Source organism: Puntigrus tetrazona, chromosome 20, assembly GCF_018831695.1.
Source record: "Puntigrus tetrazona isolate hp1 chromosome 20, ASM1883169v1, whole genome shotgun sequence".
NCBI lineage: Eukaryota > Metazoa > Chordata > Actinopteri > Cypriniformes > Cyprinidae > Puntigrus > Puntigrus tetrazona.
In genome coordinates this window covers 6,309,608-6,381,696 of record NC_056718.1, presented here as the reverse complement: position 1 = coordinate 6,381,696, position 72,089 = coordinate 6,309,608, and the positions used below count along the sequence as shown (strand labels likewise).

Sequence of the window (72,089 nt, the reverse complement as noted above, 5' to 3'; positions counted from 1 at the left end):
GAGGCTCTTCGTGTGTGAAGTAAACAGTGAAGGTGCAGCAGAAGTCCGCGCGCTGTTGGGGGCATCGTCTGAATGGACCATCCAGAAGGCTTTTCTCAACAGCCGCAGTATATGGCAAGCGGGTTTAACATTCATCTCACAAGACTAACCTGTGTCCTCGAAAAAAAAAAGGAGTTTACGCATTCCTATCCTACTTCTTATTCACTTCCAACTAGCACAAAGGCCGGTTTCAGGTGTAGCTATAGTTCTGGTCAGTGCTCACATCAGTTAATATTTAACCCTTAAATGCACAAGACATCGTTCTCGACTCTCCCTGCATTTTAATATTCAACGATAATTTGAATAAAAATGTAAAAAAAATTGTCTTTAGGAAAACACTTTGCTTTCGCAGGCAACACACGGCAATATAAACAACAGCTGTTTGAACGGTTCTCATAAAAATAAGTGTACTGTTCCGCTGAGAACTATAGCACTTTAGTTCCGGAAATAAAAGTACTGTTCTAAAGCACTGGGACGATTTTGCGATAACTATTTAGCAGTACCTTTTAAGAAGTAATGTCACATGTTACATGTCACTGAGGCCGATACAAGCAGAAAACGCAGAAGAGGAAGCCGTTTATAACACATTGATACAATGTCATACACGTTTAGCCAATCAGCTTACACTTATGTCACTGATAGTCCCTGGAACTGTTTTAAACCCTGCTCTGAACTAGGAGCTGATTAAACGTAGTTCTTGGAACTTGAATCATTTCTAGTCTCAAATGCAAATGGCTGAAATGGGTAGCACCACAGTTAGTTTGGGTACTGTGAAATAGTTCCTGTGGTGCGAAAGGCCCTACTGAGAAACGTTATTGAAGGCATCATGGTAGTGCCCTTAATTACTTAAGGTGTCTGAAAGTGAGCAATTAAGGCTAATTACTAAAAGATCAAATAGGCCTTCACAAAAGGGTGTTTAATTACAAAAGGGCACTTTAGGCGCCCAAGCACCCCCCTCCGCACGTGTCTGTAATAACGATTGGCAAAACATTCATGCATTTAAGGGTTAATACAGACCGGCAACTACTGGAATACATACTTGTTTAGCCTGAAGTACATATTTCATAGCTGAACAGATTTCAGTAATTATCCAATGTCTCTATTGGATCAGCCTAGTTTTTTAGCAAAATTGCAGTGATGCCAGTAAACCATCTAGCTGCAATCCCAGATAACCATTAAAAACAAGTTCTAGTAACACCAAAATGGTTATTTTAAAGGAATGAATGTTAAAATGGCTTGCCACGGCAGTATGGAGCCGCCACACATAAGGCTCCAGCTATAAGCCAGGCTCCCCTCTTACCTCGCCCGATTATACTGCACTGTTGCGCCAAGTGCTGGTGTCAGAGAATACTCATCCTGTGTGCCACATGAAGTTCAGCCGGTGTCATTTACACGGCCTGCTAGCTTGTAAACCGGTCAAGCTTCTTTTCTGTGCAGGTAGAAATGCCGCTGCTTCTATGATACTGCGGGATTTATCCTGGAAATGTAACGGCAAAAAATTAGAAAGCTTCTGCGGTAAAGCACTGACTCCATCTGTTCATTCAGCATTACAGCACTCAAATATGAAGTCATCACCTTACATAATGAATCCCAATTGCTCAGTATATGATCAATAAGGGATCTCTGTCAAACAAATAGGATATGAAATATTGCAATACTGTGAAATATCCGTCAAGTGAATTTTCATCACCGTTACTCCAGCCTTACGTGTCACTTCAGAAATCATTCTAATGTGCATATTTACTGCTCAAGAAACATTTATTATTGTTTTATTAAAATATTAACAGCAAAACTCCTATAGCGTCTTAATTGGACTTAGGTGTTACACTGAATCACATTCATGCTGAAAGTCAACTAATTCGGTGAGAATTTATTGCCCTTTTTGGTTTTTTTATTTATAGGAAAACTTCCAGTTACAGAAGGGCCTCTCATTGTAATAGCACTGGCCATAAATATTTTTACATTAGGACCAAAACAAGCATTGTGTAAAAAGACAAGGCGAATAGGTGCGACAGGGCAGGGTCATTTATCATCCTTGGTAACTCTTGGCACCATTCCTGATGTTGTGCATACTTTTGCTACAAACTAAAAAAATAAAGGCTCCTTAATGGCATCCACGGTTCAGTAACGAACCTTTGCCATCAAAGGAACCTTTCCAGTACATGAAAAGTTCTTTACAGTGGACATGGGTTTAGATCATAACACTAGAAAAAAAAATGGTTTTTTAACGGTGGGATATACTGAGACGTGTTCGAACTCGGACTGTCATGACAACAAACTAGGCTGGAGACGTTTAATGAATGTCGCTGCTCAGCGGGTTGCCGGCTTGTATGGTTTTATAGACCGCAGTAAAAGCTCAAATCTCTGCTCTTCTGTGACTCGCTACGAGCAGTTCCCAGAGATCTCATGGAAAAAACGGGGTTTCTGGTAATTCCTCAAAATCATAAAAACACGCATTGGATTCTAAGAACGTGAGGCTATGGAAAGCAACTTCCTGATGTTGTCGGAGTAGAGCGATTTCGTTCCTGTCTATCAATAGAGTGTGATGAGGAATAAATAGTGGCCTGGGCCAATGAGGCCGGTGCCCTGGGGACTTGTTGACTGCCAGGGGCTTCAAAAAAAAAAGGGCCTACAGTGGTCTGAATCATAGAAAAACAGGGGAATTGTAAATGAAAACTTGATGTAAAACCGCAATAAATAAATATATGAACAAAACTATTCTAACCATATACAAATTTTACACATTTAAAAGAGTCCAGCGTTTCATATTTGGGCCATAAACTTTAAATAGATATTTATTTGCTTCATATTGCCATTACAGTCACATACATTTATGTATATGAATAATTATTTGACCAATGTAACCAATGTGATGTTTTTATATCACTTTTACATAACATTAGGTTTAGAGTTAGATTTTTGTATAGAAGATATTGCCAGCACAATGTCACTTTAAGAGCCCGTCCTTTATGATTGCTCTTCTTTCATAAACTTGTAATTATGACTTCAGAAGTGTGAAGCGGAAATAGCTTGCGAAGGCAGCATCGGCCCCTGTCAGGTTTCCGTGGGAAGAGGCCAGGAGGTGGCGCCTGTCACGCTTTCTGTATTTCTGTGCGATGGGGCACTGTTAAAATGAACTTCTTTCACATTTTAAACACAGTTTCTGACTCGCCGTAACCAGTGTGACACCGGCCAGCTAGTCTCCGAATCATCATCATACTCACGTATCACTTGTCTCCTCTCCACTGACAGCTGGTGGGTGCCGCGGCGCGCCAGGCCCGGTGTTGCATCACCCAGATAGACGCTGCACGTTGGATTCCCTCGGTCACGGTGTGAAACACTTTGATTGACTGACAGACAAAACTTGGTTATCGGTAGAAATTTTAAATCAGTTGGTATATACACAAAACTACAACATGTATTTATTATCATTATTATTATTTGTGTGCACAATACAGTGTATAACGAACAAGGCTTTTAGATTCTATATCTGGTGACACATGCAGAATAAAAATAGAAGGACAGTTGGAGTGACTCACTGGTTTCAGCACCTTGGACAGTTACGGTCCTGACTGCAGCTGATTGACAGCACACTGAAATGTTTGACCAAAACCAGATTAGCCAGGAGTTATCGGTCACAGCATCATCTTTATTCACTTAAATGCCGAAAAGCGAGCGTAAAATGTAACGAAACTCTCAGAAAATATCCACAATGACACAATGACAAAAAAAGAGAGGAAGAGGGGGCGTTGTAATTTGTTCAAGAAACCATGGAAACCTAAACGTACATACAGTAGGAGAGAAGGTATCAGTGTAATCTTTATGTCATCTCTTTTGCCATCTGCTGGACATTTTAAAAAAGGCAAGCGATAAAGAAAGCAATTTTTTTGCGCCACCTTGTGGCTGATGTATTCTTTGAAGCTTCATTAGTTTTCCATCGCATGGAGCGCAGCAATATTAACATTTCGATATCTGCTACTGTCCTAAACCTTTCTCACTCATGATACATGCATGACAGGGATTATTTTTGAGGGGGCCTCGCGCCCTCACACACAGAACGATAGCGCTGTATATATGAAGTAGGATTATTGTTTGTTTGTTTTTTCCATTTTCATTAGAAATAATCTCAAACATTTGAATTATTTCACAAAATATATTGATTCTCAAACATGTGCTAGTACATTCATTTTACATGTCTATAGGTCGTGTTAGTTGACATAACAGGCAATTGGTAAAGTAGTAAGTGTGTTCTAACTATGCATAAAACTGTTTTCTAAAGCATTAGATATGGGTGCCATGTCATCAAAAAATTCTATACTTCTGACTTTGTAAATTTAATAAAAATAGAGAGAAAAGAACACTTATTAAAGAAGATTATCATTGACCTCAAGCAAAAACAGTGATAACTCATTTGAACTCCTCTGATTGGCTGATGAACCGCACTAAATGCTCCCATTGTAATCACAATATTAAAAACAGTATTCTCTTTTTTTCTTTGTCTTTGACTTTTAATAATTAAATAAATTACACTTTACTCAAAAATCTGAGATTTTACATGTGCATGACCTCTAATAATTAAATAAATTACATTTACACCCAGGTATATATATATATATATATATATATATATATATATATATATATATATATATATATATATATATATATATATGTATATATATATATATATATATATATATATATATATATATATATATATATATATATATATATATATATATATATTCTTTTCACTTTTACGTTTGCTTACAAACATTGAAGTATCCATATTATAAATTTGATCACACAGCCATTTTGCTATTTTTGATAGAAGCAAATGTGAAAATGATTAAGGCAGCACAACAATTTTAAATATTAGTTATTGAAAGTAATAAAATATATAACATATATTTCTAATATAACATATTAGAAAGAGTTGTCAAATTTTTCAAATATGAAATCATTGCCGAACAAATTATGTTGAAGAGTAATGTAATATGTTCAAACTTGAAATGTAAATAAAAAATGTCCCTTTATATATTTTAAAACCCTTTTCTGAATGTTAGTAGTGCAGTTTTATTGTGTTTACTTGTTTACCCAACACACGTTAACACAACAAACGTTACACTGTAAAAACTGTTTGGAGGAATATTAAATCAAATATAAAAAGGTGATGGTTACTAAACATTCTCATACTTCACATGACAACTAGTCCCAGTCTTCTTTATATCAAACAGCAAAACAGACCAGCATGCCTAACAACCGCCGACAAGCTGAATGCGCCAGTCCGTCATACATGTATATGTGTGTCATAGTCTGCATATGCCTTGGTCTGCGACGTTCCAATTATCTGAATTAAGAAATTCATTTTTATGAATGCAATTCAGCATCATTCACGCTTGTCTGAATGTGGATGGTCACCATGTGCTGCCAACTGACCCAATTAGTGTTCGTGGCACTGTCGTGTCCAGCCAAGCATACCCCTCGCGACCCCACCACTGCAGGGGTCAGACATGAAGGTCAAGCATCTGTCCGACTCCCACTATCCTCCGTCTGGTGACATCATCGCTCGGAGACTCGCACGGAGCTGGTGGTGCATTTGGGATCGAGTCATAACAATAGAACACCGAGTCATGGTAGTTTTACGCAGTGCTATTCATTTATTGATTTTATGACAGAATTTGGTGGCGTCTGTGTGGGAGAAACGCTCGGATATAATATTGTGTGACAGTGAATTGCGAAGAAAATAAACAAATCGATATCATTGAGGAATTGGGAAGCAAAGCTAAGATCTGAGTAGGTACCGTGTGAATGCAAAAAAAACGTGCTTTCTGCGTAGCGACTGCAAATAAAACCGTAATGAAGCAAGATATTATTTAAAGACATGTGTTGTTGATTTTAGACAATATTGCTTTAAACTTTGTAGTAAGCAAGAACGTTATCAAACCCAGGGCCTAAGAGACAGGTAAGAAATACAAAACGCCGCGCAGTTTGTTCGGTCAAACTGTTACCTCTGTTCTCAGCATCGATAAAAGCCTGAGGTCCATAGACAATAAAAAGTCATTATGATATCTTGAATTGTTTGAATACCTTCAGGGCATGGTGTCTGGGATACACAATGATATATCATTTCGTCGTGATAAGCCAACGCGTTTGTAAAACATTGCATTCAACAACGAAATGTAGAATTTCGAGGGAATTTTGAGGGTCGAGGGCTTTGAAGGTTGTGCTAAAAAAGTTAAAAACAGTTAAAAACGTTACGCCAGTTGATTCTAAGAAGACTAGCCTCGTGCTTAGTGGTCAAAATATTCAGAATTAAAATAAAAAAAGGTTTGTGAACCATGAACCAATTCTGCATAAATATGTCCCCAACATAATTAAAGTCTTGCACAAGTCCTGAAAGTAAAGAAAAAAACTAAATAAGACGAGAATATTTTCTTTATAATTCATTTATTTGGGAGAATGATCCAATACAACCTGAATTCTGCATAAATTTGACACTTTTGTCTACTAAATGAGCTCATTTCAAACGTGATGGCTGCCACAGCTGGCCCAGGGGCGGCAAATATCCAGACGGGAGAACATCTAGCAACTAATTAAGTTAATTGACATCGGGTCTGTAGCGTGATTAGCTATAAAAAGGGTGTCTTAGAGAAGCTTTCAGAAGTAAAGATGGGCAGAGGCTCTGCGAAAGAGTGCGTAAAAATATGGCAGAATACTTTTAAAATATTGAAACGTTCCTCAATGTCGAATAGCGAATCATCGAAAGATTCAGAGAAACTGGAGAAATTTCTGTGCGTAAGGGACGAGGCTGAAGACCTTTGTTGGATGCCCGTGGTCTTCGGCCGTCGAACGATACTACATCACTGACGTTACTAAATGGGCCCAGGAATACTTCCAGAAACCACTGTCGGTAAACACACTACATCTGCAGATGCTTATTAAAGCTTTATCTTGCAAAAAGGAAGGCATATGTGAACATAGTCCAGTGGGCTTTTTCTAAGTTTCTAAGTGCTCTATGGTCAGACGAGTCTTGTTGGAAATCACAGACGCCACGTCCTCTGGGCTAAAGAGAAGGGAGACCTTCGAGCGTGTTATCAACGTTCACTTGCCAGCATCTCTGATGGCATCGGGGATGCATAAAGGCATGTGTTATGGGCAGCTCACATGTTTCTAATTGTTTTAGAGCAACATATGCTCCCCTCCAGATGACGTGTTTTGTGTATTTCAACAGGACGATTCAAAACCACATACCGCATCTATTACAACTTTGTAGAGGAAGAGTCCAGGTGTTGAACTGGTCTGTCATCTATAGAGAACATTTGCCTCATGATTTAATGAAACTTAATGAACTTTTTAGCAGCTGGAAACCTGTACCAGGCAAGAATGAGACCAAATTCCAACACTAAAACTTCAGAAGCCCATAACCTCGATGACCCGTGTTTGCTGGGATGCCATTGATGGGCTTATTCAAGTCCTCTTTCATTCACTTTAGTTAGTATTTTTATCCATTGCATCTCCCACATACGTGTGTCTCAGCAGGGGGCCTGCGCTGCGAGTTGGAAAACGAAGATACTTGCCAGGTTACGTGTCACTGCTCTGCTTTATTCGTTTGAAACCTGGACACCTCCACACAAATGACTGTCCTACTACAGGATTAAACACAGAATAGCAGCTCACTACCAGTTTGCAGAACACACTGAAACCGCCCGTCACAATTACAGCTTCATTTTTCAGCAGTTCATTTCTTAAGTTATCCTTTGGCTGTGTTGTGGCCCGCCGTCTGGCGGACAAGAGATTTTCAGGCCTGATACCAAACTTATCTACAGACTTTCAAGCTGCAACTTTTTTTTGCAAGCGGTTCACAAGAGGCACGAGAAGAAGAGACGACTCGCCTCCGATGAAAATGAGTCTACGAATCGTTCCCTGAAAAAAAACATAAAGATTTTAATATTCAACATAAGATCGACTCGCTGATCGCCGCTTTCCAAAACATCATCATATCACTTTTTCAAAACTATGGAGATGAAATACATCTAAATATCAATGCTCGGTAATAAGAGCTCAGTGACGAAAGCTTAATAAGAGCGTGACCATCCGATAAATATCCTGAGATGGCCTTTCAGAAAAATAATGTGGTTTTGAGCAGCGCGGGTATATATGTAGCAACAGTCAAGCTAAAAAATGTTGTTTTTTCAATGCCAAAAATCATTAGGATAATAACTAAAGAGCAAGCTCTATTAAGATATTTTGTAAAATTCTGATTAGTATTAGTAACTTAATTTGGACAGCCTATCCTAACAAACCATACATCAATGAAAGCTTATTGATTCAGCTTACGGATGATGTCTTCAGGTAAACAATTAGAAATGCATCTTTAAAGTAATCAGTATTCCCTTCCCGCGCAGTGATCTTTGCACGTGAGTTATTGGATGTTTGTTTTTGTTTTTAAAGAGATCACCTATTGATTTGAGAACGATTCTATCACTGCTGGCCAGCTGCCACTAGATGGTGGTACAGGTACAATGTAGACTGCTTTTCCTCCCTCGTTAGGGCACACACGCACACGCTCATCATCATCATCATCATCATCATGTGGTTATGCCCATGCACGTGTCAGCGGATAAAATTAATCGTCGCCCAAAGGCATAGCATTTAATGAGACAAAATGTCCCAATTAACCTTTTTAAGAGTGCCATTTTCAAAAGATACGAATGTTGCCTCACTGTTTAAGACATTTACGGTCTAACCCCACCGGCAGAGGGATTTTCCCACTTGAGGCGAAACGACGTCGTATTTTTTAGCGTCGCGCTTATGTGATTCCTCACCTAAGTGAAAGTTTACAAAGGACATATTGCAAGAACTTGACATTTTCGCACGCCTCGGTCCCTTCACGGCAACGCAAACGCCCGAGTGACCCGCTTTCTCCCATGCGCGCTCGCGAAGGAATTGTGAAAACGCGGTTTCGGAAGCGTCGCCGAGCGCGACTTGTGTCATGTTGATGATTAGGAGGGTCCTCAAGAGCCTTCGTGACCCGGTCGTCCTCGTAAATGACCGAACAATGTTACCTTTGGATTGACAAATCAAGAGCTCATGAGACGTGACAGTATAAACAGTCTAACGCGTAACTCACGTTATGGTCGAGAGCGCGTGCTTTATTAACATCTTTGATTTTTAATGATGGAGTGAGCTGCTGTGACTCCTGTGAGGTTTTCTGACCTTTTTAAATCATAAATTTAGTTTTTTTTTTCCCCCGTACTTTTTACTTTTTAAAAATCCATCTTTGTGCGCTTCGTTCTGGGCTGTCACTGGAGCACATTATTAAATTATTACTTCCAGGCTGATGTAATAATAATCACAGCCAACCATCTGCGCCGTGCTTTTTACGATACATAACTGACAAAATTTTGTAAAACATTTTTCACAGGATACTACGGCACTGTGAGACTTAAACAAACTACATTTTTAATAGTATCTGAATATCTGATCTTCTGGGGTGAAGAAGGATGATGGAAAAGAGAGAGCATTTAAAAGAAGTAGTATACTATAGTTGTAGAAGTTTTAAAATAGCAGTGCCCTATTTTAATCATTTTTTCATTCAGATTTATTTGGATTTGTTCAGATTCTCATGAGATATCTAACTATGTGCATCTAGTACAAGCTAAGTATATATATATATATATATATATATATATATATATATATATATATATATATATATATATATTATGCTTGTGTTAAATGAATATTTATTAAGGTTCAAATCAGCATATTAAAATGATTTCTGAAGAATCAAATAACACTCAAGACTGGGGTAATGACTTTGAATATTCAACTGTGCATCAAAGTAATAAATGACATTTTAAAATATGCCGGAAAAATATAAAACGTTTCAGATCAAATAAATGCAGCTCTATGTAACGGCTGGTTAAGGTTTGATACAGAGTGGTTTCATGTCCTCTGCTGGATGAGAACCGAAGGGTGATTAATGTCTTAATTTCCTATTATTAAAGACCAGAGAGGGGATGCAGGCTGCAGATAGTCAACACGCTATAAATCTCAGCAAAATGAACGATCAAATAATCACTCTTCAGAAATGAAATCTCCACGCATTAGTACTACCACCCAGACACACACACACACACACACACTTGTCTGGGTGTTTCTGTGATCTCACTCACACAGAATTACAGTGCGCTTCGTTGTATTTCACCTCCCTGTGTGAACCATTTGCTGTACAAAACACAGTTGCTTTCGAACGGCCCTGAGACTGTTACGACTTAAAACGCGCCGTGATCTGCTCTGCCTTTTTATCTTTCCTAACATCTCTCGCACATGCGTTCCTGCAATCCTGAGAGAGAGAGAGAGAGCGAGGGAGAGAGATGAACTCTGCTCCTTTGTGCGGGGCAGACGGAGGGAAAGGACTAATCACACGCACTGGATTGATTACAGTGATGATTAATAGGGTATATGGTTTTCATTAACAATTTGATTTATCACAGATCATGAGGCTGAATAATGGTAATGGTCTCCACTCCCTCATATCTCTCTCAGCAGATGAAAATCCAGCCCATTTTCACTACTTTGTTTCTTATTTCTACAGATGGAAGGATTCGTTCAATGGTCCTGCTTCTTCTTTTTTTTTGCCTGATATTCACACTGCATGAACTACATTTCTTTCTTCTTACTTAATTGTGTGTCGTTTCGCCTTAAAAAGTGGCAAAAAGGCGTTTTCACGCTGAAAATAAAGCAATAAATAAATGAGTGCTGGCGAATGTAATAATTAATAATAATTGTATCAAAAAATGTATTTACATAATATATGTGTGGTGTGTGTACTCTGTGTGTGTATATATTTACCTGTATGTGTGTGTGTGTGTGTGTGTGTGTGTGTGTGTGTGTGTGTGTGTGTGTGTGTGTGTGTGTGTGGTGTGTGTGTGTGTGTGTGTGTGTGTGTGTGTGTGTGTGTGAGTGTGTGTGTGTGTGAGTGTGTTTATTTATACATACAAATATACACAGTACACACATACACTGTGTATATTATGTTTTTTTTTTTTAATTTGAAGGTGATTAATCGATTTTCCAGCACTAAAATAAATAAATAACACAAATGAATGCATGAATAAATGAAAGAATGAATGTTCTGGCAGAAAATTTGCTAACTTTTAGACCTGTTTTTTTTTCCTTCAACTTTTTCCATTTTAAAATCAATTTCACTAGCTCAAAAATAATGACTGTTTCCATACAGGTTTCTGATCAGATCATTCACAGACAGACTTCGCTCTATTAGCGTTCAGGACGCTTCCCCGAACATCTCTACTGAAGAAAAGACCTTTTTTTTAAGATTACTAAAGTAGGTTTTACAAGAAACCACTATTTCAATCTTCAATCTAAACGTTTTACGCGTACTATAATGCGTTGCCTGCCGTTTCTTAGCAATTGCTAGTGAAATGTACTAGTCTTTCCTTCAAATGTTCAACCTACACATGTCTCTCTTACTCCTGGTCTCTCCACGTTTAACCGGGGTCAGAAGAAGCTACTCCGACGTCCCAAAAATCACCTTTAATGGAGTGCGAAAAGGTGCTCGCGGACGTTCTTATTCCAAGATGCTTTACGTGACCTAAACTGCATTAAAGTTCAGCGTTCTTAGTGAATTAATACACCCTCAGGATTGTTTCTGTGTTCTGGGTCACCTACAGTCATAATGAAAACAACTGGGGTCCAAATGTATACCAGGCGGGGGAAAAAAACTAATAGTAAAGCATTAGGGAACGAGGCATTTCTTTTCTTTTTTGGAGGGAGGATAAGGCTTCTTTATGAGAGGCTGGAGACGATCTCTTTTTGGTGAGGTCAGGCTGTCAGCACATGCGCTGTAAGTCATTGAGCTGGAATGCGCTGGCTTCACTCCCCCAGCCCTGCACACATTGCGATGTTTGTACAGGGCTGCTCCTGTGCTCTTGCAGAAGACGCGCTGGATGTACACGCGCCGCGTCCTGCCAGCAAAGTGACAGCGCTCGATGAATCTTGTTCCGCGTGCGCGGCGTGCGAGCTTGCGGGTCACCGCGTTGTCATCCCTTCCGGATACCTATTTCGAAGCGCGCGCGCATGGCCTGCATATATGCATGCGCGTATCGAATATGTACATATTTATCAGCGGCCGCAAAGGAGGGGAAAGAGGGAGAGTTTGGGCCGCGCGCGCTCTTCACCCTGTCCTGACAACGCTAATGATGTTCAGGACAGCAGAGGATGATGTCTGATTCTCTGCCAGGCCTGTGTCTGACTGTCTGTGTGTGTGTGTGTGTGTGTGTGTGTGTGTGTGTGTGCGCGCGCGATTGCGCTTGTGCTTGTTTTGGGGGGTTGGCAGGAGAATTGTGCAACCAGGTTTTTGAGGATGCACACACAGGCTCAGACTAGGGTAACTCATTACAGTTTAAAGCAGGCCGGGTGACAGCATGAATCAGTCAGCATCTTCCATGCATACTGTAAGCGGGGAGCGAAATACAAAGGAGGAGGAGAAGTGAAAGAGAAAGGAGAGAGGAAATGAAGTCGGAGTGCCAAGAAATAATGTGCATCGGAAGAATTTAGCCTCGGGCATGGCGCGCTCAGCCCGTGTCGGTATCATTAGCGTATTTATAATTCAAATGTATGCCTTTAATAATTCACGCGCGCTGCTTTTCAAAGAGGGGCGCGCGAGATTATGTACAGACTGATGAAAGGAAGGAACTTTCCCATCTCTCCTGAAAAGTAAATAAACGACCTCATCACGCAATGCTCTCTCATCCTTTGCCTCGGAACATTTAAGTGCATATTTGCAATTATTTCGGAGTCCTTTTCAAGCGCGCGCGGTGTTTATTTTGCTTTTTTTTACGCGGTTGATATTTGTTTATTATTTCGCGATCGCGTTTTGCATTTTCTTGTCGACGCCTCACGCGTTTGAGCGTGATGTTCGGCTCTAATATCGCCCGTTGCTTTTTATTTTGTTAAATGTGTTTGGTTTTTTTTCCATCGACAATGAGGCTCCGGAGAGAGGGCTGGAACGCGAGCTCGTTCTCGACGCGTAGTGTCTCGCGCGGCGGGTTTTAAAGACGGACGCGCCGCTAGGTGGGGATAGAAGGTAACGCGACTTTGAAATTGATCGTCGCGTTGGAAAGAACGGCGCACGTGAAACCAGAGCCCGGCGCAGGCAGGTTTTGCGGGACCCTCGCCGGATCCGAAGAACTAGAAGGAAAGTGTGGTGCGGCTCGAGCGCACGTCCTGACGGGTCAAGCAAAGGTCAATACTTTTGAAATTAAAGAGGATTATCATCGCGCCAACATGGGCGAAGAACGCTAGCATTTAAAGGTAGTCTAAAAACCGAAAATGTTCGTAACAGATTTGGGATTTTTTTAAATTTAAATTAACACACCTCACTAAAAAAAATCATTCAAATATTATTATTATTATTATTATTTTTATTTATTTTTTTAGTTGCAAAAACTGTTTGTTTTTTAATATGCGAATGTATTTGTTCCTTTACTTTGATATTAAAAATAACGCGTACACCAGTCTAAAATAAAATAGTTTATTATTAAGTTGTCGCGCTTGAAAAGTTTATTTATTTACTGGTCTCGGCGTGTTTGCAGAAATGCATCCATCATCATCTTATTTTCAGTCACAACAATGCGCTTTAGGAGGAATTTCTAAATAAATATTCACTTGCGAGCGTTCGTTCTTTAAAATCAATGAATGAACGTGGGCTGATACGACAAACGTGAATAAAACATTACATTTAGCCAAAAGTTGGTGTGCTCTTAAATGGCGTTTCTATTCAATTTGTTTTGTTTAGAATTTGGCCAAAAGCAACACTTCTTTCGCATCTTTTTTTATCACCGATCCGTTTTTATATTTAAATACAGTACGTACAAATCATGCATTATGTGTTCATTTTTCCTCTTTCTCTCTTTTTCTTTTCTTAACAGCCTGTACGCGGCTATTCGTTTCAAACTATAAGTGGTAACCTAAAACCAACACGATGAAAATTGCAATCGCAAGTCCGTTTAAATTGCCGAACGCAAAGCAAATGAAATGCCCCTGTGCGTCAGTCCTTGTGTTTTCATTCCGGTCGATCTCGTTTCCTTTACGCGCGTTTAAATATGACGACGAGACAGTCGCGCGTAATTCCCTCAGTGTCATTTATGAGCGAAAGCGCTTGGAATAAGAGCGAGATGCGTAACTGCCCGGCTTTTATAGCTTCCCGTTTAAAATATTTTTTTCTTCCACGCATTAACAAATAAAAAAAAATGCATAAACCAAGCAGCGCGAAGCCATAGCTTAAAACGAAACGCGGTTTATTTCATCACTAAAGCAGGACGTGGCGCGCAACCTGTCTACTGTATTTTAAAGCTGAAACAAAAAAAAGTAAACTTATTTAACTTCTCGATATAAATGCGATTTATAAGTTGTGACGCGCACGCGCCGAAGCGTTGACGGTTAAACAACGGGGCGGTCGAAATTTATAGTGTGTGGTAGATATATTTTTAAAGGCTCGAATGCCGTGATGCTCAGCAATTTGTTGAAATAAGGTCCATTCCCGGCGCGCTGATCTGATTTTAGCGCTTTTAAAAATAAAGACACCCCACCCCTAGTAACAAAACGCGGAGGACGGCGGTGCGTCATCCGCGCGCGTATCCAATGCGAGCGCTCGCTGGCAGCTCGTGGTCAGTGCGCCCTTCTTTCTCGTGCTTTATGTAGAGGTGTCGAGCTGGTAACACCCACCGCGCTTCCCAGGCTCAGTCATCAGGGGTTCAGTCTCCTCGAGAGGAACCTGCTCCAAATCGCCAAGGCAAAAGCAAAAAAAAAAAAAAAAAAAAAAAGCGTGGGTCGCAAAGAGGGACCATGAGATCCGGATAGTTTTTCCTCGCGGTGTTTTGCCATGCCAGACACGAACGTCCCAGAATTTGGAAAGCTTCTTCTGACTTCGGGAAGTCTGTGAGGGGGTGAATTGAATTAGTCAGGGGGGGGAGCGAATATATATATAAGGCGAACGCGTCGTTAAGTGTAGCCCATCCGTCGAGCGCGTTTTGGCGATACCCTCGAAATATTTTTTTTTTTAAAAAGTGGCTGAAAAGGAAGCGATCGGAAACTCTTCACGGGACATGCTCTGTCATCTCAACGGATTACCGACAGCTCAGTCCTCTTAAACCGGATGCGCAAAAGGAATTAAACCACTCAAATTGCTTTCCCCGTTGGATAAGGTCACGATTTGCACTTAACTTCAACAGAAGCGTCATATGCTGATGGCTCAACGGGTACGTTCCCTTACGAAATCCATCCATCCCAAGTCGCAAAGTTTACTCACAGTTTTTGTTTTTAATATTTGTACGATTTCATATTAGGCAAACGCGCGCGCGCGCGCGTGTGTGTTTTGAGTTGCCTGTGATGCGGTTTCTGTCTGATGCAGTACGAAGACCTTGCCCACTATGGTGGCGGTATGGATGGAGTTGGGGTCCCGACGTCCATGTACGGGGATCCGCACGCGCCTCGGCCCTTGCCGCAGGTTCACCATTTGAACCACGGGCCACCGCCGCACGCCAACCAGCACTACGGGGCCCACGCACCGCACAGCATCATGCCCAGCAGCATGGGCTCGGCTGTCAACGACGCACTTAAAAGAGACAAGGACCAAATTTACGGGTACTTTATTTGCAGCCTCGCTTAACAGTTTAATCGTTCAAACGGCGTTCTGCGTTGTTTATAAATGCACAGTCGGTAAAATTATTTGCACGCGCGATTAAGCGTATAATAAACTCACCTGTGGCGTGCAACCGACGCGCCACGTATTTCTAGGAAATTATTAGTATTATTAGGAAAACCGTAGAGCGCTTTTAGTCACATGTACGCAGCGAAAGTAGCGTTAAAAAAAACTCCAGCGCAGAATGATCGCTCGGGTATTGATGTAGCGTTTTGGTCTGTAAGTTTATGCAAATGTTTATGTTGAATCTCGAAGGCACCCGTTATTTCCGCTCCTGGCGCTGGTGTTTGAGAAGTGCGAGCTGGCCACATGCACGCCGAGGGAGCCCGGAGTCGCCGGAGGAGACGTGTGCTCGTCCGACTCGTTCAACGAGGACATCGCTGTGTTTGCCAAACAGGTCACTTCATATTTTATTATTATTTTTTTTTTACGGTTTAAATAAATATTTTGCTCATCCCGGTTAAGTTAAACATCGGTGGAAAGCGCTACGGGCGTATTTGTTGGTAAAAAAAAAAAAAAAATTTAAACAAACTTGTGATGTGCTTTGCAGATTCGGGCAGAGAAGCCGCTTTTTTCTTCTAATCCAGAGCTGGACAATTTGGTGAGTGAGACACGCCGCCTCGCGCAGATTTAGTTCCAGGTAAAAGTGGTTTCGGAGCTCCACGTGAGAGGACCCTTTGAGCGAAAGAAAGGACGCTTTGGTGATTTATGAGGCCGCGTGTTATCAGAGGGCGTGGGGGTCTTCGCCCTGGGCTCCCTCAAAGCGTCGTCTCTGGAGGAACCTATTCACGCTTCTGCTATTGTCATAACATTACAAAGCCAACACGGCATCAGACGTGCCAAGTTTTTGATTCGAGTGGGATTTCTCGCGCGTATGAAATAACCAACGGTGTTTGATTTTTTTTTGATTTTTTATTATCAGTTTAAAATTATTATCAGCCCATCGCTTTATTGTTATTGCGTGTACATTATTCGCCGTTGCTAATATGATATTTCAGTCGAAATATTCAAAGCATTATTTTCCTCTTCCCTTAGATGATTCAGTCGATACAAGTGTTGCGATTCCATCTTTTAGAACTCGAAAAGGTACGTTAATCGTTTCATTAACCTTTTGCGTTGGTATAATTTTACTCTGTATCGGTCGAATAGCAAATTAATTTTTTCCCCCCCCCCGGTTTTGAATCAGGTGCACGAGCTTTGCGACAACTTCTGCCACCGGTACATCAGCTGTTTGAAGGGCAAGATGCCCATTGACCTGGTCATCGATGAACGGGATGGGTGCAAGTCCGACTTCGACGACCTCTCGGGATCCTCGACGAACCTCGCAGATCACGTGAGTTTTAATTGGCTTTCTATGAGATCATAAAACGGGGCCAATTAAACGGTGGAGCTGTTTGTATTCGCAGCGCAGGCGCATTAGTCAGCCTCCCAACAAAGAAAAAGACTATTTATTTTGAACAGTGCTTACATACTTAACGTCTTCTAGTGTCTCGACCGTGCGTTTGCCTTTTTTCTCTGTTTAGCTTCCTGCATTATTCCTATCCGCGACACATTGAAGTCATAAAAAGAGAGCAAGAAAGAAAGAGGTGTAATTACTTAGTTGCATATGCTAATTTATTTAAACAACATTATCTAAATCCATTTCTCTTTGCGCTGATATGAATCATTAAGGCATTGCCCCGGGGCTTATCTTATTTTAGGAGAGGTACGATGATGATAATGACGGCCGCGTGTGTGAAGCCCGTCGTGTTGGGTGCAGGTGTTGCTGAGGGTCAGGCTTTTCCCCCCACTGTCCAGCCCTCTGTTAGCCCTAATGATCAACGTTACATTTGCACGTGAATGCGCCATTGTCTTTGAACTGATTGGATTGTTATTGTCAAGCAGGAGGGGAGTCTTTTTTTCCACCCAGAGACCAACAGTGCGTTCTTTACAGTCGTGCTTCCTATTATCGACGCACCACCCCCTGTCGCGGAAACAAAACCCCAAAATCGAGAAGAGCAGAACTCTGCGTTCTGCTTAGGGTCCAAATAGGAAGAGAGAGGCTTTCTCCGCATTAAACCTACAGAGTAAAAGATGATTCGATAACCCGTTCCCTTCTGTTTTCCGTCGCGTAAAACGTCTGCACCGTTCCTGTAAGTAGCGCGGATGCCGGGGTCTAACCGTCATGCCTTCACTTGGTCAGCTGAAATTTATTTGATGAATACGTACCTTTGTACACTTGACGGTAACTGTAATCTTTTATTGATGCTGCCGTAATGTCTTATCGATTTACAAGCGTGCGGTGTGACACAAAACAATTCGAATTAGGTGATGAAGGGAGACAGTGGCCTTCTGAAACATTATTAACAACACACACAAACACTCGCACACGCACACCTAAACCCACAGACCGCTTTTGTGTGTCCTAATGAGAAAACAGTGAAGGGTCTTATTCACACAGCTTTATTGTTGTAGGAGCTTATTCTGGCCTTTCTTAGAGCTCTTTAGCTGATCACCATCAGGCAAACAGCTGACGCTAAGGGCCTGAAGAGGAACGGCTGCTGTTTGCCTTCACGTTGAGCCCGTCTAAGTGCTTTGTACCCTGTTCTGGATAAAAAGGGGATGCCGCCGGTTTCTCGTGAGCATTTACGGTCGACATCGGGAGAAGCGGTTACCCTGGCTGAGGCTCCACAAGGGCTAGTGTAGGGCTAAGTATTCCTAGTTTGTCTAGATCGCGGATTTCAGCCGTCTTTAATTTGATCGGACCGATATTTCAACACAGAGATGGTAAACGCGTGTTTAAAAAAAACCGTAAAAAATAGCACGGATGTCTGTTAGCGTGACTAATGTGGGCTTTTTTTTCCACCCTTTCGATCTCCGGACGTCCGTGCACCTGAACCTCAGAATCCAGCATCCTGGAGAGACATGGACGACGCTCACTCCACTCCCTCGGTCGGGACCCCGGGGCCCTCCAGCGGGGGACATGCCTCTCAGAGCGGAGACAACAGCAGCGAACTAGGTAGGAAAACCTGTCAGTTTTGCTGTTGCATCATGCATTGTTAAAAACGCTTTACGCTGTCGTCTTAATTTGTAAACCAGGCTTTAAGTAGTATTTTATCTCTTAAGGCTGGATTTTAAATTGTTTATACATTATAAAAAGGGTAGCCTAAAAATGTTTTGAAAAGGCTAACATTGCCGTCCTTTTTGCTGTCATCTGTACTCGTTTAAATTTGGTTTATACATTATATGCTGAAAAAATGCTAACATATAAATATTAATCTGTTTTATTCAAGTCAAAAGTGTTATTAAATATCACTGAATTCATGTATATATATATATATATATATATATATATATATATGTATTACATGCATATTACTAGAATACTAGCCGTTGACTAGCTCTAATTCTACATCCCTAATCCTACCCAATACCTAAATTTACCAACCACCATAAGAACTATTAATAAGCAGCAAATTAAGAATTTATTGAGGGAAAAGTCTTAGTTAATAGTTAACAAGTGTTACCTATTCTAAAGTGTTACCATATGTATATATATATGTATATAATGTGTAAAACAGGTATCAGTTGCAGGTTGCCACTTTTTGTATATTGCACCTATTCTCTGTAGTATTTTTCAAAATGTAGTCTTTTAAACTCTTAATGCCTGTGGGCGTAAACGGTTTTTGCTAATCAAAGTCATGTGTTCACATTGCTCGTGTCATCATTGCGACGGTTCGCTGAGCTGGTTTTACGATTTTCCTGCGGACACAATAGGTGTTTAATGTTCTTGAAAGGTTAAGGGTCTAATTTAATTTACCAGATCTTTCATTTGCATGTCACTTTTTTTCCCCTTAATTTATACTGCGACCTGCCACTCCGTATTTATTATCCTTTAACGCTGTTTACCTTTTGGGGGAATTTTTATTTCATTATTTTATTTTTTTTACGACCAGTTTTTGTATAATTGCTTCGGTTAAAACAGCCTTCGGGGTTTCCCGCCTCCTTTTAACCATCGGCAGCCTGACCATTGTGCAGCACAATAGCGGGATGTTCTGCAAGACAAGAGAAACCCAAACCCAAACCCAGATTGCAATTCTTTGACGATTCAGCCCCGGTGTGAAAGGCATCTTTAAAATGTTTGGCATAGCTGCAACACCGGTGGCGTTTCTGCAGTGCTACTCGGTATAAAAGAGAGAAAGGCATCAGGGTGGCGGCATTTTCCCCACACTGGGCTTTTTTTTTTACACAACAGTGGGGGGACATCCAAGGCCCACGGCCTTTTGACCCCAAAGAGCATGCATTGAAGAAGGGGAAGAGGAATGACCCCTGCCGGCCCGAAGGACAGAGCACTTCAAATACCGCTCACAATAGAGGGTTGATATCTGGGGTGATCAGAGGCAGAGCTTGGGTTAGGATCAGGGACATCTACCTGCTGCTCCTCCAGGAGCCACTTTGGACCGGTGTTCCTCCCTTTATCATTCAAGAGATCGGTTAAGCAAACACCTTTTCCATTACAAGTGAACGGGGGGTGTTACGTCAGTCACCCAAACTCCCTCAAACTCTCTTCAAAGCACCTGTCTCTTGTAGGGGGGTTCCTTTGTTGCTCGCACATCAGTAGAAGCTGCGTAGCCTTCATGCTAGGTTAAGAAGGAAAGGGAGAATGCTTTTTTCGTCGTTGTTGTTGTTTTGGACTCACAGAACCGCTGACTCACCTCAGGCTGAGATCGGGATGGTCGCGTTTGGGGGGGTTTCCACAGCTATCCTAAACATGCGCGGGTCGGTGGGAATGCAGAGCCTAGGAATGTCCATCACAAAAGCCGAAAGGGAACAAAGGGAAGCTGCAGGACATTCCAGGCCAGTGTTCACCTCGAAGGCCGCTGAAAGACACAGGCTGAGACAGGATGTTTACATCTATATCTGAACCTTCGGTGGAGGTTAAATCCCAGCATGAAGCGGAGTGGACCAACAACAAGTGTCAAGAGCCGATGCCTCCGTGTTTTAGCCGTCAATACCACCCAACTGTGGTCCAAATAGTGTGGTCCTCCAGATCATATCATGGCCACGGGGGACAAGAGGATAAGAGCATCTAATCAATATGCTTTAAGCCAAACGATTAGCGAGAACAAAATCATCTGCGTTCGTCCAGTAATTATCCAGTCTGTTGCGTCCAGTAGTCAGAATTATGGCCCCTTTGGAGAAGTATAGTTCGTGATAGATTGAGGTCATGGTGAGCTCATTAAGCAAGCAAACAGGATTTATTCTGTGATGCGTGCGGGGTGGCAGTCATCAGACCCGGCTAGTTTGCGCCGGGCCCCTTTGTCTCCGGGACATTCATCTATCTCCAGTTCATCTAATTATCAGCATCAGAACAAGGCAGAGCGTTTTAGCTTTGGACCTTGTCATCTCTCGGACGCCGAAGGTACCGTGATGTGACACGGACGCCGTCAGGGTCGGCTCGAAGGATGTGGGAAAACCGGTGGAAAAATCCGACTTGTTTTATATGCACATCTCTCCGCAAAACCCCTTCAGAAGTTTCGCTTTATACGTATGAGGGGAAAGTGGAAAAAAAAAGGAAGCTAGAAGCTTCTTCTTCTCCATGTCTTAGGGTGCTGTTTTTCCCTAAACAGCCCGAGGGCTTACTCCAGCCTTCCTCCAGGCTGCTCTGGCCCCCCTCTGCGCTGCGCGTGCAGACTCCGGGTTCGGGGAGTGAGGTAGGGCTCAGGGAGCTGCAGAGAGCAGCAGCCTTTAAAGAGAGTGCAGTCACACAGGCTGCATGGGCCAAGTTGCCAGGGAACAGTCAGAAGCGATTAGCGTCGGGTTGGATCAGCCCTGCGGCCTTCGTTTTCTGGAACAGGAGGAGAGAGGCTCGAGGAGAAGGGGGGGAAGAGACTGTTTGAGTCTTCCTTAGATGTAAGGATCTCGCCCAGCTCTCTTTATCCATCTTCCTCTCTTTTCTTTTCTTTTCTTTCTTACTATTGTTTCACCTTTCACTTTCTCTTACTTAAAAGTCACCAGTTTGTCATACTTTTTTGTGCTTTGCTATCATTTCGTCTCGCACATTTTTGATATTTTATACTTATAAGCATATTGATAACTTTTTTTTTCTTTTTCTTATTTCATTGTGCCATTTTCCGTTTTTACATCATTTTCTTTCATGTGTTAATTTTTTCATGCTTTCTTTCATTCAATATTTTAGAGGATTTTTGTAAGCACACATTATTGTTCCATAATTCTCTTTTTTTTTTTTTTGATATTTTCATTAACACACTTAAAACGTCTATTTATTAAATTTTCGAATTAATTTGGATATAATTATTTTATTAAAAACTCTCTTAAACTCTTTTAAATGGCTCCAAATATAAAATATTTGCATATAAGTATATTGTTAAAAATACCTCGCATTCTTTTTTTCTGTACATTTCATTTCATAGTTAGATTTTTTTTTATCCCCCTTTAAATTGTTCTAAATACAATACATAACTTTTTAATCTCACTAATATTTTGATATTTGACTTTATATACATGTTTTCTTTTTTCTTCTCTTTTCTTTTCTGTTTATATCATATCAATCCTTTTCACTTTTTAATTTTTCTTTCCATTTCTTTCTAATATTTTATTCTTCGTATTCCCAACAAACCCTTCCCTCTCTGATCCAGTTAATTCCGTGGTCAACATGCAAACTCCTGAAAGCGTAATGAGAAGAAACAGCAGTCTGCGTTGTGTAGAGACAGACAGTGTGAGACCACTGCCCTGCCCTTGACTTGCATTTTGATTACGGCATCAGTCAGCCAGCCTGAAGTCCATCTACCACCCCCCTTCTTATATTCAAATGTCATTATTCATTAACTGAAATATTAATGCATGAATATGGCGCATACAGTCGCCTTTGATTGATGCATCCCCAAAAACAAGGAGACACAGCAGGGCCAATCTTAAGAAAAGTAGGGTTCCTGTCCCGCCTCCGGGGAGGAGTCCCTCAGATACATTATTCACACACCCTCCGGGCAGGCTTTCAAGGCATCTCTACCCTCAGGGCAAGAAAAATAAGCATGACTGTTAAAAGTAAATCATCTTGCCTGATGCACCGTTAATGGAAGCGGGAGAGAGGGATGGAAAGAAAGAAAGAGAAAGGAGGGTGGGGAGGAGGACAAGACGGAAACCTTAGTTTAAAAGCGGCCTCCTGCCTGGCTCTGATCTTAAACTAGATTGGATGGTAATGGAATGAAAGCAGGCTTGATGCTATCAGAGAGCTCACAGTTCAAAAAGCATTGTTTGTTAAGCATCAATTGATCTTACAGTATAATGCCTTATTCACGTCATGTCGGAATTACCGTAATTACGTGCTCTCGAATAGCAAAAAAATAAAAAAGAAATAAATAACTCTCATTTACAAGTTTGAGATTTTTATGAATGCTTTCGACTTCTCGCATTTGACAATGTTTCAAAAATGAATTCAAATTGTTACAAGTTAGTAGTTAAAAGTAGTTAAGCAATCGCTCCAGCACATATTTAATCTAGAAATTTTACCATAGGCAGTATTTCAGAAATATTTGACATGATAAACATGTATGTGCATAATACATATGCATAGTTATTTAGGCAATGAAATGTTAACATTTTACGCCTTCATAAAAGTAAAAAAAATATAATATAAATGTCACACCGCTGGACTGATTTGTGTGTGTTTTTATTCCTAGACTTGGTTTCAGTCTTGTGTTAATTGTGGTGTTATGTTCAGGTGTGTCTTTTCATTTACGTCATTACCTCCCCTTTATAAGTTAGATTCTGTTCAGTGTTAAATTATTAAAATACTATTTATTGTGATTTTTCATACTTTCATCCTCATGCGTTCCTTCCTGCACCACACTGTAACAATAAATATGAACTATTATATATATATACACACACACACACAAAATTGAGCAATCATCGCTATAGCGCAAATTATATATGGTTCTAACAACATTGATGTCAAAGGTTGGATTCCCAGAGATTGGAGAAAATAACTGAAATAATCTTTTAATCATATTGCCTGTGTGTTGAGGGATTTGAAAAGAAAGTAATGACTGTATTTAGCTGCAGTATTTGTATGCGGCCACTAACTAAACTTAGTTATTTCTTGCAGTGAGGCTACTGTAAGCAATAAATTAGCGGTTAGGCATCATACGTTCCTGCACTGTATACCAGTTACTAACTTCTAAAGCCTAACACGGTTTTCTCAACAACCGCTAACAGGCTTTGCTTTATTTATGTTTTCCCCAAGTTTTTTCGACTTTATTTTGAGTGCTAATTCAGATCAGATATTCTCTTTGCAGTGCCAAGTCTCCATTCCCCCGTTCAAGCATAGAGCCTGGACATTCATTACCCCATGTCAAAGACAGAACTCACATTGAATTAATAGCACTGGGGTTGGTGCAGAGCTTTCCTCGAGATCTCTGACATTGAGACAGCGAGAGAGAGCGGGAGAGATCTCGCTCTGTTGATTAGCGTTCCCTCTCACTGCATGGATACTCCTGCTCGCCGCGGTCCTTGTGTTACTGTTGCTAATCAAAACAAGCCCCCCTGCGTGGCTCTTTCACATCGTGTTTGTGAGTGGCACTGGTGATCGGTCTGAATAAACAACTGAAGGTGATGTTTTATCTCATTAAAGTGACTTTCTTCTTTTGCTTTCTCTCTGCTTTCACGCTGTTGTTTATCAGGAGATGGCTTGGATAACAGCTTGGCGTCTCCGGGAACAGGGGACGAGGACGACCAAGACAAGAAACGGCAGAAGAAGAGAGGAATCTTCCCCAAAGTGGCGACCAACATCATGCGGGCGTGGCTCTTCCAGCATCTCACGGTAAGACGCTCTCAGATCTTCCGATCGGAGGTTGGAAGTCTTCGGGAAACGGGTCCAACTGTGTCTCTTGGCGAATTAACTCAATCCCACTGCTCTCAGCTCAGCGGCCTGCGTCCAAACTGCATTAAAACTAGCAGGGTGTGTTATTATCTGTCTCTCAGCCCTCCCATCTATTGCGCTTGACAAAACCAATGGCCCTATTCGCCCAGGGGTTGAGTACTTTTCCCCAAATCTTGCTGGTTTGGAGTTGATTTGTGGCATTCTCAACCTCCTCGAATTTCGAAACATTTTCACCGGTCCACCTCCTCAGATTCCCACCATTCTCTTGCGTCTTCCTGTTTTCCATTCTCTTTCAGAATTCCAGCACTTTCTAAGGGCTACACAGGTCCTGTACACATAGTAATCCTTTCCCTTTTACCCACCTTTAGAGTTTAGAGATAAAAAAGGAGAGCCTAATTGAATTATCCTCTCTCTGTTCCCAGCTCCCTTTCAGAGCGATTTGTGAAGCAAAAGTGTTTCCCATTGCAGGATGTGTCCTCTGACAAAAAAAAAAAAAAAAAAAGTGTTAGAGGGGACTTTGGCCTCTGAATGGCCCCCATTGCAACACCCAGGCGATCATGCATTCATTTGGGGTCGGGGCTGAATGAAAGCTGCAGGATTACGTTTTGTCGGGTTCTACTTTGAGCCAGTGTGCGACGTTTGAGATGGGGGGGGGCTCTTACATATGGTCTAAGCCTCCATCTTTTGTGACCTATTCAGAGGTCCGCGATAAAGACCCCCTGTGCTGCCAATCTTAAAGAAAGGTGGAACATTAAGATTCAGTGGAACATTACAGTTATAACTGTTAGTTGCACTGGGACGAGATAGAGAGATCTCTTTTAGCATGCAAATGGGGACAAGGAGGGGGCTTCTTAACAGGCATAAGTGGAATTCGTGCAAATATGAGCGATTCTTTGAAAGCGAGCTTGCTTCGGTCTTTTGAAGACGCAGGTTCCTCTCTAAACTTTGGCGAACAATCGCACCGCGACCTGCTGAGTGCTTTGTGATAAGAGTTTAAAGATGGATCCCAGAGCACAGCTCGCAGTCGACCGTCACTGGCTTGTGTAGAAAAGGGGCGGAGCTTACAGTCATTCATCAGCACAATGACAGCGAGCAAGCCAGGAGGTGAGCAGGGAAATCTCCGTCGGTGTGTGAGAGAGAGGGAACGAGACATGTAACAGGACTCATCCCTCACCACTGACCACGGGAGGTGAAGCCGTGACAGTGCCAAAATTGGTGCACACCCACGACCCTGCGCTGTGTATACATTCACCCCTGCCTGCCATCTGCTGCCCTCCCTCTGCACTCACAGTGAGAGCAAGAGGATCAGGGGCCAGGGGCCACCGCGGGGCCACCAAGGGCCAAGCCCTATTCAACCCTAAACAAAACTCTCCATTGTCTCTCTTTCACACCCACTCGATCATTTGTCAAGTAATGTCAAATAATGTCAAACAAAACCACGAGCGCTCAGCCAATAAGACGCAGGGAAATTCTCGGACTCGGGGCTGCATATGTGAAGTCTATCATACGTAATGATGTAATTTCCTGAAAGAGTCATATGGGATCCACGTTTTTTTTTTGCCCGCAGTCTCAAACGGGGCGGGCATACTCGATGCTTGAGGTCATTATTCATTAAACAGATTAGTTTTTAAGAAAAAGTCAGGTCTTCTTGGTTCGCTTTATTGATGGTGACTGCGAGGAGAAATAAACAACTGTAAAAAATGAAGACATTTGCGCGTTCCATTCATTATTGCTGCATGGATCATAGCGCAGCGGTGTTATTAACAGCAGAGGTTTTTTACACATTAATATAATCTTTCTTGTCCATTCTGTTTTCCAGCACCCTTACCCATCCGAAGAGCAGAAGAAGCAGCTAGCGCAGGACACAGGCCTCACCATCTTACAAGTGAATAACTGGTGAGTAACCTTTGACCTTTGACTTTTGACTTGCCAGCTTGACCTCTCAGCACTTAGAAGTCAGGGTTAGGGATCTCTGTAACATTTCCATTTCAAGTCCGGTGATCCTGATTTCTCACACTATTATTAGATGCTGTTCAAAGAAACAACGAGACAAATAAAAGTACGAATAGGAGCGATGATGAGGTTTGCTCAGGGTCTCAGAGGGACTTTTAGAAAAGTTGTCAAATGTTATGTTGGAGTATTCCGGGAATGCTGTTCGGTCACCAGAGTTCTCCTGAACTTTATTCATTTTGTAGCCATCTTGTTTGTAAAAGATATTGTTGAACTACACAGATGTGACACCTCATTTTGAGAATGTGAATGTCTTATATGGAGGATTGCAGATTGACAGAAGCCTTTTGATAAATTTGCTTGGGATTATTTCGATTTCATATGGCCAAATTTAATATGGCTACTAATAAACATATTCTTAAGCAGACCAATGGGATATATTATCAAATAAATTTACATTTTAAATTTTAAATTTAAATTTACAAATTTACATGTTTTCCTTTTTACATGACATCTGTACACACACACACACACACACACACACACACACACATATATATATATGTCATATTAACATTAATTTTGGATAGTATGCACTACTACAATCAACACCATCCTTCAGCAGACAACTTTGAAATCTCTAGACATCAGAAAAAACATGACTCTACAATATATTTTTGAGCCGTTTGTCATTTTAATCCAGCTTTGATTTCAGATTATTTGAACATGTGCTATTACGTGTTTACTGCAACAAAATAAGGAGTACACAAACATTTGGCTAAGACTCATTGTCTATGAGTAATTCCTTCCCCCAGTGCATGTCAGGGGCATTTCCTACCTCTCTGTTACGGGCTGCTGAAGCATATTAGTGTCTGAAAAGCAGTTAGGCTAATCATACCCTGAGGCTACTAGGCCAATGCTATATCAATTGAATATTTATTGAGCAATGACCCCTTTACTTGATTCGCTAATATATTGCAGCAAGAAGCACAATTAAAGCAAGTCCTAAAAACAGAGGTTATCTTTAGAAAAGAAAAAAATACACCACAAATCAAACAAATCTTTTTTGTTTTTATCGTCTGCTACTACAAACATTCACCATTAAACGGAACGTTTCTCACGCGCGGTTTGTAAAAGGTGTTAAAACCTCTTTATTAACAAAACCTCAGCTTGTTTACATTATAAATTAGACTATTTCTTTGCTCTGGCGCTAAAACAGTACATTAGCTTTTTTGTGGACTCCTGACAGGTCCATTAACCCAAAGGCCCAGGAGAAATCGCACTGCATTAAGGGATATTTTGCAGTAAATCATAGCAAAAAGCTCACAGTAGTAAAAGTCCAGAGTGTTTAAATAAGAGTAAAATATACCGTGGGCGGTCGGTCATATAAATAGGTTTAGTAAATGTTTTCTCTTCGACAGGTTTATCAATGCTCGAAGAAGAATCGTGCAGCCCATGATTGACCAGTCTAACAGAGCAGGTAAAGCCATGGCTTATTTTATACTGTCTTTCCTATCGTTGTAAACACAGCGAGCGCGTACATCACATATATTTTGCGTTTTTGTGTGCAATTAGTAAGTCAAGGAACCGCTTACAGCCCCGATGGTCAGCCTATGGGCGGCTTCGTGCTCGACGGCCAACAACACATGGGTCTCCGGCCTGGCGGTGAGTTGCACTTGGATCCTAATAATCGCACGTTGGTCAATTTTAGCGCCGTTGAAGGCATTTGCGCGTTTTAATCGCTCTTTAATTTTCCGTCTCCGTCACGCAGGTCCCATGGGAGGAATGGGTATGAACATGGGTATGGATGGACAGTGGCACTACATGTAAACGCCTCCCCGCTTCCCAAATCATAAACGTAAGGAAACGCTTTGGTACTTCCCCTCTCTTTCTCCTTTCACTCGGCGTGTGAAATCTGATTATGGTGGCAATTCGCTCTCCGACGACCCCCCCACACACACACACACACACACACACACGCACGCACCTTCTTTCCCCGGCTCTATCTTCGCTGCCTGTCTCTGACAGTCCACAAATCAAGACGTATCGCTCGCCGCGGGCCGCCTGGCATGGAGAATTTTATTTAATACCCACACTGTGCTGCCCAATGAGCCCCTCCATAATGACACTTACCTTGATTAATAGAGCTCTTTATATGTAAATAGGCACCGCATCCAGTTCTCCAATCGTGCCAACACAGCCCTTTCCTCTCAAATAACAACCTCAGCCTCTGCTAATGAAGGGAGAGGAGCGGGGAGGTGAGCGGAGGTTAACACCCCCCCCCCGCCGAAGCCTCAGACGCATAGAGATATCAGGAGCTCCGGCTTGAGAGATACACGCAGACTAAATAATTTCCAGACTATTTAATCCTACCTTTTTTTGATTGAATTATCATCGAGTCGTTACTGTAATTGCGTCATTTAGAGGAATGTTTCCCCGCCCTTAATTCGCTCTGGTTAAACACCATATGCTGGTGGATCGTTGGGATCATTATGAAGATCTGTTTTCTTGCGTTAAGCGGATAGAGACACATTTATGATTTTAGAGGCAGGTGTATGTTTTTTCAAAGGAATATTTTGAATGGGGTACAAGTTAAGTTTAATCGACAGCATTTGTGGTTGATAATCACAAATATTATATATATATATATATATATATATATATATATATATATATATAATGATATTTTTCAAAATAAATACAAAGTAAAAATGAGGATATTTAAATTGCATGAAAGTGGAAAAGGGGTTCTTTAGATAAAAAGAGGGCAAAAAATATTTCCAAAATGGAATCACTGCGTTTTAGCTGTAAAATTGTGTATATTTATATTTACATTTATATTATATTTATATTTATATTTTATAGTTCACAGTAAAATCAAATTAACATGTTTATTGTCTATATTTTGTGGTTATACACTTGTAAATTTTATTGGATTTTATTGGAGTGTGTTTTACAAAACATGCAAATATAGCCTTTCTACTTTTTTGATAATATGAAATATGATTTCTACTAATTTTGATAATATGAAATGTCCTATAACAGTTTCTGTGTAAATATAGTTTCTACACCACTTATATATATATATAAAATTAGCACATATACTAATAATATTTCTTTTTATGCATGTAAATGTGAATAAATCTCTTAGTAATGTATTTTTCGCTGTGTTGTAGGTTTTGATGGTGGCCTCAGGAATAGTCCCAGTGCTGGCCAGAGGCATGAGGAGTCCCGTCACATTCATCCTCACCTGATCACGCCCCGTCCGACCGCCTCCCGTCTTCACGAAAGACCTCCCAAATCTCTCACGGACCCCTCATCGTCTGGCCATCGTACCTCCAGCCGAAGGACCGTCTCTGCAGGAGCACCAACATTACAAAAAAACAAGACTTGAAGCATTTGTGCCAAAAGAGACTTCTGAAAAGACGATTGGAGATCTTTTCTTTTTAAATTATTTATTTATTCTTGTCACACCATCAAGAAGCACGGGGACCACACCATTTGTGCACTTTTGCTCAACCATAGAATGGCCGCCCCAGACGCAAATATTCCACACCTCCTCACGCGCAGGTGCACACGCTCGTATTAAACGCATTTTAATGGTGGAATATAGTAAAAGATGCTAAACCCTTAAAGAACTGAAATGTGAGTGTATGATGATTTTTTTTTCTTTTTTTTTCTTTTGGGAAATATTGTATGTTTGGGTTTGTGTCATTGACTAGTTGTTAGACCTTCGCATTCATGATTCTACAAAGACCGAAGGGAAACGAAACCGCTTGATGGGATCATTATGGCACACATCTGACACAGATTCCAGTATGTGAAACCGCAGAGTCTTCCCCTCGTGAGATGTTTCGAAAAGCATCGCTTAGGAAATGAGTTGTGCGTTTATTCGTCGATTTGGAGAGCAACAGTGCTCTGGTAAGGCTAAATATGCCTGGAGGAGTTTTTAAACCACTAGAGATGTTCCATTGTACATAATTATGTAAATGTTATTTGTAAAACACATCAATGTCAAATAGGCATTCAGTCGAGATCCTTTAAAAAAAAAATTGAGATGGGATATTGTTGTACATTTTGGTCCGTTCTCACTCTTGCTTTTCTCTATGGAAAAAGTCGATTATATGTTTGTTGATGTACTGATAAGTTTGATCGATCCTCCCGCTCTGTCCATTTTCCTTTTAGGAGTCTTTTAAAGCAGTACAGTATTTCTACACAGTCAAAAGTCGAATTCTTGTAATAAATGCTTCATTTTCAAAATGTTAAATCCTCGCTTTGAATTTTATTTCACGCGCTGAATCGATGCCGACGCGGTTAAATTTTATTTTATAGGTAACGATTTTTATTTTGCTCGTAAAATGCGACCGCGCGCGCGACGCATTTATGTCCTATTCAAATAATTTATTTAAAAAAAAAAAAAGAAAAGGAAAGGAAAACGAGACGCGAACGTAGCCATTTAAAAAAAAAAAAAAAAAACGACTCCAGGTGTTTAAACGCCGGGCGTGTGCGTCAAACAGTTATAAAATGAATCACTAAAGGCTACAAAAAGATAAGAATTTTAATACCGTCTACTGAAAGGGGCATGAAGTGCAAAATAATAATTCCACACTCCGCTCCCTAAAACCGAGAAGGTATTAAAATTTGTGCAGAGCTCTTTTGTAAAACGTTGGAGGCGATACGTGCGCAAATAAATCACGCTAACTCGATATTCAGAGACGCGAACCCCGCGCGCGCTTCTTCGTCTCCGGCGTCTTTTAAACGCGATCTCGGGCTGACGTTTTCAAATGGCTTTTCTCATGCTGTCTGATATCTCAGCTAAGACCGCTCCCGCAGACGTTTCCCTGCTCGCTTCGACCTCCAGTTTGTGTTTCTCTAGCCCGCAGTACTGGTGAGAAAACGCTGTAGTTTGGTGGTCATTTATCAATGTCAGCGGCGTAACGATCTCACTGCAGTATTGATGAGGAGAATTACGCCGCTGGAGGAGAAGCCACAGGCACAACAATACCTGCAATAACGCCCTTGCGTTTCATCTCATTCCTTTCGATAATGGAATTATTTTAATAAGACCTTCCGATCCGTTTTGTTTCTCCTCCTTTTATTTTCTTGTTTTATTTTAGGTCGACTGCTGAACGCGCAGGCTGGTTATATCTGAAAATAAAAGGGTTAGTTTTATTCCGGCATGGAATAGCTTATATGTACAGGCTATTTCTGTTAAAAAAAAAACAAGGACGAAACGTGGCGACTGTATTATAAAACAAGTTTCGCCTCTTAAAGCGTTTTAAGTTTTTATTAAAGCAAACGCTGAATTGCTCTTGCTCTTTGGACGCATAAACAGCTAGTATTTAGCCGCTTATAAATAAGTTTCGCAAGGAAACATTTTTTTATATACCAGCGCTGCTATTCAGGCAAACGCCAGAAATGCCTAATTTTGCGTTTCCGTAAAGTGAAACTTCGCGTCCGAGATATAAAAACAAGTTTGAAGCGGCGTTATTATCTCGCGCGCGGCCGGTCCTGATATAGATAACTCAAATGCTGAGTCTGTATATCTTGGTCAGAGATAAATTCGTTGTGAAAGCTGCCGGAAACGAGAGCACAGCTTAATAATGAAATATGGGTCATGCTTCTCACGCTGAGCGCCATAACGTAAAAAGATACGGCGTAAAATGAAGCCAACGATCCACGCCCGGCTAATAATATTTATTTACTCAGCGGCGTAAAAAAAAAAAAAAAAAAAAGACGTCGAAAAAGTCTTTAAAAAAATACGAAACGGACTTAACATGAATACATTGATAAATATATATCTTAACGCAGGCCATTTATTAAAAATAATTAATATTTCGTCATGTATTCGTCATTTCGTTTACTAGAACGTAACGTGTGTACTTTTCTTTATTTTGGCGCCCACAGATTTGTGGTGGTTTTCCTCTCTGGCTGGTTTCCCTCGGCGTTGATTTGAAACCGTGTCCTGCTGTAAAAAACCGAACTGAAGAGGACGTTACGTCCGAAACAAAAGCCACGGTCTCTAATGGTGTGTCATCACGGCCGTAAACGTAACTGGTGCAACTGGGCGCAATAACATCTTAAACCATGAAATCACGGCCTATAACTGAATTATGGCAATAATGATTTCACGAATCAGCTCGTCGTGGCGGTAGCAGCTCCGCACACCTCTCCTCGTTTCAGCAGTAGTTTATATCTGGCTTTGACTGCAGCCAAGGACTTGTCCGGAGACGCCGAATTTAACTTGTCAAACACAATTTCTATTGTGTATATCTCCTCTCTCTGGATTTCAGGAGCGGTCGTGGTGAGAACCTGGTCCACGTGAGGAGATGTTTATCCCCTGCTTACAGAACAGTCAGAAGGATCGGTGTTTAAATTTGAGGGCCAAAGGAAATTAGGTGGGGAGGCCTCTCTTCGGCTTTATTTACAGCGGCTCGTGTGCCAAGGGGTCAGGGGTCAAAGTTGAGAAAGGGGCCAACGGGAGAGCTATCTTGCTCCTAACACTGATTGTTCCACATGCCTGGAGTTCTGGGCATTCTCTCTTTCAAGTCCCGGGGAGCTGATCAACGTTAAAACGCTCCCTATAAGATGAGCTAAAGCAGGTCTTCTAACGTTCGAGAAGGAAAACAGACTTGGTTTTTGCTGATTGAAGGACGCTAAGACAGCGACAAACGGCTAAATAAGTATCATTCGAAATACGTCGGTCTGTGATCAGAACCTCCGATAAAAATTCGCCGCATAACGGCGAGCGAGCCATAAAGAGAAGTGTGCGCCAGAAAAAAATAAATAAATAAATGTCAGATTGAGGATCGCACGCTGCAGAGGGTCCCCAGCTGTGGAGCTGAAGGATTTTCACTTTTATTAAGATCAGAAGGAACTCAATTCGGACAGTCGTGCTGGACAGTGGACCTCAACCATCGGCCAGATGCGCTGGAATTAAAGTGACACATGTCGGTCCAGGTTTTTTCACCTGACAACTTTTATTTCCACTTTTCTTTCTCGGATCCGACAGCCTCACACGCTGTAGTTAGCGTCCGTCGCGGTTTTAATTCGGCCCTTTCTGTGTTTATTTGAAGATTTTGTTTTGTCCTGGAGCAGAACATTTCGTTGAAGAAAATAGGTTAGGTTGTCTTTCTTCCAATTAGCATTTTCTCATAACATATAAATAATAATAAATATAATATAAATAATAAAAACATGATTGTAAAAATTGACAAAATACTTATATTGCAAATAAATGTGGTTGTTTTGAACTCCCTATTCATAAAATAATTCTGAGGACAGAGAGAGAGAAAAATGTATAATGGTTTCCAAAAGATATTAAGCTGCACGGTTGCTTCCAGTATTAATGAAATAAATATTAGGCTGAAGGATCAAGTGACGCCGAAGTGTGGAGTAATGATGCTGAAAATGTAAATTACATTTAAAAAAATATTTAAAATATGTTTATTTTAAAATTATTTATATTTCATAATGTTGTATGTTATTTATATTTATTATCATTAAGATATATTTAAATCCTAATATAATTACACTAGTCTTTTCTAGTAAGATAAACTTTTTCACTTGAAGTCTCCTGCATCTCAAGAAAAAGACCTCAACAGCGCGCTCAAATGTTCACATCTTCATCCAAACGCTTCGATTTCGATAAAAACTCAAACCGTTTTTTTTCGTCAGAGGACAAATGTATCTAGGCTGTTCTAATTTCTCTAGCGCATGTCAGCATGTCTTTCTCATTTGTCCAAAGGTTGACAGTAAAGTTGATACGCAAATAAAACACAACTGAGACCTCCATTAAGTCTTCTTGTTCTGCGGGATCCCTTGTGGACGCCATAGACAAAATATTTTTACATATGGTTTAAATATAGACGCCCATTGACTGCGACCCCTTCTTCCGTCCGCAATGTGTTCCTAATACTCTTTCTTTTTTGTGACGTAGTGTATCGTTTGTGAGAGGAATCGTCACCCCTCTGAACCTACACCGTAAACAGCGCGATGGTCTGCAGGCTTCAGTATGGCAACACATTTCAAATACTCCAAACAGTGTGTTTAATCAGCGGAGGTGACAGTAAAGGCCACTGCTCATCTGATTGATACCGCAAGTTCCTTGAGTCATGTTTGCCATGGTTCGGCCTTACATTTAGAGTGTCATCTATCAGAAGGTGTTTGTGTTAGCAACTGTTCTTTTGCCTAATTGCTCGCACATGTGCGGGGCTGCTCGGATTGGGCATGCGTTGATGAATTAGATATCGTATATCGGTCGGAACGAGATGATGAATCGTGGGTGAAAGGGTGAAGCGAGATGCATGGCTCAAATGTGACTTTGATTATAAAAACGAGCTCGTCCCATTGAGATCGAAATAATGACTATTAGAGGCTTTGATTGGTGATTGGGGTCGCATCGAAACGAAATGGAACGGAGATAAACGAAAACCTAAACGACGCTCTTGTTGCACAGGATTAAAAAAAAAAAACGTACGGCCGAGTACACGGAGCAATAAACACCGTCTTCGTAAGTAATCTACACTCTTACAGAGGCCATGCTGAAGTTTGACCTCTTTCTCTCCCACACACACACACACACACACACACACACACACACCTTTCAGGTTAAGATGTCAGTGGGAAGAGAATGCTTCAGGACTCAACCAGCACATCTGGTTCTGCACTCGGGCCTCAGCGGAGCGGCTTTAGCTGACAGACTGAGGGGCAGGCGGAGGTAAAGTGGGCCCTGGGTGGGGGTCGGCCAGGGGACGGCTACGGTTTGGCCAGGGGACATGACTCCAGTTGACACCTGAGTCAGATTTCTTAGTGAGCAGGACCTGTCCTCCAGGAATTGCCTTCCCGCAGGAATGCTCTACTGTTCCCATGCACCCTTTACTCTGTAACTCCAGAGATCCCGGCGGAAAACACAGTAGCTATGCTTGGAATTTTAAAAAGTTGCATATTTAATTGTTTGGGTATTTGATAAATTAAACCTAGACATTTTTTTAGTTTAATGTGTGTGTGTGTGTGTTTGTGTGTGTTCATGCTACATAGTGGGGAACAAATATATCCACAAGGATTTTTTTTAGACATTGTGGGGAATACCCTTCTGTTAAAAATACTATTAAAAGTAGAAAATGATTAATCTTAAATGTTTATCTGAAAGTGTAAGAATGCATACAGATTTTCTGTAAATTATTGTTTGGTTAGTATAAAACTGATAGAAATCTATGGAAAGCCATAATTCACAGACAAAAATATGTATGTGTGTGTGTGAGTGTGTGTGTGTGTGTGTGTGTGTGTGTGTGTGTGTGTGTGTGTGTGTGTGTATTTACCATGTTATGGGGGCCAAATGTCCACAGAAAGATAGGAATACCAGTAAATTTTAAAATCTAAAAATATAAGTCTTTTATATATCTTAGTTAACTTATAGACGCAATCTTTCATTTAATTTAATTTAAATTAGTTTCATTTAATTTTATTGAAATGTAAGTGCTATAACTGGTCATCATTTAAATATATTTTATATTATTTTAATTTATCTTCATCTTTTGGAAGTTTATTTAATTGGTCACTTATCACAATATACAATGTCACAATCACAATATGATTTAACATGCATTAAATGTTATTTTAGTATCATGTTAATTTACGTATTTTAGCTTATACGGAGTCTACTTAAATAGCCCAGGGTTGTAGCAAACTTCATTCGTTCGTTCGTTCGTTTTTTCACCCATATAGCCAGCATTTTGACAAATGCATATCAATTGTTAATTTATTTTATGCTCTTCTGTAAGTTCTGTAACTGGTTACCAGCCCTGGGACAAATGCATTTTTAAAGTCCAAGCATTCAAAGTACCCTCGAAAAAAAGGTCGCAAGTACCTGAAAATGATGTTTACGTCACATGACGGCGCTTATAATTGAATGTAAACTAACACAACCCTCTACGCTGTCTCACACTTTTTGCACGCTTATTATAAAACATCCAAATCATTTTTTGCCAGATGGTTCTCGGTAAATCTAATGCTTATACATCAGCCAACGCGCAAATGCCATGCATCCATATTATGTTAGCTCAGATGAAAGCCTGTGGTGAGAATCTCACACGGATGACAAATGTTTTTGCCCTCTGTCTGCAACCAGATCTGACAAGGCCAGAGAAGAGAGGAAGTGCACACGGACCAGTCTCATCACATAAATCTCACGTGCTGACCCCTAAAAAACAGGGGAAAAAACTACAGAGAGAGATCTTTTATACAACCTGCCATGACAAAACAGGCATTTTTTCAGACGGCATGGATCCTCTTCACTCTGTTTTGTTCAAATTCATCATTGCTCTTTTCATCTTTGGTTTTGATCAAATGTAAGGCTGTTGGTTTATATATCTCAAGAGTTTCCCCGGGAAAACGAGTCGAGACGTTTTTTTGAGAAATAAAAGATGAAAATGTTATAATGTGAAAAATGTTAGTCGCAGTGTCGTCAGATGAAGAAGCTCATACCAGCCCGTGGCTATGTGAAGTTATTTTAAACAAAACACTTCTGACTGTTTGCATAGTAGGCCGAGACAGATATATGAGATAGCCTTTACATGTATTAATGATGTAAACAAGTTCTTCTGAAAGTGAGCAATAAGAAGAGCGAACTCTCCATATACACTGCAGATTTGTTTTCACAGCGATGAGTGGTTTTAAAATAACATTACAGGACCGAAGCCCTCTGAGAGGAATATTTTATTTCTCAGATTTTCTCTTTCGTACTTAATTAATTTCTTTGAAGCGGAAATTTTGTCTCACGTGTTTCTCCTGGAAAATCCTTACATTAATTATATAATAAAAAGACACAAATGTCAACAAACAGCTGTTAACTTTGCAACTAAATAATTTAATTAAACTAAATGATAGATAGATAGATTTTTTAATATACACACTTAAAAACTGTATGTAATTTTACAGCTATATACTGTTATATGTACAACGTCTGAAACAGAATGAAGAAAAGTTCATTTTAATTTACAGTGAAAACCATCAGCCGATCTTCCCAGAATCCCCTGCGTGATACTTCAACGTTTGATGGTATTTTGTTGCTTCTTAATAGTTTTTGCTAACAGTTATATATTTAGAGTTTTATTTTACAGCTATGATGTTCCTGTAACGTTTGTTGCGTGTTAAACGTGTTTGTGTTTTGTATTTGTGCGTATGCCGCGTTACACCTTCTATTTACTTCAGCTTGTGCAAAAGCCACTCGTGACGAGCTTCGAGCCGTCATTTAGGTTTTTCTATACGACCTATACGTTTCTATACGTTTTGGACGACATTACATGTTAAAGGCTCAAACAGATGACTTGAAGATGAATCTAAATAAAAACCACGACTACTGTCGTTGACGTAAAAAAAAAAAACAAAAAAAACAATTTCACTTTCTTAGAAGAAAAAAATATAACGTTAAAGGACAAGTTGCTCTAACAAGAAGACAAAACATTATCTCTGCCTATAAACAGCTTAAAAGACTAAAATATCCAGAAAAGGAATATAAAATGTAAAACATACACTAGGATTTAAAACTAGGCACACTTAACATCGAGAACAGTAACAATCAACAGAAGTTAAAAAGATGAGCTTTTTGCAACAAAGTGCAACAAATAACTAACAATAATGATAAAACAACAACAAGAAAGATTAAATGAAGTTAGAAAACATCAAAACAATAACCGTAACTGCATTATTTATTCAGGCTGCAATGCATGCTGGGAACTCATAAAGCTTTAACATTTCAACAATTTGACATTCTGTGATATACAACTGCGTTTGACTAGTTGGGACAACATTTGGGATCGTTCTGTTGGTCTGACAAGGGTTTTTTTATTAAGTTTCAAGAAAACAGCATGTTTTTTGTATTTGAGACTCAAAAGACTGGAAATTGAGCAGTTGTATTTTTTATAGCGCATGTGTGTATTTATATAGCGTACAATGAAATTGTAAGACGTTGCAAACCTTTGCTCATTAATTTTTTTCAATGTACATTGTATATTTGTATATTTTTATACTACTCAACTGTTTAGCATTTAGTATACATTTTTTACGTTTGATTCAAAATCTCGTGCTACATTTAATATCTAAACTACGCCTAGTGCGAGATATTATAGATATCTCCTCTAAAATTCAAGATGAGATGACTGGGATCTTTTATCTCAGGAGAAAAATTTAAGCAGCAAGAAACCTACCTGCTCTCTATTTAATCTCATTACTGTCTGCGAGAAACGGTTGAAATAAGAAGTAATGGCTTTCGTGATTTTTCTTTCCCATGGGCATCTCAGTAAAACCGCGGTTACTTGGTCAAGAAGACGAGATGATTTCATTGGACCTCACATCTCGAGCTGTCGGCAGCCATGTTAGCATTAGCAACATCCAATACGGTCCTCTCAGCGAATCTCTTTTCAGGCCGGAGCGTGTGTGAAGACCCTCCGCAGTCGCTGAGTGAGGTAAGAAAACAAACCGTTGGAGTTAATGGGCGAGAGCCACAGTCCCACGACTGTATATTTACTTATGTCAACTTCAGACGCTGCACACTGATTACATCTATCACGACGATCTGTCGCAATTACTCCGCCGAATAAACACGGTCGCAGGTTCACGGCCGGTCGCGATCGTCATTCGCTCGGCTCCCCAAATCATCGTTACGACTGTGATGTGGCATTAGCTAATGACGAAAATCAGCTGAGGCGATCCCCTACGCCGCCGCGTTCCGACCTTGTTTGGTGGAAGCGTTTCTTAATGAAAAAGTAATCTTGAAAAAAATCACAGAGCCTAATTTTTTCAGTGCCACACAAACAAGTCAGAGGGGGTGATGAACGAGCGCGCTCTGCGCAGGGTCATCCATCACCTTCGCTGTCCGTTTGCCAGCAGGAACGTGACAGGAACGGTCAAATAACGTTTAGCACACGGGACCCGGTGTTGGGGGGGAGATTACTACTGTCAGGGCCATAATGGATTAGCCTAGGCCAGCCAAGCAGCAGCCAATCAGAAGCCAGCGGCCGCATTAGCATAGCTATCAGAGGGCCAGCCAGTCGGCAACGGGGCAAACTTGATTGACAGATGGAGGTGGCCGCCCGGCAGACATGCAGCCAGACTGAGGCCAAACAGAGAGAAGCCAATTATGGAAGGATGCAAGGACATTCATCATTCAGTTAGACACCTGTCCGGCCCTCACAAAGGAAAGAACCTCCATCCCTGCGCACAGAAGATGCTCATTAGATTGGACTGGAGGAAGTAAAGGAAACCGGTGGTTCATTGTCAGAGCACTGTGCAGCAAGACAAATGGAGGGCCGGTCTGAACACTGACGGCTGGCAATCCACAGACGCGAGAACGTATAAATGGAAGACCCTCTTCTCTTTTGTTTTACCCTGTAGGCATCTCCCTTTCACTTTCATTCATCTGCATCCTCTCTCTCCTAACATCCCGCTCTCAACAAAAGAGTTCCAACTCTGCGTTTTTATCAGGGGAGGAATTTCGAGGGAACTCCGTGTAAGTCTAACCATCAGTCTGCCCTTTGGTTGTTTGAGGAACGCTGCAAGTTCACGCCTAGCATCAGATGCCTCAGCACAGAGTGATGATAATTTAAGCCGCACCCCCCAACAACGAGGTGAGTTTGAATGATGGGTGGAGGTTACAAAATTGTATGTAATTCAGCTTTCCCACAAATATCCCGCCAAAAATTCCTATAAATTACAACAATTCTTCTTTTGGTCTGATGAACAGATGTCATGTGGTGATACCACCAAAGTCATGTGGCGCAACTGTCATATATATATATATATATATATATATATATATATATATATATATATATATATATATATATATATATATATATATATATATACATACACACACACACACACACACACATTTAAAAACGTAAATTAAAATTAGTTGTAAAAAAAGTTTTAAGTCATAAAGTGAAAATAGTCATGTTGGTATGACTGTCATAATATTATAATATATATATTAGTATGTTGTCCAGAAGAACAAGTGAAAAATAATATTATTCAAAACAACAGGATTTGCCAAATCACTGTTATACGGTGCAATAAAAATCTGCAAAAATAAAAATAAATGTCTCTTAAAATACATTTTATAATGAGGCAAGATGGGTTTAGGTTATGAAAAAAAGAATGTGATAAGCCCACCCAAAATTTAACAATGTTTATGAATGATTAAGATGTATTTGTAATTTAAACATATACCCTGGAAAATATATTTGAAATTAAATATGTTGTCACTTTCTACTCTGTACTTTGTAGCTACACCACATGACATTATTAGAGTCATTAAATGTAAACGTCTCTTAAAAATGGCAATGAAATTCGCCAATAAAAAAGTAAACAAGGTTTTTAAAAAGATGTCACTTCAAATCTCAGGTTTCCTTTATCTAAACTACAATTAGAATATCAACACCTGTTAATTTATTTTATTATTAGGTAGAGACAGGTATTAGTATTGTTGTGCAATTTTGATGCCGCGCTTACTGCACATGCGTACATTCCGACAAGAAACATTGTTCTTTCCTCAAAATTGATTCTAGAAGATTGATCTTGTCTGGCCGGCCAATCGGTTTCTCATTGGGGTCATGCCTCATTGGTGTGGGTTCCACCCCCTCCACTGATAAGTCCTCCGCTGCAGAGAAATTAACAAACGTTTGACATTTGTTCCACGTCCCATTGCTCAATAGCCAAGGCTGAGCACATGTTTAATCAACATTCATGTCCCCCAGGGAGCTCTGAGCTGCTTGCATCATCACCCTCTGCCACATTACCAGCCTGTTCCCGGTGCACCCTGGGATTCCGGGGCAGACAGTTGGCACACACGAACCGGCCGAGGGTGAATCCACATGGGATTTCCATGTGGGGGTAAATATTGTCTTTTCACTCCATACTGTATTGAAGAACAAACTACACCCAGGACCCATGTGGTTTGATTGAAACTCCAATGTTCTGCTGGAGCAAATGTCACTCACGCATGAGCGCCCTGGTCGGAGCCCATGCTGAGAAAGAGCTAGCATCAGGAGGATGATGGGATATGGTGTCCGTGCGGAGATGTTCGGCATTACGAGAGGTGCATAAGCAAATAGGGAAGGGAGTTACAGACGGACAGCAAGACAACGTGGGCAGATCGATGCTCAACATTTGGACGACGTGAGCTTCTGTCATTTCAGACCAGCTTCGAGGAATGAATGACAATGCTAGTTCATAGATGACTGGAGACCAGGATCAAAGCTGTTCAAATTAAAATAAGCATCATGGGATGTGCTCATTAAGAGCCTGCGGTTTCTGGAGGTTTCTTGCCTACTTGAAGATAAAATTATGACAGCTGAATTCATTTACACTATAGCATTAAAACATAGAATAACCCAACAGTATGAGAAAACTTAACTATTTTACAAGGTGGTGATTTTGTATTAATTTATACAATGTAACTAATATGGAATGAATTGATTTTAAGAAAAAAAATGTTGACACCTCGCTATCTAAACCTAACCATCAGTGTAGCATAATTGGGTTTTACAAAAACATATGAATGAGAAAAACCCAAATATGAAGTATTGTCATGGGGTGTGACCAACAAAGTCATGTGGTGCAACTATCAACTATCAAGTATGATGATGTTTTTAATTTACAAATGTTAAAATGATAAAAATTAAAATGAAGGTCCAACCAAAATTCTGTCAGTGGGGTGTAAGCAGTTACAAAAGTGTATGATTGTGAAAAATATTAATAATAAAACAGTTGCTTAAAATACTACTAAAATTGGACAAACTGTCCACCAAATCACTGTCATGTGGTATAACCAATAAAGTCATGTGGTGTCACTTACATGCAAAAATTACTTAATTTCTTTTATGATTATATATATATATATATATATATATATATATATATATATATATATTATAAAAGTGTTAGAGCATTAAGTCAAAAGTGTCATACCATTCATACCATCAAGAGCACATTAATATAAATACACTCATGGAATAACCTGACCTCACAATCGTAGGAAAAATGTATGAATGAGATCATACGCATTAGCCAATAATTTACCAAAACATAAAGCAGTTAGAGTGCGTTTCTACAGTTTCTGCAGTTTAAGGTTCACAGACACATAAAAGTGCACAAATGCACATCCAGAAAATTGTTACACGCTTCACAATAACATATCCGTACACACACACTGAGGACAGGCTATGGTAATTCAGCTCTCCATGTGGAGAATTACATCAGTATGGGTGTGCGGTGCAGATCCTGTATAAGTGGATGTGCCAGAGGATGATGAATGACTGAGTAAATACCCAGCATCCCAAGAGCCCTGATACAACCAGCCCAAACCCCCATCCATCTGAGCCTGGTCCGCATCACCTCATTTGTCAAGGAAAACCATTTTCTGTGCAGCCGAGCAGCCAGTTTGGGGTTACCGCTCTCTCCCTTATTACAACCGAGGGGATACGTGGAGGTCTCGTACACTTCTTAGGAATTCCTTTCATGATTCTACGCAGCGTTTTTATAAGAGATTCCAAGAATTGCATTTTTGTTTAATCGTTAGACATCCCCCGGTCCCTATTTATCAGCTTGCTTTTGCCACTTCAAAAATGATATAGGTGCGCAGGTGCTACCATGCTCTGTGCATGCAGGCTATAGGGTAAAAAAAAGGAGAGAGCAAAATAAATGCGAACGAATCGAAAATAATAACAACAACAATTGCACGAAACAAGATTTTTCACATTTTTGGAAAAACGTAAAAGCAGTGCTTGACCCTGCAAAACCACCACCACGTCGCTGTCGGTTTGGGAACGGTTGCTGTGTGGTTACCAGTGTGGTTGCTAGGTTGTTCTCGGTGGTTTCTAGGTTGGTTGCTAACCCATATCCGAGCCTCTGCGATTCCAGTCCCTAGATATCCATCCTCTGTTCAGTGTTTAAAATACAGGATCATTTTACCGACTTCATTGTGAACCATTTTGGTCTGGAGTGTGGAAGTTAATGTCTGTGGTGGCACACGGAAACCATAGTAATTTAATAATTGGTATTTTCCCATTCAGGCCTACTCCAACAGCAAAACAGAACACCTCCTTGTCCATTTTCGACACTTTCAAAAGAGAAAAAAGATAGGTTTTTTTTTTTAAATATCAGGATAAAATACTGTACCAAAAACCGTAAATATGGAAATATGTTTATATATATATATATATATATATATATATATATATATATATATATATATATATATATATATATATACATACGAATTATACATAAAATGTAGCCCGCGATATAATAACCAATAAATGATATTTTTGCGAAACAGCAGTCTACGGAAAGTCTAAAAGTGGCAGGCTAATAGCACACCTATTCTGAAAAATCCCCAAGCGTGTAATAGTGTTGGTTTCCTTACCGAGCACCACTAATGACACGACTTGAATTTACATTAATAAACGGAATCCACTGCATTTTAATGCAATTACCGGGATATAATGATGACTCTCGTACAGTCTGTATGGGGTCTTATCGTAAAGAACGGGTGTGTGTGAATGGTATTTAGGCTCGAGCTCGACACAAGCACAGAGAGAAACAAAGACTGAGAGCCGTCGTCATTAATCTTAGTCAGTGGCCGGTGCTGGCGCAATCTGCATGACCGGGGCAGTGACAAATGCCACTATGTGACTGCAGCGTCCAATCTCCCCAGCTTCATCTCCCGTTAATGTCACATCCATCAGGCCCGAGCCGCTCGCGCCATGTCGCAGAAAATTAAACCGCTTACAGATAAGGGCTAATTGCATGGACAAGCGCGCGGTGATGGGGTGGTTGCACAAACTGTGCTCCTCTTGCGTGTGACTTCTTTGAAATATGCACCCCCTTATTTCGAGGGTGGTTTAAAATGCAATATCCCATTTTAACGATCCGAACTTTGAAGAGAATAGCCTGCCTTAAATATAACGCAAATAACGTACCTTTCGGATAAAGGTTTGGGCCTGCGTTATTTTGGGGCAAATTAAAGAAACGACACGGCGCGTGGCTATTACCGTGCACCAGAAGTATTTTTTAAAAAAATAAAATCGTATTCAAAGTCTGAGATGGATATCAAAGGATGCAACTGTATTTATTTAACTAAAGTCACCTCATGCAAGGTTGGACGAAGCTGAACTGCACTGCTTTTCGTGTTTGGGCCTTGATCCTGCAGTACAGCTTAACACTGCCATCTAGTGGTGAAGCTCTGTTTGTGAGCAGTAGCTGTTTGAGGGTCGTCTAAATTAAAGTAAAGTAACATAAAATTAAATAAATTTAAATTAAATTTTAAAAAAAGTATTACTAAGCAATGACGGAATACACCTTAATTATAAACCGCAAAGCCCTTTCAGGCTAAGTGCTAGCACGGTGTATTGGACATGTCAGCTTTAATTATTTTCTGCTAATTATCGGAAAAGTGAGTCGCGTACTGCTAAATTTATTTTTGAACATTGCAGCCTAATAGAGGAAGAATTTATAGATTTATACAGACAAGAACGGGCTATCAATGTATGCTAAAATATTTAGCAAGACACGCGTTGGTAAAATAGTAAAATAATTTTGTTTTCTTTCTTGTTTTTCCTCTAGTTTCTCTTCCATGCCAGTTGGTGGCGGAATTTTACATTAAACTAGTGCCAAACGCCACAAAACGTGAAAGAAGAAGAAGTAGCGCTAGAACCGTTGCTAGCGAATTGTTTCATGTTTATTTGTTTACACCGGAAGTCTGTCATTGCTAGTTTCGAATGCTAACGTCCGAAATTATGACAAATTGAGTAAATCGTCTTTCGATTCCACAAAATTCTTTGCTAATTTCAATCAATTACTTTAGTCACGTTCATTAATCTAAAATTCATTAAAAACTTTGAATGTTCTGTGCACAAATGACTACAAAGATACTTTTTACAATGTACATTTGATGGATATAGGCTTTCCTTGAAAGCTAGGTGTCCCGGGCCTGACATCAACATTGATAAATAAAAAGTTTACAACAATACAAATAGCTTTGTACCTTTTTACTTTTAAAAATGAAAGTATTTGAATGCGTGCTTGAGAATGGATGCATTAATATTAATATTGTTCTCTCTTTGCAGTGTGTGAAGAGAATGCTTAATATTTCAAGTCAGATGTCAGCTCGCAGATCTCTTCTAGATGAAGGAGACTTGGACCTTCACACTGGACTGACTTCTGCATATACTTCAAAACCTTCAGATGGTCAGTGAATGGAGAATAAACAACAATTTGAGAAGGAACCAGAAGCTAGTGTCGCAACACAATGTGAGGACGATGCAAAAGTGTTGCAAAAAACAGATTAGTAATGGAAACAAAAGGGTTTATGAATGCCTTTAAACGATTTGGTGCTCCATCCAAACTAAAAAGGCACTGTCTTATTCACACAGATCAGAGGCCATTTCAGTGTTCCTTATGCTTTCGTGCCTTCAGAGAGCAATCTCATCTAAAAACACACTTAAGAACTCACACCAGCCCTTCATCACTAGATGCCTTCCCACCTGTGGAAAAAGAGATCTTTCCAGTATTAAAGTCTTCCGATCGCTTCTGTACGCTTCAACTCAAAAAGAAAAGTGCATATCAGTGTGAAATATGCTTGAAGAAATTCAGTTTACCCTCAAAACTTACTTACATCTGTTTGTTCCTTTTGACGACAGGGCTTACACTTGCACAATCTGCAAAAAGTCATTCAAGCAGGCCTATTGTCTCCATAAACACCTCAGGGTTGTTCACACTGAAAAAATAAATGGCAGATTTAGGTTGTGTAGCATCCTGCAGAAGCATGGGGCCAAATCTCCAACACCCTTGGAACGTATGGATGGTGATAATGTGTGTTTACCGCAGATATTATACAAAAAACAAGAAAAACCTGAATGCCACAGCAAAATGTCCCATTGACTGAATCCAATTCAAGTACCTTAGAGAATAAAAGCTCTGACAATTTGTAAAAAAAAAATACTAAAGTGCCGATCACAACGCCCCGCCCAAATTACCATAAGCACACACATAAAGGTGTGCATCAGTGTAGCATCTGTCTGAAGAGCCTTCCATATCCTTCTAAGCTCGCCAGACATATTTTGAGCCACACATATATCAGACCATTTAAGTGCCACGTGCGCTTTTCAGTTTGGGTGGCATTCGCAATGCCATGTGAGGATCCACAAAAAAGGGTCAGAATATAATTGCTAGTCATTTGGAGCAGGATCGAGCAGTACAGCAAAGTCTGAGGAACAAGATATGCAGATATCAGATATGGAGCTGAAGACTCTGCTACAGTGCACCAAGATACTGTTAAAGAGAATATGATAAATCAAAAAAGTATTCAGATGTATATTTGCAAATTTCCCTACTTAATGAAGGGAAATTGGATTTTCCTACTGTACAGAGTTCTGCATATTTCAGTGGATAGAGGAAAACCAAGAATCTGCAAAAGAAAAAGACGCCAGTGTCAAGACACATAATGAGGACAAGGATGTAAATGTGACAGTCTTGCAAAGTTTGAAAGAGTTTATGATTGCCCTGTGTGCCTAACATCATCCTATTCACACGAATCAGAGCCCTTTAAGTGTTCAATATGCTGCCGTGATGATTCACAAGAAAAAAGGTCAGAATACTATTGCTGGTCATTTGGAGCCGGATCGTACAGTTTTTTTTTGTAATACGGCAAAATCATGAGCAATATGGGCAAATATCCTCACAAGATGGAGCTGAAGACTCTGCTGATGTTCACAATCTAAATATTGTTATGGAATCTCAAAAGATGAGTGAATCAAATGTATGTTTGCAAGATTCCATTCAAGGTTTGGATCTTTAGACTGGATTGAGTTACACATATTCTTCAAATCCCTCAGTGGGCCTGGGGTTGGAGGAAAACCTAGAATATGAGGAGGAACAAGAAGCCAGTGTCACAACACAAAGTAAGGACAATGATTTAAATGCAAAAGTGTCGCAAAGTGTCCATCCAAACTAAACAGGCATTGTATTATTCACACGGATCAGAGGCCCTCTCAGTGTTCAATATGCTGTGCTTTTAGAGAATGCTCTCACCTAAAAGTACACATCAGAACTCACACTAACCTTGTGAAGAGCCGGACAAAACCATCTCAAAAAATAAGTGGGAACTGCAAAGATTCATGTGTATATTTACAAGATTACCTTATAAATAAAAGAGGCTGGGGTATTCACATTTGACTCAGCGCTGCATATTCATCCAAACCTTCAGAGGGCCAGGAGATGGAGAAAAACCAAGAAACTGAGGAACAAGAAGCCAGCGAGGACAAGGTTGTAAATGTGAAGGTGTTGCAAAGTAAGAATCATGATGTAAACAAAAGTGTTTATGATTGCCCTGTGTGCCATAAAGAGTTTGGTGCTCCAGACGAACTAAAAAGGCATCATCTTATTCACACAAATCAAAGACCCTTTCAGTGTTCAATATGCTGCCGTGCCTTTAGAGAACACTCTCATCTAAAAGTACACATGAGAACTCACACCAACCCTGTGAAGAGGAAGACACAATCACTCCAGAAATATAAGGACTACAGTGTGTCATGTAATCGCACATCCAGGTCAAGGTTAGAATCCTCTCCAGAATAAGCGTCACAAGCAATGCTAGGTCAACAGTGAAACAGCATTCGACAGTTCACCAAGATGCAAATATGGGTCAGTGGATGGAGGAAATCCAAGAATCTGAGGAGGAACAAAAAGCCAGTATCACACCACAAACTGAGGACAATGATGTCAATTCAGAGGTCTGGCGAAGCAAGATTTCTAACAGAAGCAAAAAAATGTATGATTGTCCCGTGTGCCTAAACGATTTTGTGATCCATCTAAACTAAACACTGTCTTATTCACACGGATCAGAGGCCATTTCAGTGTTTAATATGCTGCCGTATCTCATCTAAAAGCACACTTAAGAACTTCTGAGTCTTCCTGAGAAGCGGAGAACACCATCACTCCAGAGCTATAGAGACAATAGTGTGATTTGTAATCGAGCATTAAAGCCAAAACCCTCTCCAAAACAACCAACTGCCCAAGACAATACAGAGTCAGCAGATAAAGAGAAGACAAGGATGCACAAAGATGAAAATATGGTTATAGAGAAGATGGCATCTCAAATTATTAGTGGTGACTGCTGTCAATCAGATACGTATTTGCAAGATATGCTTCTAAATAAAGAATCTTTGGATCTTCACATTGGATTGAGTTCTGCATATCCTTCCAATTGTTCAGAGGGACAGTGGATGGAGAAAATCAAGAATCAGAAGAGGAACAAGAAGCCAGTGTCACAATACAAACTGAGCGCAATGATGTGAATGCGAAGATGTTGCAAAGTAAGAATTTTGTTCAAATCTAAAAATTAAATGATTGCCCCCTGTGCCATAAACGATTTGGTGCTCCATCTAAATTTAAGAGGCATTGTCTTATTTACACGGATCAGAGGCCATATCAGTGTTCAATATGCTGCCGTGCTTTCAGAGAACGCTCTCATCTTAAAGTACACATGAGAACTCATAATGTCCCTGGGAAGCGTAGAACGCCAGAGCTACAGAGACAACAGAACGCTCCTGTAATCGAGCATCTAAGTTAAAACCCTCTTCAATATATCTAGCTGCCCACAATGACACCATGTCAACAAATAAACAAAAGTCAACCATGCCACAAGATCAAAATGTGCTTACAGAGGACATGAGTCGTGGCTACAGTGATTCAAGTGTATATTTGTCAAAAAGTGCTAGCCCTTTAGAGAATGTTGAGAACAAGGTTGTTTTCTCATGCAACGACAAATCACTTTGGGGTCTGATGCATAAAACTGACATCTTGCTTGATGGGAAAAAGGCATGTGACATTGTGCCTTTTGGCAGGGTGAGTGGCTGTCCACACAAAACTGACTCATCTCTCCGTCATTGTACTTTCGAATCAAGAACTGGGGAAAAATGGCCACATCACATAGATGGAATTGAAGAGTTTGTCTTTGTGGACTCTGACTCTGTTGTGACACAGTGCACCGCTGATTCTTACAAGCACAGTTCTTGTCCGTATCGACAGAAACCTGATGTTGCCAGACTCCCAGAAGTTGTTGTGGAGCTTGAGGACTTCCAGGACCATGGTGAACGCTTCATCAATCCTTCACATGACCACAAACAAATATGAACAAACCAAAAGGGTTTTCATTTGTATTATATGGTTTGGCTTTTGATATAAATTTGGATTTCCTGTCACAGTGTGATGTAATCATATTTGTGTGTTGAAATCATACATTGATGTGTAAAAAACAAGACAAATTTAAATAAAAACAATGAAATTTAGTAGGTCATTTCCCAATTGGATGCTCCTTCTGTCAGGTATTGCCAAAAATATGGGCCAACCCTTTCTAATGAACAGGTTTAAGTACAGTAGTTCCCATGAGTACAAGTCTTAGTGTGAAAACATATAATGATGATATTCTAGGAAATCATTTGCTTCTAATTTTATGGAAACAGTTTGGACAGGAAAAAGGGAAAAAATGCAGTCAGTGTGAAAAGATACAGACTGGTCTGCAGAAAGCCAAGTCCTAACTGAACACCTCTGATGTAACTTTAAAAATGGGGTGTCAAATTCAGTTTATTAAGGGCCAATTTACAAAAAAAATTAAATACATGATTTATATCTTTGTTGCCACAGTTTTAGAAATGCTTGTTCTCTGTTCTAAAGAAGTGGGTGTCCCAATACTTTTGTCCATATAGTGCATGTGCAAGTCATTGGTGTTCACCAGAGGTGTTCAGCTGGGTTCTTCCACACTGACTGAATCAATCGTTTCTTTTTGAACCTTGTACACAGAGGTATTGTCATGTTAGAAGAGAAAAGGGTCCACACTGTTCCACACTGTTGGTATGAAATTAGAATCACATAATTCCCTAGAATATCAATATATGCCTGAGCATTAAGAATTGTACTCATGGAAAGTAGTCAAACCTGTTGTTTTTGCAATATAGTGTATGAATATTATGCAGTATTTGTCATTTACAGTACTTCTCTGTGTATCCACTAGATGGTGTAATTTGCTTTCTCACTGTTATAATTTGACAAATGTTATGGAAACCTATGGCCCATGGCAAATGTGTACAGCACGTAAATGATATGTCGTTATAGCTTTAACATAGCTACCAATCAGGTTCGCACACTATGGCTGAAATGAATGTATCCTAATAACAATATATCAGCACATTTTAACATTTTGAAACTTCTGGAGTCCTTTTCTTCAGTAGCATGGAGATAATGCAAATCGAGAGTTAAGAGTTCAAGTGTGGTTCAAGGGGTTACGAATCTTTTTCATTTTATTTTGTCATTCCAACCAAATATTTCCTATTTTTTTTTTATTTATACCTCAGCAACCCAACATCCAATCACAGTAATTGCCCGTTGCTAACTGGAAATCACTCCATGTACCCGCAGGCTTTATTTAAGTTTAATAAGTGTCTGCTGTACTTGGGAACAAGTACCTCAATGGACACACTGACCTCTATGCTATGCCAAGTTTGAACTGTGTGTATGAAACTGATTGGTTTCAATACATTTTTTTGTGGGGTTCCCATGTTAGGATGTCGGTTTTCCATAGTTCCAAGTTCGATTGAGAGTCTGTACAAGGTTTTGTGTAGATTTAGCTTGTGCCTGTAATGAACAACCTTTTTTTTTCGGATCAAACAGGTTTGTCCTAGGACCTTAGAAACCTTAGAAAATCACTATTTCACCTCCACTAAACATTTATCCCCAGAAGATGTGTTTATCTTGACACTATAGTATATCAAGTTTTGGAATATTGCTTATTCAGTGAGAAAGAGAGAAATAAACAATAAACCAACCTAATCCTTCGCGAGATACTTTATCAAATGGCAGGTCATAAATCTGCTGTGAGTTAGTTGACACTCTGTCGGTATTCAAGTTAAATTCTAGGTCACCCTCAGATTAAGCTTTGTTCTCATCATTTACATTTCTCTTGAGGAGGTTAACACAGAGTCTAATCCAATGAAAAAATTCTCTATCTGATAGGATCATCAAGTCATTTAGGTCAAATACGTTAAATGTCGGCTAATGATGTTTTGTGGTGAGACAAAAGGATTTTGTTTATCCCGACAAATATATCCACAAATGCTTGTTCAAGCGCCATAATTTCATAGTCATGTATTGCTTTTCTGCTTTTCTGCCTTTTAATGCATGACCCAGACCAATGAGTGGATATTGTCCAGCCAAGCGGATGAACATTAACATGCAACCCACAACTTGCAGGTCATTACAGCAACAACAAAAGGCTTCACTAATACTATGCTGATTCAGATTTTAATGTGTTTTTATTTTAGACCTGAAACCATTTGTTAATTATATATGACCCATCTAGAATGTAGTGCTTTGCAAAAGTTTGGGAAGTCCTTGTAGAATCTGTAAATTTTTAATAAGTAGAATAAAATAAGAGATGATACAAAATGCATGTTCTTCTTTTTTTTTTTAAATACTGTCCTGATTAAGATATTTTACATAAAATATGTTTGCATATAGTCCACAAGACTAAAGAGTTTGGGAACCTCTTAATACTGTGTGTGGTTAGCTTTTTTGTTTTTGGTGGATGTTGATGTGTCGCTTGTTTGTTTTGGACAGTTAAACTAAGCACTGTTCTTCAGAAAAATCGTCTATGTCCTGCTGATTCTTCAGTTTTCCAGCATCTTTCGCATTTTTTAATTCTTTCCAGCAGCTACTGTTTGATCTTGAGATCCATCTTTTCACACTGAGGACAATTAAGGGACTCAACTATTAAAAGTCTCAAACATTCACTGATGATCCATGAAGGAAACATGATGCATTAAGGTGGGGGCTGAAAACTTTTGAACAGAATGACAATGTCCAAATTTTTCAAATATTTTTATTTTTTTCCCCATTTAGCACTGCCCATCGAAAACAATAGAAGATACTTATATGTTTCCCAGATGACAAATTAAGTACAATTTACCTTGATCTTTAAATTCAAAAGGTTTTCACCCCCAGTGAATGCATTTTTATGCATTTTGTTTCCATTTTGTTAAAATTATTCACATTTTAAGCACTGCAAGGTGTTCCCAATCTTCTGCAAGCCACTGTATATCTTAAAGCTTAAATGTAATCTTTTTAGTATTAACACACTTTTTAGTTTGTACCAAACCAAATGTAATGACTTGTAGCAGTGTCCAGTTCATAAAGGATTATCTTAATGTATTCATTGAACAGGTTCGGAAAAACAGTTCAGGTAACAACCTAAATTAATTCAAAATATTCTAGACTAATTAAATAAATTATGTTGGTTTTACGTGGCTTTATGTGTATGATTTTAATGAGTAGAATCGTGGATGCAACAAGCTAAATAAAATGCAAAACAGTAACAAGTACCCGGAATATGTCAAGGACAACATGATGACAAAAGAATCCATGATTCAGTTTTTTAAGCATTTCATTAAATAGTAAATTAACAGATTGACAGAACCAATTCCATTAGTTGACTCTGCCAACGGAGCAACAACAAAGCTTGTTTTTAAGTCCTTCCTATGTCGCAATTTCTCCAATTGGTAAAGCAAGGCACAGTCTCAGTCAAACAAATCAATTATTTTTGCAATTCACGTTGACACCTGGTGTCTTGTTTCATCAGACCATTTGTGCAACGGTGCAAACAGAGTGAAAGGTTAAGATCCATTTAAGACAAAACAAATGATAGCCAACTGGGTCTTTTGTACTCTACTGTGATTGAAGTCAGCAGCTGAATATGGCGAACCTCTTGTGTTAAGAGCAGTTGGTACACTCTGCTAAGACTGCCTGCAGCGTTGAAAAAAACAATAAAATGTCCATTGTTTAGTTCGGAAAATTATTTATATTTTTGTCTTTAGAGTTAATGTCTTCAAATGTCGCACAGCAGATCATTATGTGTTACAGAACTGAATGGTGTGAACGTGTATAATTTATCCCATACACTATATCTGAGCTTACTGATCTGGCTTTATGAACCTAAAAAATGATGACTTTATCAAGCAAGACCCGCTTTGATGCAGATCCGTATGAATCTTGTCAAAAAGAGAAGTCGAAACTTTTTAGACCAGGTTCAGTGCTGACATTTCAGAGCTTCTTAGCTCAAAAAATCCCTTGCTTTAAATCTGAGTTTTTGTTAAATGCTGTATTCAACTAAAATCCCTGGAGCTCAGATGTTCTCATTTTCCTGTAGTGTTTGCCCATTTGTGCGTGCAGGTTCAAGCGCTCTCTCTGTGATGTGTGGATCTCCTTTCAAATCCCTCTATCCCTTTTTCATTCCAACAATGGCAGCTCAGTGTCAATAAGACTGTTCCAAAATAACCTCAGACATTGAGGCAGAGGGCTGCATGTTTTTATTATGAGCCAGTAAAAGATGTCAGCCGAGTACACCTCTCAGTGGGGCTCTGCCACACTCGGTTTAAGAAGCGGTGACGATGTCAAACTCCCTGCAGGCGACAGGATTCCAGCGGTTTAATTTCCGCTATGTAGACCCAGTCATGCAAGGACACTTGCAGATCAGAAAATTATATTTAAAAAAATAATATTTGTTTCACGTTACATGTAAATGACTGTGTCTTGACAATGTAAAACGACTGTTTAAAAATACAAAATCCGAGGGTGCAAAAAATTTAATCATTGAGAAATTTTTAATCTTTAGCAATGCATATTACTAATCCAAAATTACATTTTGACATATTTACAGTATGAAATTTACAAAGCATTTTTGTGGAACATGATCTTTACTTAATGAGAAAAAAATTATCATTTTCACACATACAATGTATTTTTGGCTTCTGCAACAAATATGCCTGTTCTACTTATGACTGGTTTTGTATTCCAGGCTCAGTGGTGCTTATCTGTTAAATAATTGCTGCCATGATACTAAGACGTGGCTTTATGCATTTACTACTATTTTCTAAAAGTGTATAGCATGATTAATGCATTTGATAATTGGTTGCTCCAGTTACGTGATCTGGATGATTGTGAGGGAGTATTTTTTTTATCATAGATGCAGTATATACACTGCACCAGACACGTTGCCTTGTCCACCATCTTGGAACAGTCACTGTGTTGTCAATCACAAATGCTAGTCTGACCAGCTAAAACAGTGCTCAAAAGCCTAAAGCTATGACAAGGCTGGAAGACCAGCTAAAATTAACCTAGCTTAAGCCTATTCTTTTTTTTTCTCAAAAAGGACTGATTGATATACTCTCTTATTGCCAAATGGATGCTTACTGACCAAAGTGAAAAAAGTAATCCACAAGTATTAATGATTATTTGTCAGAATGGCTCGAATCTTTCCTTCAATACTCTTTTAGACCCCTGCCATGTAAAATAAATAACCAAAGACTCAATAGCAAGTCAGACAATCTGAGGTATCAATCATGCCCATAGCATTATTGGCGTACATCTTTATTTGTCGGTTCCTAAATGAGTTGTTATGAAGCCAATGAGCAACAGCCAAACCATGAGTCATGTTTCAATATCTCCCTTGTGCTGCCAGCCAAAGAGACTTATCTCCACTCTGGACTGGCACCGTATATAAAGGTGCTCTTCCCATAACCCCACTCCACCGTGACCTTGACCCTATCCTGAAGATTCTCCTCTCAGCAAAGCCTGGGATGAAGTTACACACACAGGCATTCATGTGGTCTGAAGCCACAAGGGTCTCTCTCAGCTGTAACCCCCAGAGTCTGTCTGTTGTCCCTCTCCAGTGTGTTTGTGTTAGTTATAATAATAGAAGGTTAAGTGTGTGATGATGCGGAAACCAGTCTTTGGAGCTGGGGTAAGAATGAGAAGCATCTCTGAGGGTAGGAAGCCAGGATATTTTGGACAGGCCGGGCCAGGGTCTTTGACTTCAGCAGCAGAGGTTCTGGTTTCAAGGCCGTCCCCTCCTCAAAGCACAGAAACCTTACACCACAAGAATTGACTTAATGTGACTCAGCTCCTCAACTTCACTGACGACCATAGTGGGTCAGGTATTCAAGACCGGGAGGTCATACGGTTGTTTGGATCTCTGAGCTTTGTCGCTGTTGGTTGATTTATTAATGGATCTTTAATAATACTTCAAGCATTTGATATCTAGTGCTAGCTGCTGGCAAAAAAATTGCAATTGAAAAACACATAATAGCTGCACATTCAACATAATCACTATTTGACATATGGTGGCCCGAACAGTTTGTGGTATAAATCTCAAATCACATTTTTTTTTCTACATAATCATTCATGGTGTAATATAAAATGAGCAAAACAAGATTTCACAAACTTACTAGGAACACCAATGCCATTTATCATGGAACTCAGATGCCCTGAAACCACTTAGCAGTGCCCCGGAACATAAAGAACCACAGGACAACTTTATAACAACCTCTCAGATCACATTAGCAACAACACCACATGAGGCAAACAGTGTGCAAACAACCACTGAGGACACGGTGAAAAAGTTGTTGCAACCACCCAGAATAACCTAAGAATAACATAGCAACGCGTTAACAATTGTTCAGAACATTCTACGTCTTACCAAAATGTTTTTTAACCACCAGAATACCCTAGGAATTATACCAACTTGCTAACAACAGCTTAATTAGCATGTGTTAGCAGATGTTAGCAAATTTGTTTCAGCCACCAAAAAAACCCAGAAAACACACAGCAACGTGTTAATTACCACCTAAAGTTAGCAAAGATCATTTAACCAACCCTGTTGAAAAAAACTGAAACAGCATAACAGCTTGTTATAAACAATGTAAATGTTAGCAAACTTGTTTAAGCTGCCCAGAACACTCGTAGCAACATGCTAACAGCCTCTCAAAATATTAGCAAGTTACTACAACCAATTAGAAGAATTAAGGAACTGCAGAGGAACTTAATTAGCCTCAAATGCAAGTCGATGCAACTTGTAATTACCCAGAATACCCCAGTGCGCTCGCCCAGTGGGAAAAAAACCTTTCACATTTACTTCAGAAAATGTAAAAATGTTGTCATATGCTAAGTTTGGCACGGTTGTGAATTATAAAATGTGGCACGTCTATTGTCTGTGTGGTCTAAACACTTCCTAGGGAAATTGTGTCACCATTTTGCTGACCTGTAAACAAACAACAAACTTGGCACCTCTTAAGTCTTGGGTTTTACTGTGCACTCTCCGCTCTGGGAAGACAGCCGTGTGTGTGTGTGTGTGTGTGTGTGTGGGTGTGGGTGTGTGTTAAGGAGGGGAGTGTGAGCTGCGTCAAACACCCAGCAGCTGTTCCACAAGAGACCCTCCCCCTAAACATACACATACAAACCTTGTCAAACTAAAAGTAACAGGAAGCAACAGGGAGCCGATGGCTATGAACAGTTGTTTCGTCCTTTTTCAAGACCTTTATAAATCAACACTTGAAAACAATCTCAGGAACACTGGACCACACATGAAAGAAAACCCGGAAGCAGCAGAGATGACCCATGAAAAAAATCTTAATTCTTTAAAGGTGTCTTCATATACCAGTGAAAGTTCAAGGGCAGGAATATTGTAGCGATGCATAGGAAGCACAGCCCACACTGAAGTCTCTTTCAAATCATGAAGCTTTCTGTTGGTCAACGCAAATGTGCCACTTCACTACAAACTCTTCTCTCGTGGCTAAAAGTGGTCAAGAGCTAATAAACGTCACGTTCAGAGCTGGGTGGTAATGGGTTCATCTGAAGCGCATAATCAGATTCCAAAAGTTTTTTTTTATATTTACTTGAAGTATTTATTGAGATTTGTATGTTAATAGTTCTCCGAGGTTGGTTAATGAGCAGATAAACAAATATAATATTTAACCTATTTCAGCAAGTGTTTCATTTTGAATACTTTTATTATTTTTAATTTAAATTTTATTATTACTTTTATAACTTAACTAATAATTGTCTATTAGCAGTTCCCCCACAGACTCCGCTTTATGAAACAAGTCCTTGTATTTTAATTTCAATGCGGTACAAAAATATCCTATTTAAATAAATATGATAAATGCTAGCTCAAAAGTAATCTAAAAGTAGCCCGATTATTATACCTAAAATGTAGCAGATACGTCTACTAACTAACACTTCTGTCACGCAATATGGTTACGCAATAATTAGTAAGCAATCTATGCCCAGCATTGGTTATGTTTGTTTACTAAATGCAGCGACACATATCCTGCATATATGTTTGCATGAGCCTATCTGCACCACACAAGAGAGAAGAAGAAGAGAGAGGGTGGTGACAGGTTATTCCTGTGAAGCTGGCATGACTCCGGCTCTCCACACTTAGAACGAGATCACAGAGAGGGTGTGGATTCAGCATTCCACACTCCACTAGGAAATGTCTGGCTCTCGCCCAGCCTTTATTCGAGATTATGTTCGCCACAGACCACTCAATCTCCTATTCATCAAACTATGCGTATATATACTGTGACTGGTTATTGATTACCGATCCGTTTGCAGTGTTATAACTGGCGACGGGTGAATTTTATTTGGTTTTGCCTAGACTTGGATGCAACATGGTATAATTATGTAATCACACAGCTATTTATAAAATGCGTGCGACAATGTCATTCAGTAGGTAGTATCGGATATCTGATTAAGCCTTGCTGTGTGATGAACGTCCTATTCATTCAAACAAATCAGAAAATGAAATGCTTTAGAGTTTAGAGGCCCACGAAGAGATCTTGACGGCAGCGAGCAACATATCCTGTGACAAGACCAGCCGCCATTACTATCCGGAGAATTTGACCCTAGAATAATAATGTTTCTCTGCCCAACGGGAACCACAGCTCATATGAAGACTTACGACCTTCAGATTTCCTTTTTAAGTAACTGATAAGCACAAAAGGTGCTTAAAGGGCAGAGGAGGCGCACGTACGTTTTCAAAAGAGAGAAACCATTTGCATAGCTTTTTAAGATTAGCCAGGAACATGCGAACAAAAGCTTACTGTAATTTTGGGAAACCGTGAGGAGATGCCTTCACCGCGAATGTTAAACAGAGTTTTGAAGTGTGAGTGGATTACTGGAAGAGCTGCGAGTAGATTAAGCGCAACTGCTGGCCCTTTACAGGCCGTTTTGCTGCTAAAAGGGATTAAAGTTTACTGTAAGTTCAAAGCGAGTGTATCGCAGAGGAAAGCGAGTTGCGAAGACACCGGCGCATATATAAAGGACGGCCTTGGCGGTCGGGGGAACGTTTTTGGGGTATCTTGTCCGTAACGCGTCGGCATATTCGCCACACGTGCGGTTCGAGCAAACATCAAGGTTATTTTCGCAGCAGCCAAATCAACCTTAACACAGCCACGACGAGTTCAAATAGAGGAAACCTTAAGCCCCTGCCGGCTGACAGATGCTCAGACAGAGAATGCTGGGGATTATGCAAAAAGCAGCACGTTACATCACTCAGTAGTCACATGAATTTAACATTATGAGAGGGAACGGTCATTACTGGTAGCGCAAATTAACATTTCAATGGAGATCTAGACTCAGGCGTACTTGCTTTTTCCCCCCTTAAAAAAACTGAAATTGGGCAAAATGCTTATGCGGGTGATAGAAAGTGAACTGAGAGGGGTTAAAATAATGTTTGGTTAAATAATGAAGTTAATAGACCGGCAGTGGTTGGTGACGTGACCTCCAGAATCACTATTTAACCACCCTCTGTTGATTATTATAGTTCTGCTAACCTAAAAGCGGTGCTTTTTTGACGTGGATTTTCAAGGGGGCTGATGTGGTACCTCACCGATCTCCTTAAAATCAGAGCAGCTTCCTGTGAATACATTCATCTTAATCATCGCCTTTAAACGGTGGATGACTCTCGAGCCAAATAAAGTCTCATTAAGCATCTTTGATATCCAGCAGCCAGTTCCGTGCACGTAATAAAGCAGACAAATAACCCTACACGAGTTTTGCACCCTGCCTTTCATCTTCCCGAAGCTCAGACACTTCAGCTATGATATAAATGGAAACAAATGGCGGGGACACGTCAGATGAAAGGGCCGGCCTGAATGGGGGATGGATGACAAAACGGCACAATTGCATTGTGGGCATCCTGTCTTGTCTATTGTGTTTTCAGGATTTCGCACAAATTGAATTTGCACAAATGATCATTCCCCCCACCCCCATACATGTCTCCTCTCTATATATTTATCATTACGCATCAAATTGTGTTTTCAAGACTAACATATGATTTAATTCCAAAATGCAATGCACTTATCCCAGTGTAGCTATATTAAACTGTGTACTATAAAGATTATAACTTCTCCAGATAGATTTAATTTAACTCTTAAACGTTCAATGCATTATAAAAATGATTGCATACACACAAAAATCGTATCGGCACAGAAAGAAACATACAGCAAATGCATCATCTGTTGTTTTTCGTCATTGCTTGTTTTGCTCCCTTTTTTTCTTAGTAGTTTTGCTTCTCATATTTTGCTTCTAAATGAAAATCCCAGCCCCTAAAGGAGCGGTGGTTATGTGAAAACAGTGGATTGTTTTGGCGTTTATATTTAGCGCGCAACGTGCACATTTTAGCGATGCCGTTTCGACAGTGTTCAGGGTGATTAATAACGACGTGCTGAAAATCGCGGAATACCATCACTCGCCCCCCCGCGACGCCTCCCGCGTCTCTTCCCATACATGGCCGCAGGACCCGAAAGCCTCGCGGGGGTCTCTCCTCTCCGCGCCCTTCCATTCATGGCCACTCCGCTCTCAATGGCGCCCGGGATACCAAATAAGGAGAGGGAAGTCCAGCGGGCGCCGGGCCACTCGCGGAGTATAAATTGGCCGCCACTCAAGGCGCTGTCTACCATTCACTCTCCAAGGGAACCGGCTCCTGGTGCTGATCTGGTAAGTACAGCTGCTGAAGCTTTCCGAAATGTCAGACTTCATTTAATGGGATGATCCTCTGAACGCTAGGATTTAAACTAGGTCAGTTTTGGTGCAATACCGCTGGAATTCTAATGAAAATAATTGACTGTTGTGCTAAACAAACATTTCAGAGGCTTAGGGTTGGCGGTTATGAATACTCTGGCTTTGAGTTTAAAAAAAAAAAAAAAGAAAAAAAAGTGAATGTTTTTACTTTTGAAACTTGAGGATGAGGGAGTCGAAGATGAGCGCGTCAGCGTCTCGGGAGGTATGGAAATATGCTGTCCAAAAGGTTTTTTACAGGGATGCCACAATAGAACCATTTTCGGGTTTCTCAAAGAACTTTTTATTTAACTGTGTGAAGAACCTTTGAGTAATCTGAAGAACTTTTTCCGCTGTAAAGAAGCTTTGTGGAAGTTCGTGGAATTTTGGTTCCCCAAAGAAACTTTGAAAAGTTGTTTTTCTTAGTGTGAAGAACCTTTTGAACAATGGTTCTTCCTGGAATCATAGACGCCAATAAAGAACTGTGTTTTATTTTAAGTAAGTTATGAGAAGAACTTCAGATGGTGTTGTGGTCTATTCCGAAGACTAAACATGAGCAAGTCATGAATGCATGCATTGTTCTCAGTTTGTTCATACATGTATGTGCTCCTCATTTAGACCCCCAGCTGACACCATGTGTGACGACGACGAGACCACCGCTCTTGTGTGCGACAATGGCTCCGGCCTGGTGAAGGCTGGCTTTGCCGGAGATGATGCTCCTCGCGCTGTCTTCCCATCCATCGTTGGTCGTCCTCGCCACCAGGTGCGGTGGATTTTTAATGCAAAAATCTACATTATGGCTTAATAAGTCAAATAATACACAGTTTACAACTAAAAATATTGACAACGCCTCTTTTCTAACAGGGTGTCATGGTAGGTATGGGACAGAAAGACTCCTACGTGGGAGATGAGGCTCAGAGCAAGAGAGGTATCCTGACTCTAAAATACCCAATTGAGCACGGTATTATCACCAACTGGGATGATATGGAGAAGATCTGGCACCACACCTTCTACAACGAGCTGCGTGTGGCCCCCGAGGAACATCCCACCCTGCTCACTGAAGCCCCTCTTAACCCCAAGGCCAACAGAGAGAAGATGACGCAGGTACATTAAACATCCTCAAATACTGCGCATTCACACAAAACAATGTTTAAATTCATTGATGAATGAATGATAAATAACATAACTACTTTGAGTATACGTACGTAGTGCTCATCTCAACCACTTGATGGATTTTATGATAGCAAAATTAAATAACTACAGTATATATATTATAAACATTAAGAAGATCTTCTTTAAAGCTGCTTTGTAACGATGTGTAGTGCGAAAGGTTCTGTACAAATGCATTTGATGACTTCACGAATACCTGGCATGCTTTAACGTGCAGATCATGTTCGAGACCTTCAACGTTCCCGCCATGTACGTGGCCATCCAGGCTGTGCTGTCCCTGTACGCTTCTGGCCGTACCACTGGTGAGTGTTAACACGCGCATTGAAACGTTTCATTGCTTGTAGGTTTTTCTGGAGCTTTGCAGATTTTTGTTGTTTGTAGGTATTGTGCTGGACTCTGGAGATGGCGTGACCCACAATGTGCCCATCTATGAGGGTTACGCTCTGCCCCACGCCATCATGCGTCTGGATCTGGCCGGTCGTGATCTGACTGACTACCTGATGAAGATCCTGACCGAGCGTGGCTACTCTTTTGTGACCACGGGTATGAATAAGCCGAGCTGTGTCTTCATTGGTTATTTGACCTTTAACGTGTTGTTAACACTGGAACTGTGTTCTCCCAGCTGAACGCGAGATCGTCCGTGATATCAAGGAGAAGCTGTGCTACGTCGCGCTGGACTTTGAGAATGAAATGGCCACCGCTGCTTCATCCTCTTCTCTGGAGAAGTCCTATGAGCTGCCTGATGGTCAGGTCATCACCATAGGAAACGAACGCTTCCGTTGCCCAGAGACTCTCTTCCAGCCTTCTTTCATTGGTGGGTGAAATCATATGCATTCATATAGATTTCATTTTTTCATTTTTCTAACTTATATCGCTGCATATTTCTCTTAACGAGATCTTATATACTATCAAATAATAATTCATAATTAGCTTATTTTAAATATATTTTCAGTTTGATTGAAATAATTTTTTCAATTGTAGTAATTTTGTTATTTTTATTATTATTTTATTTTTTATAATTGTATTTAGCTTTATTACTTTTTACAGTTTTAGTTTTAGTAATTTAGTTTTTTGGTGTTATTTGCCAATGCAACATTTATATTTTAATTTAATTTTTTCATTCAATAATTTATTTTATACTTTTGATGTTTTTATGTGGGTTTTAGTTTTAGTATTTTAGTACTTCAAACTTAAGTTAGTTGCCAAGAACTTTTTTCTGTTCTAATTTTTATTTTTAAAACATTTATGCTAATTATTATTATTATTACAGTTTTTGTAATGATAAACAATAGCTTTATTTTTAACTAACCAGTAGTAATTCTTTTAATATCGTTTCTAGTTTTTGTAATTTTGATGTGTTTTTTTTCCTTAATAAAAAATAAATAAATTTTACTTAATTTTTATTTAAGTTTTAGCCATTTCACTATTTCCACTTTTACATAATTTCAGTTATTTATCACAGTAACGGTTCTATTTTTGTTGTCATTGTCTATCATTTATATTATATTTTATTTTAGCTTCATTTAAAAGGTTTAGACTTAAGAATAACGCCACCGTTTTCTTCTTACCTAAGGAATGGATTCTGCTGGTATCCATGAGACCACCTACAACAGCATCATGAAGTGCGACATTGACATTCGTAAGGACTTGTATGCCAACAACGTCCTGTCTGGTGGCACCACCATGTACCCAGGTATTGCTGATCGTATGCAGAAGGAGATCACTGCTCTGGCCCCCAGCACCATGAAGATCAAGGTATTCAGATCTCCCGTCTTCTTCCAAGCCTAATTCAGTTTAGCGAGATGTTTGATTTGTACCCATCACTGTCTTCTTCCTGACAGATCATCGCTCCCCCTGAGCGTAAGTACTCCGTCTGGATCGGCGGCTCCATCCTGGCTTCCCTGTCCACCTTCCAGCAAATGTGGATCAGCAAGCAGGAATACGATGAGGCTGGCCCATCCATCGTCCACAGGAAGTGCTTCTAAGATACCCTTATCACGCGACAGATTACGAAATCCTCAACATTACCTCCGCCCGTTAACGCGCGCAGGCAGATTTCGCCTTTGTTTTTCCTTGTACAGTATGTTTACACCAAAGTGCAATTTGTTTGTAGTTATTTACTGGATCATAAATACATTTGTACGTGCATATTTATTGGTTTTTAAATAAACAAGACCGGGAAATTCGTCAAGAAATCGTTTCTTCTTCAGAAGTGTCACTATTTCAGATTGCCTTTAATTATTCTTAATAATTTACTACAAAATAAAAAAGTACTTTGTTCATTAAAACAGTGAATACAAGATTTCATAAAAGCCGTCTGTGATGGATTCATATTTGCGACTTCAATTAGCACCCGGTGTAAAAATAGCTGCAGCGCACTAGGAGGTAGAGGGAGATCAGAGGAAAACGCGGCTCATTGTCAAGATGCCCTCTTCGGGCTTAGGGAGGTTTTATTTTTATCTTACCTGCGCTATAAATATGTGCAAACATTGATTGCCCAGTGTTGAATTTTGCAGCTTCAGTTATGGGTTGGATCCTAGCAGGGATATCCCGTGTTGTCATTAATTGTTTTTATCTCTCAATCCTTGTGGGTAGTCCTAAAGCGATTACTCACCGGAGTAGGTTCACGGCAGGCGTTACCACAAATAGGCCTACCTCTTCATCGCCTGCGGGAGAGCGCGAGTGAGGGTTAAGGGACTGTGCTCGATGTGAGAAGTTCAGCCTGGCCTAGACCGGCGTGCAATCGTGTTTTGTGCAGAACAGAAAGCATACTTTTTATTCGCAAAGGGCGGGTTTGAAGGGGTATCTGCTAAACGAATTGATATGGAGGTCGTTTTTGGGGAGGTCCTGTGTTCGAGGTCCTGTGCTACACCTTAGTTAGACACTATATTGAATTTATCATGAAGGAAAACAAGGCTTTGAGGAACATACAGGCCTTACAACAACACACTGTTTTTGTCAGTTTTTTTCTGTATTATTATTATTATTAATTATTATTATTATTATTATTTAAAAAATTTTGTATCAGCTGAACAATCGGTAATAAAAGGCATTGTATTTCTATCCTTCACTGCCTCGTTTTCACTCCTGTCACAAGTTGTGGGGGAAGTTTGACAACTCTATTGTCATTTTGTACCTCCAGCTAAACTGAATCTAATACACCTTTTAACGCCTTCTGTCTTGTAATATACAGTAAAGGGATATATAATCACAGTGCATGTTACGTTTTATCGACGCGCCTCCCGAAATCGATGGATTTTGCCAAAAGCCTGCTTGAAAAGTTTCTAAAATTAGCACGACGTCACCACCTCCTCGGTCCTTCACTATTAGTTTATTTTATTTTTTATACAACTATTAAGACTGCCAAATTCCAAATAAATTCCCAATAAAAAAATGTTTTAATTGACATATTTTTGTTTTTATCAGACAACGCGATTCATAATATATATATATATATATATATATATATATATATATATATATATATATATATATATATATATATATATATATATATAATTTTTTTAATTTAATTTTATTTATTTTGGCATTTACTAAAATATATAATATATTTAAATATATGACAGCTCCTTAAGTAACTTTAAAGCCACTATGTTAAAAGCTTGCATTAATAAAAGTCGCTGTAATTTGGTGACAAAATCTCCAAAGTCAAAACACTGATGTCGCGACGCGAAAGCGGCGTGCGTAAACTGTTGCTATGGTGACCCAGCTCTTTCAGCAAACTCTACTTCTGTTCGTCAGCGTTTCGGTGGCAATCGAGAGTCGCGCGCTCCGGTCAGCTCGTAATCCGAGACGTCGGGAAGCCCCGTGTACTTTCTTTGCCGGGGTTCAAGCCTTAATTACCCCCCCATGATCCGCGCCCTGTTTATTAGACAAACACTATCTCTAAACTCTAATCTCCCATCCTGTCACGATAGTGAGTGTGTGTGTGTGTGTGTGTGTGTGTCGCCGGAGACAGACCTCCCCAGTGATTTGAGTTCATCACCAATGATTTTTATTACGGATTAATCAGGGCATCTCTGGCATATTCGGGGAATAATGAAACGGAGAAATCCTGCTGTTCTGATTTCTCTCCAACAACCTGTCTGCGCGTGACGCGGGGGGAGGAGGAGGGGGGGGGGCAGTCTACTTAAAGCGGGATTAGCACGAGCCAAACATTATACTCCCCTCCGTTCAGGCTCAGAGCGACCTATCGTCCTGCGCGCGAGACAGAAAATAGGAGGGCTTTAGACTAATCAGGACCTCAGACGAGTGCGCCCTCCGGAGCGAGGCGTGGAAGACAAGGTGCACGGCGGCGACTAATCAATGCACTCGGCCGACACTACACTCGCCTTCGGAGCGGAACAGTAGCTCGGCGTTTGATTTTACACGCTCCACTGTGTTACATCGTCTCCGAATGAACAGCCATGGGGGAATGGACAATTCTCGAGCGTCTCCTGGAGGCGGCTGTCCAACAGCACTCTACTATGATCGGGAGGTGAGAAAAAAAAAAAAAAAAAAAGTAGAAAATGGTTATCGATCGCTTTGCACGTTAAAAGAAAAACCCTGAGGTCGTTACGCGGTGACCCTTCTGAATAGGGGCGATTGGCTGTCGGACGTTGCGAAGGAACTGAGATCGCTGTTGCTGCTGTTATAGTTATTGCTGCAACAAAGCTTTTTTGCGCCATCGGTGAGATTGCCGTTTCGTGTCAGGTCCGATTTGCTTTCAAAGAAATGTTGTGCGCGCCCTGCGTGGCTGGAAGCGCGCTTTCGCCCCGTGGAGAGAGTTTCAGCACTGGACAGCTCCCCGCGACCAAAAGAACAGAAAACCAAACGCTTAAAAGCCGTCAGCCTGTTAACCGTCGCGAACAAAAACAAGGTTAGATAGGGCAGACATCGCGTGCGGTTTTACAGTAAAAACTATGAAAAGTGTTAAAAGTATAAAGTGCCTTAAAAATAGCGCCGGTAAAGAAAAAAAAACGTTCGGTGAGTGTACAGTCGTACAGTAAATCAGTTAAAAGTCACCTCTTAAATTTACGATGGAAATCAGTGCAAGGGCGTTCACGTGTAGAAGTCCGCGCGTGACACGTCGCGTTTCAATAAAATACCACCGACTCATTTTTTTCCCTAATCAGTCATGCAGTTAGTCACACTCAGTCATAGTTGTTTAGTAAATGTATATAACGTTATTCTAGCGCCGTGTGTGTCACCACGTAACGTTGCTTCGTGTGATGTATATAAACGAACGCTGTATGCTGCGCGCATTTACGCACTCTGGACGTACGGGCTATTTTTCCAGGGGTTTCGCATTTGGTAAAACTGGATTCGTGTGGTCTTGTGTTTAACAGTATGCACCGGCATATGTAGAGCAGAGCTTAGTAGTTAGGCAAAATATGTGTATTGTTACAGAATTTCTAGCAATCACAATAGGACTTTTTATTGTCATATATATAATATTATTATATGTTTTATTTATCTTTTATTCAGTTTGTAAGTGCTTCATATTCCTTTGCTTAACTGCTTGAGAACACTGTAGCATACACACTATGTAAACTCAAATATTTCTGCCCTTATGTTTAGGATCCTACTGACAGTGGTGGTGATCTTCCGGATTCTAATCGTGGCAATAGTGGGAGAGACCGTGTACGACGACGAGCAGTCCATGTTCGTGTGTAACACTTTACAGCCAGGCTGTAACCAAGCTTGCTATGACAAAGCATTCCCAATATCTCACATCAGATACTGGGTGTTCCAGATCATCATGGTTTGCACACCCAGTCTGTGCTTCATCACGTACTCGGTGCATCAGTCGGCCAAACAGAAGGAGCGGAGATACTCCACGGTCTACCTGTCCCTAGACAAAGATCCCGATTCAATGAAACGAGACGACAGCAAAAAGATCAAAAACACCATCGTGAACGGAGTACTTCAGAACACGGAAAACTCCACCAAAGAATCCGAGCCTGACTGCTTGGAAGTGAAAGAGATCCCCAGCTCAGCCATGAGAACTACCAAATCTAAAATGAGAAGACAAGAGGGCATCTCAAGGTTTTACATCATTCAGGTGGTCTTCAGGAACGCGCTGGAGATCGGCTTCTTGGTGGGCCAGTATTTCTTGTACGGATTCAACGTTCCCGCCGTGTACGAGTGCGACCGCTACCCTTGCATCAAAGACGTCGAATGCTACGTTTCGAGGCCCACTGAGAAAACCGTGTTCCTGGTCTTCATGTTCGCGGTCAGTGGGATTTGCGTGGTGCTCAACCTCGCAGAACTCAATCACCTGGGCTGGAGGAAAATTAAAACGGCGGTCAGGGGGGTTCAGGCCAGGAGGAAGTCCATTTACGAGATCAGAAACAAGGACTTACCGCGCATGAGCATGCCCAATTTCGGCCGCACCCAGTCGAGTGACTCGGCCTACGTCTAATGCTCCCTCATCAGTAGTCCATCAGAGCAGAGGTGCTCGGTCCCGGTCCAGGAAGACCTCAGGATGCACATTTGGGATGAAGCACGCAGTCCGAGTCTTAGAGCCTTTGTTCTAAATGAATAGGAAGGAAAATTCTGTCATGATTTACTCCACCTCCAAATCTGTGTGGCTTTCTTTCTTCTGTGCAACGCGAAAGAAAGTTTTGGTCCATGCAATGACAAAACACCGGACCCCATTGACCCCTTACCAATATTTGAATTTACTATGTACAAAATATCTCCATTTGTGGTCTGCAGAACAACATTAGAGTAAGTCGTGACAGAACTTTCCAATGGCGTCCAAATGCATTTCTGAAGGCCCCCGGGACTAGGATTCTATTACTCTAACCGCCGCATTCAATTATATACAAGAAAAGTTATGTTATGAACTGTTCATCTCGCCTCTTTCGTGGTGGGGTGGATGGATATTATTTGTCTGTTATGGACAACCCAGAACAAACGGACCAAACGTTTGTTTCTTATCAGTTACTGAAGGGCACTGATGCAACTTTTTTTATTGGTCAGAACGGAAAGCTTGCGATGAGTTTTATGTCTTCGTTCACACGATCAGCCGAAACCCGAAATATGTTTTGCACTAAATATGGATTTAAAGAAGCCAAAACGAACCCGAATTGTGCTGTGAAGGTCTTTTGTTTCATTATATTGTATTCTCATTCTGGTTTTAGCTCGCACATGTGATAGTTTCAGTTTACTCACCGCAACTAGTTAGACCGCTGATCACATATGTTTATCTGTACTATATGAATCATATCTCTCTTCTGGCTTAGATAGATTGGCATCTTTAATGATTTGGTTGCCTGTGCTTGCACCACTGACCTTAACGTAAGTTATCATTCCGTTATATTTAAGCTGACTTGCAGATAAGTAGCCGGAGAAACTGGCCAATGCTGCATAACGCTCAACTGTCTATTTTTTGTATTTATTTATTTATTTTATTTATTAATGTATTGGATTTATTTATTTATTTTGACACCAAAGCGCCCATTGCTTTCATTTGTGGGAAACAGATATATTGCTTTTATGTATTCAAGTGCCATATGTGTACATAGATATATACATATTATAGTATATTGTAATCCTTTATCATGAGATATGAATTCCATGAACTCTTTGCGTGGACCGTTTTAAAAGGACGTCCTATCCCTTTAAATGTGAGACGTTTGGGAATGGAAGAGTGAGGGGAGGGGGATAAATCATCCATCCATATTTTACATTCATGGAAAATACGATACTACATTTAAAGAACATATAAAGCACAGTTGATCAGAAATCAGTGAATAAGGGGTTGACATTCACTTCCCCTGGTGCTTCTATTTCTCAAAACAGTGATGTTAGCAACTATGTGAGATGAAAAAAAAAAAATAAATCTAATAATAAATTATGGAATTCATGACTAAAAAAAGCCGTGTGATTTGCATTGCTTCCTTTACGATATAGAGCTGGAGTTTTAGCGTAATGCATCAGCAGAAAGTGCCATTCTCCTCAGGGATTGAGCTCCCTGTCATCTTCCTCATGAATCAACTTCCTGTCAGGTCAGTTAGTTGAAACGCTTGCATGTATTTTTTTGACCGGTTCAGCAGCGCAGTGCTTAAATTTGATCCGGGCGCCATAATTCTACCTGTCCAGATTCAGTCATGCTGACACAATGACAGAGGCTTCCTCTCGGGCCGGTGCCATGGGCGCAGCATCGTTGTGTTACGCGGAGGTCCGGTCCCTGCAGAAGCCGCGGCGGCCCTTGTGCCAAGGTCACAGAGAAAGTGCTGAACGCTGCAGCCGGTGGCCTCAAACCGGGATTTCTCTCTGCTGACAGATCGGGAGAGGCCTGAGACTCACAAAAGTGCCAAGATGACTCTTCAGCAGAGAGGAGGGGGTGGGAAAACCAGGCCCAAGCATCCTGACAGATCAATTTGGAATTCAGCAGGGACCTGAGATTCCTCTTTGACACAACACAAACAGTGAAGGTCCAACCTGACAGGACATCGGTGGAGGCTGTCCGTGTGTGTGTGCGCGCGTGTCTTGTACAATTTCAGACTGTCCTCTTTTACCCTCGCTTTCATTAGTTCCTTCTAAAAAAAAAAAAAAAAAAAAAAAAAAAAGTCCTCCAGAACTTGTTCTCTGGTGCATTTCAAGAAAATCAATTCTGCTGTATGGCGGAATTATGGCATAAAAAGATTAAACCAAATCTCATTTTTAGGGGAAACCAAATCTCATTATCTTTTAAACCGTTGTTGAGATGTGTAATAACCTTAAAATGTATATTAAGTCACATTTAGGAATTCATCAGATACCAAAATAAGGATCAAAGGACGAAAAAAGAATCCAAGTGAAATTTAATATAAAATTAAACTAAAAACAAATATTTCACTAAAAGTATTATAATTATGTTCATGTAATGCATATATATATATATATATATATATATATATATATATATATATATATATATATATATATATATATATTCATAAAAAAAAGCTTGCTACATAAGAATATAATAAACTACTAATATTTTTAAATGAACGAAGAAAGTTTAATAAATAAGAAGATCTTTTGCTACCTCAGAAAGACACCTGTGTGTACTCGATTGATCACAATCATTGTAGAATGAAAAAAGAAAAAACAGTTCGGAGAAAAACTCTAGCATGATTTATTCGCAGATGCACCTTGGTTTGATATTTTGTATATTATACTAATAAATTCATCCATTTTTAAGTGTGCCTTAAATATTTATGTGGTTTATGAATTTTATTATCTATTATTTACATTTTACCCTGTTAGTCTACATTTAAATCATGCCCCAAACAAATAAATTAGTAACTTGTTAACAATTCAAATGTGGAACATTGAAGCAATTCAAAGGATCGCGTGCTGGTTTATTTTTAGCTCTCAGTCAGACTTAGTACTGTGCAATGCTTAGAAAGCGTTTTGAATAATTCAGGCTCGATATACTGCCACAAGCTGTAATTCTCTAAAGCAGGTTAGGGAATGCTGATGCTTAGAACACCCCCCAAAAGATCCCCTCCGCCTCCTCATCTATGAAGCTTAATAAAAGATTAAGGCAAAAGAGCGCCAATGCAAACCTTGACGAAAGCACAGAAGTGTCCTTGAGCATTAGAAAAGTGAGCCTGAGACGTGCGTGACGTGGACAGGTTATGATATATTTGAACAGATTTTTAAAAAGGAACAGAAAAGTGACGCAACACGGTACTAATAGTACATAAAAACACAATATTGTAACGCACCACCAAGGTTACATTTGATGAATCATTTTGAACGAGAATGGCATCTGTAAAGATAATTATATAGATGAAGATATTATAGCATCCACACAAACATACCATAACATTTTGTTCATTTTGTGCCAATTTAAAGCAACCGTATGTGGTTGTGTGCATTTTTTTAGGGATGGGTATTGATCCTAAATTATGTGTACTGTGTAATAACAACCATACACAAATTGAAAGCTTATTTATTCAGCTTTTAGATGATGTAAATCTCAATTTTTTAAAAAAAAATCACATGTATACAGGTTGCTTTAAAGGCTTAGGCTCTAAATTCAAGAGCATTCCGACTGACTGTCCATATTTTTATTAGTTTATGAAGCAAAAATTGTTCTGGAAGTGATTCCAAGAATGCCTCAAATAATCTTTGGAAAATTAGAAAGTTTTTATAAATCTTTGTTATTTATTGTCCTTGGAGTGAACAGGCCTAAATTGTTCAACTGGGTATAAGGTCATCTGCACTGGGCCTCTCATGCATCCATTGGCAACCAACCCATCAGACGTCCGGTTATGATCTAGGCATCGTGCCTGACCATCAGGGTCTCATTAGACTGCCAGACATGAGCCCATGTAAATATACTGGCGTAATAACCAAAACAATTCACGGCAT

At 40.1% G+C, this 72,089-nt stretch overlaps 4 protein-coding genes across 5 annotated transcripts in view; 3 read left to right on the top strand and 1 right to left on the bottom strand.

Annotated features, from left to right (window-relative positions):
- The window catches only part of kcnk10a (potassium channel, subfamily K, member 10a), a 17,912-nt gene extending 16,362 nt beyond the window's left edge, over window positions 1-1,550 (bottom strand). The window contains exon 1 of the mRNA XM_043220500.1: window positions 1-1,550. This exon is cut by the window's left edge and continues 316 nt beyond it. The gene's annotated coding sequence lies outside the window, so the exon portion shown is untranslated.
- Window positions 1,551-12,941: 11,391 nt separating this feature from the next.
- Window positions 12,942-30,867, top strand: meis2b (Meis homeobox 2b). Of its 2 annotated transcripts, XM_043218758.1 has the most exons (13): window positions 13,731-15,326; window positions 15,479-15,711; window positions 16,025-16,166; window positions 16,320-16,370; window positions 16,805-16,855; window positions 16,956-17,102; window positions 18,653-18,767; window positions 24,451-24,590; window positions 26,470-26,546; window positions 28,022-28,080; window positions 28,176-28,265; window positions 28,372-28,458; window positions 29,777-30,867. In XM_043218758.1, the coding sequence occupies exons 1-12, from the start codon at window positions 15,309-15,311 to the stop codon at window positions 28,428-28,430; spliced, it is 1,182 nt and encodes a 393-aa protein (XP_043074693.1). In that variant the 5' UTR covers window positions 13,731-15,308; the 3' UTR covers window positions 28,431-28,458; window positions 29,777-30,867. The 2 variants fall into 2 exon arrangements, with proteins under 2 accessions (XP_043074694.1, XP_043074693.1); XM_043218759.1 differs by lacking the exon at window positions 16,320-16,370 and having other exon boundaries at window positions 12,942-15,326.
- A 29,550-nt stretch (window positions 30,868-60,417) lies between these two features.
- On the top strand, window positions 60,418-63,898 carry actc2 (actin, alpha, cardiac muscle 2). Its single transcript, XM_043219941.1, has 8 exons — window positions 60,418-60,485; window positions 61,164-61,308; window positions 61,410-61,649; window positions 61,933-62,017; window positions 62,097-62,258; window positions 62,338-62,529; window positions 63,289-63,470; window positions 63,557-63,898. The coding sequence occupies exons 2-8, from the start codon at window positions 61,180-61,182 to the stop codon at window positions 63,698-63,700; spliced, it is 1,134 nt and encodes a 377-aa protein (XP_043075876.1). The 5' UTR covers window positions 60,418-60,485; window positions 61,164-61,179; the 3' UTR covers window positions 63,701-63,898.
- Window positions 63,899-65,882: 1,984 nt separating this feature from the next.
- On the top strand, window positions 65,883-69,367 carry gjd2b (gap junction protein delta 2b). Its single transcript, XM_043218868.1, has 2 exons — window positions 65,883-66,213; window positions 67,296-69,367. Exons 1-2 carry the CDS (start codon window positions 66,143-66,145, stop codon window positions 68,137-68,139), a joined length of 915 nt encoding a protein of 304 aa, XP_043074803.1. The 5' UTR covers window positions 65,883-66,142; the 3' UTR covers window positions 68,140-69,367.
- Window positions 69,368-72,089: the final 2,722 nt, after the last annotated feature.

What these genes read in the sequence shown, in the direction of transcription:
- gjd2b (XM_043218868.1), top strand. Translation starts at nt 66,143, where the DNA reads ATGGGGGAATGGACAATTCTCGAGCGTCTCCTGGAGGCGGCTGTCCAA. An exon ending in CACTCTACTATGATCGGGAG is followed by an intron (nt 66,214 to 67,295) that starts GTGAGAAAAAAA and finishes CCTTATGTTTAG; the next exon opens with GATCCTACTGACAGTGGTGG.
- meis2b (XM_043218758.1), top strand. An exon ending in AGACAACAGCAGCGAACTAG is followed by an intron (nt 18,768 to 24,450) that starts GTAGGAAAACCT and finishes GTTGTTTATCAG; the next exon opens with GAGATGGCTTGGATAACAGC. An exon ending in TGACCAGTCTAACAGAGCAG is followed by an intron (nt 28,081 to 28,175) that starts GTAAAGCCATGG and finishes GTGTGCAATTAG; the next exon opens with TAAGTCAAGGAACCGCTTAC.
- actc2 (XM_043219941.1), top strand. Translation starts at nt 61,180, where the DNA reads ATGTGTGACGACGACGAGACCACCGCTCTTGTGTGCGACAATGGCTCC. An exon ending in ACAGAGAGAAGATGACGCAG is followed by an intron (nt 61,650 to 61,932) that starts GTACATTAAACA and finishes TTTAACGTGCAG; the next exon opens with ATCATGTTCGAGACCTTCAA. An exon ending in CTTCCAGCCTTCTTTCATTG is followed by an intron (nt 62,530 to 63,288) that starts GTGGGTGAAATC and finishes TTCTTACCTAAG; the next exon opens with GAATGGATTCTGCTGGTATC.